Raw genomic sequence first — 60948 nt, 5'->3', positions numbered from 1 at the left:
TTTGATACGGGCTCCGACTCCGACGCTGAGCCGACATCTTTTCTGACACATGATAGCTGGTTTGATCAACTGTCATGTGCCCCTAACAGCTGAAATTGCGATCCACCTGTGGCAGCTAACATGTTAAATGCCACTGTCAATCTCTGACAGCGGCATTTAACACATGCGTGCCGGAAGCGTGTCACAAACCACACCCACGGACGCCCCTGGAGATGATGTTTTCTGCTACACATAGCAAGGCTATACGTAGCACAAGCGATCAGATGATTGCAGCTTCAAGTCTTCTATGGAGACTACTGTATTGAAGCAAGTCAAAAGTGGAAAAAAAATGTTTTAAAAAATATAAAAAAAGTTTAAAGTTCATATTTCCCTAGTCAAAATAAAACAATACAAAAAAGCGATCATATATTTCATATTGCTGCTTTAAGAAACTCCCAATTTATCCAAATACAAAGGCAATCTGATTGGTAAACTACGTAACGAGAAAAAAATCCAAACCGCAAAATTACGTTTTTTTTGTTCATAGCAACGGGTGATTAAAAAATCGTATCTACCCTAAAATGCTATCACTAAAAACGTCAGCTCGGCGCGCAAAATATAAGCCCTGACCCAGCCCCAGATCCCAAAAAATGGAGACGATACGGATCTCAGAAAATGGTGCAATTTTTTTTTTTTATTAAACTTTGGATTTTTTTTCACCACGTAAATAAATAACAATCTATACATGTTTGGTATCTGTCATCTCATAATGACCTGGCGAATCATAATGGCAGGTCAGATTTAGCATTTGGTGAACATGGTAAAAAAATCTGTTGTGGAATTGCACTTCTATACTTCTCCAGCAGTGATGGTGGATCTGCTGGACCTCAGGGCGCTGGATGTGGAGGTTTACCGTCTTTTAGATGTCGTAGGGGAGCGGCAACAACATGTAAACACGCGGGCAGCCCTGGATAATCCACGCCGGCAGGATGATAAGATCCGGAGGAAGGTGAAACCTCTTCTCTTTTTCTCCTTTTTTACATTTTCTGGGCTTTCTTGCTCTGCATTTGGATTTATTGCAGATTTTCTTTTCTCGATGTCTGATGCTTGGGTACACTCTGGATGGGACTTTGAATTCTCATTGTTCATCGTGATGGTAGCGATGGTGCAGAGTTTAGAAAGCCTTTCAGAGGATGACGTAAAATTTTGGAAGTTAAAGTCCTTGTCCTCACTTGTTTCCTCTTCGTTCTCTGAGACCATAAGCATGTCTCTATGAGCGTGATTGATAAAGAGGCTGGTGTCCACATCTGACACAAGATGAGGAATATACATCGGCTTCTGATTTAGAAGATTGTCAAAATCTATTTTTTTCATGAATGGATGATCCTTATTCTCAAATGCTCCACCTGTCCCAAGTCTTTGCTCAGGATTTTTTTTGAGCAGGTCAGTGATGAGGTTCTTAGCCTCACGGGGTGGACAGCGTTTGTAATTCCAAGGTATTTTTCCCATGACAATCAATCTTTTAAGCTCAGGTATGAAATCCGTATCAAATGGTAAAGATCCCACCAGAAATTCATGGAGGATGATCCCCATTGACCACCAGTCAACAGGTCTTCCGTAGTCTTTCATTAGGATGACCTCTGGGGACATGTAATTCAGGGTACCACAATTCTCAAGGTCCTTGAACTCTCTGGAGATGTCCTTCACTGATTGCTTATAGTTGTTGGTTTTTGGTATCATGACACCAATTTTTGAAAGCCCAAAATCGGCGACTTTAATGTGCCCAGCAGTTGTAATCAATAGGTTGTACGGTTTTAGGTCTCGGTGCACCACACCATAGCTGTGCAGGTATTCCACAGCAAGAACTGTTTCTGCAAAGTACAGACGGGCCAAGGGGATAGATAAACGGCCCCTGGTGCTTAGAAGGGACCCACAGTCTCCACCTCCAACATACTCCATGACCATACACAGGTGAGATCTAGTAGGGAAGGAGCAGAGCATGGAGACCACAAAGGGACAATCAGCGAAGGTCATGATGTCCCTCTCCAGAAAGGCCGCTTCCACGTGTTTTTCAGTTTCCAGGTTCTTCTTCGCTATTTTCTTCATAGCGAAGATCTGCTGTGAGTATTTGTGCTGCACTAAGTAGACAGCCCCAAAACATCCGCCGCTGATCAGTTTGGATGTCTCAAAGTCGCTCATATGCGGCTTTCTCGCCGGGATCAATGATTCCATCAAGTTAGTGGCAGGCTCGTGGATCTCTGGCATCTCACAGATCACACTCTCAGGATCCGGCAGCTCAGGGGATTCTGTTGTCAGATCGCTGCTTGGCCCCGGATGACTCGTATTAGGGTCCGGGGATTCCGGGGGAACATTTTCCCCGTCTTTGTCGTCGCCTTCTGGTGTCTCCAGGCGTTCCGGGGAGCGGGCCGGACCTTCCAGCACATACAGGACTTTTTCAGCCAGTTTTTTAACAAAAGCCAAATCTCCATCTTGAGATCTTTCTTCAGCCTGCTGTAGTAATGTCCTAATGTTGCGGGTTAAATCCGTCAGATACTCTGAGGTAAGACGGTCTTGGTGGTATTTGGTCAGGCAGTCCTGCACTAGCTCCACCACCAGCCGGTGAGTGAAGCCGAGGACGCCATCGGGTGGTAGAAGCTTAATGTCAGAGCAATGGGTGTAAATAATCTCCAATAATCCTTCTACCTGAAGCTTGTCTAGAAGAAATTCAGCCATAGCGAAAAATTGCAAATGCACTCAGTCACTAGGGAGCCAAAATGGCAGCCGGAACGCTGTGTACACAGCATAAGTAACTGCGAGCGGTGATGTCATAATGGCCGACCATCTGTGATGTCATAATGGCCGACCATCAGTGATGTCATAATGGCCGACCATCAGTGATGTCATAATGGCCGACCATCTGTTTTCAAACATTTTTTTTTTTAAACCGTCTTTATTGAGTGTAATACAAAGTATACATATAATGTCCAATAGCATAACAGAAGAACATTTATGCAATATTATTAACATTAGATGGCATTTTTTCAACTATAACCCCCCCACCCCTCCCCTTCCACTCCCCCGGGCAAACTCCATAACTTCGTAACTCAATTTCAATCCAGTCTAATAGGGATATTACCGGCAAGCTGCTCTCTCATATACCAGTTGGTGAGCTGGAAACAACTATGTATCGCCTGGCATATGGAAGATGTGTGAGTATTGATAAAAGAGGACCATGTGAAAAAAAAGCGGTCAGTGTCTTTTTCTTTATTAAGTAAGGCCTTTATCCAATCCATTTTGACGAGATATGTTACTTTTGTAGTAATTGAGCTTAAAGAAGGTGTTACATCCTGTGCTCACAAATGGAGAATGCTTTTACGTGTGGCTGCCGCCCATATGAACAAGATGCTGCGCTGCTGGACAGAAAGCCTCACCAACTGGTCCTGTGCGAGAATATTAAATATGTCCCACTCCGGGGAGAGAGAGATAGATATGCCAAAAGTGTTGATGAGATGTTGCAGAAGTGTATCCCACACCTCCCTTATTTTTGGGCAGTCCCAAAGGCAATGGAAAATATCAGCTAGAGAGTGTAAGCATTTAGGGAAGGGATAGTCCCCTGAGGGGGACATTTTAGACTTGACCTCCGGGGAGATGTATACTCTATGAAATATCATAAGAGACATGGTTATGTAACTGTCATATGGTAATATAGAGTTCATACGCAGAGTGGCTTTCAAAAGTTCATTTACCCGACAGTTCGTTAATTGAGCAACCCATTTTCCAGGGCCTGGTGAAGAGTCTGACCAATGTATAGAAGGCTTTAATGATTTATATATAAGACTCATAGAATAAGTTCCCATTTGGGCTTTAATGGATATTAAATTTAGAGGGTGTGTTCTAGCATCATCCAGTATGTCTTGCAATATTGTGCTTACATAATGTCTAATTTGAGAGACAGTAAAATTGTGTTCTGTAAGGATTGGGTATTTGAAAGCCATGTCCTCTAAGGTAAGAAGGCATTGATTATTTGTTAACGTATCTCGGACCAGTCTACACCCAATGTTTCCAAGCACCTTGTAAATGGGAGGTGACTTGCCTTGTAGAAAAGAGGGGTTACCTTGAAAGGGAAGAAACATCGAGATGTGGGGGTCAAGACCGCTAACTCGTCTAGCTTGACGCCATCCCAAGATTACCGACCATAATAGAGGATTATCTCTAACCTCCACTGGAATTTCAGCATTTCGTAGGTGAAGCAATGCTGGGAGGCTGAAGGGTCTACACATGGCCTCATCTATTGGGGTATTAGAGAAGCAATTAAAGGCGAATATCCAATCTATGGAATGGCAAAAAGCAGCCTCTATACTGTAGAGGCGTAAATTTGGGAGATTAAGTCCACCCAAAGATTTGGTTTGCTGTAGCTTAAAAACACTAATTGTAGAGCCCCCTTCTGAGCCCCAAATAAATTGGCAGAAGGCTCGTGTCAGTAGCCTATCATCAGCTTTAGAAAGTAGAACCGGGAGCGTCTGTAAAGGAAAGAGTATTTTAGGGAAAGAGATCATTTTAATTAGATGGGCTTTACCTGCAAAGGATAATTTAAGGGATTTCCAGGATTGAATTTCTTGTATAACTACAGAAATAAGAGGCTGAACATTTAATTTATAGATATCATGAGGATTTGATGGTAGGTCAACGCCAAGATAAGGTAAAGAATTTCTCCTCCACTGAAAGGGAAAAGGGAACGGCCACCGTTTCTGAGCAATTTTAACAATAGCTAAAGCATGAGATTTATTAAAGTTTATACAAAATCCCGAAACTGCTCCAAATTCATTAAAGGCGTCCATTATAGAGGAAATGGATTCCTTAGGATTGGATATCATGAGTAAGAGATCATCAGCAAATGCCAACGTTTTAAGTGTATGGTGACCGACCCCTATGCCCCCAAAGGAAGGGATCATCTCCAGATATCTTAGTAAGGGATCAAGGGCAATATTAAACAAGAAAAGGTGACAGAGGACAGCCCTGTCTCGTCCCCCTGAAGATGGAAAAATGGGTTGATTGGAAACTTTTAAACATTTTTATTGGATTAAAGTGGACCTTTTAACCAAATTTATCATGGTTAGAAGGCTGTCCACTACGTGGACAACCCCTTCTTGATGTTTGCCCCCGATTCAATAAAAAAAACTTTACTCGCCTTCCTCAGTGGTGCCCTTCCCACTGTGTCAGCACTCGCAGTCCTGGAGTTCTTCTGCGGTTGTTGTGACACGTGCCTCCAGCACCCAAAATTTGTCATGGTTAGAGGGCTGTCCACTACTTGGGCCACCCCTTCTTGATGTTTGGCCCCGATTCAATAAAAAAAACTTTTCTCGCCTCCCTCGGTGGCGCTGTTCCCGTGGTGTCAGCACTTGCGGTCCTGGAGTTCTTCTGTGGTTGTTGTGACACGTGCCTCCAGCACCCAATCTGATCCGGCATCGCTGTGCCCGCCTTAGGACAAATCAAACATGAAGAGGAAGTTGGGGCTCTAGCTGCTTTATCACTTGCTCTTCATGTTCAATTCAACAGGAGGCAGAGACAGTGACGTCAGCGCTGATTGGGCACTGGAGTCATGTGTCAAAAGAGCACAGGAACCCTAGAGAACGGTGCCGGCATGGGAGGTGAGTATAAGCTTTTTTATTTTATCGGGGCCAAGTATGGGGTATGAGGAGAAGTTGCCCAAGTAGAAGACAACTTATTTAACTGGACACATTATACAATTTTGCCTCTCAGTTTCGGCGATATTAGCAAAGTATTGGCACATATGAAGTAAAAAAGAAAACGGTAAGTCCAAGTGGGTGTTATCAATTACTTTTCACTGGGGGCGTGTACTTCTTCTTCCTGTATGAGTTGCCCAATCATTACCAGGGAGCAGCACAGCAGAAAAAGACTGCGCCTCACCATAGCCTAGGTTTCTTAGTGTGTGAGATGTAAGGATACAGAGCTGATCTCCTGGTCTAACTTCCTGCATGATTAGACAGTGCTGGGTATAGCTCACAGAAGACACACCTTTCGGATAAGGTCGATGTGTAGCTGTGTCATATTGCAAACCCTTCTATCTGCTTTCCTCCTCTTGTACCACGGTCAGCTCTGCTCGGCTGACCCCTCACTTCTGGTCCAGAGGTAAAAGCTCAATTCTTTAAGCTCAGGATAAATAAATCTGATAATACACTACACAATGAAATTCATAATTTTACCCATGAGTGGAATATAAATTTACCCTGATCCATTGCAATACATGTGTGTCAGTCTATTTTATGTCTGACGTTGTGTACATGAACCAGTAGGCTCAGGATGTACAAACAGATTAAAAAAAAACATCTTTGTGACTTAAGATTTGTGATTTTACTCAAAATCTGTCTATATTTGTAGCCAACTTAACAGAAATGGAGCAATCAACTGAGCTTCTCCTATGCACCATTTTATGGGGCACTTACTATTATTTTATTTGAGAGGAAAAAAATAGATCACAATGGCTGCCCCTATGTTTCTTTTGCTTGACTTTATTATGTAGCTACCATAGGAAAAAAACAATAAAACCTGCAGTTTCTAATTGATGAGTAAATTATTTTATATACTGTACATACTGGAAGAAAAACTTTTTTTTTTTGTCATTAAAGGGGTTGTCCGGGCTTTTCACATATTCTCAGTACATATCTGGACTGCAGAATTATGACAATAAGTAATTTACTTTATGTCACCAGTTTGCACGTTTTTCTAGATATTCTGAACAGAACGACCAAGGGGGGTGTTATGGCATTGAAATGAGAACTAGTCATTTCCTCCTACTCTACTAAAAACATGCCGTCTATAGCAACAACCCCAGGGCCGGACTGGGACTAAAATTCAGCCCTGGCATTTGAAGTTACACAGGCCCACTAGTCACATGGTGACTATATAATATCTTTGTACAGTTGTAGTTTACAAGAAGTGAGAGGAGATTAACACGACTATATAACATGTAGTCACAGCTGTGCCCAGTATTTCAGCTCAGTCCTATTTATTGCTTTTAGGTACAGTACTCCTCCCAAAGCGCTGTCCCCTTTTGTATGCATGATTCCAGAATTCCTGGCAGAACTGCTCTCTATTGGGCAACCAGACCCCCTGGTCATAGCCGCCCCTATCATACCTCCCAACTTTTGAAGAAGGGAAAGACGGTAAATTTTGGCCACGCCCAACCACACCCATTTCACAACTAGTCACACCCATGTCCACACCTAATCGCACCCATTTAGCACTGCTGATCACACTGACTGGTACTGAGGGCACAGTGGCTGGCATTATGGGCACACTGACTGGCACTAAGGAAGAGAGAAAACAGAGAGAGAGAGAAAAAAGAAAACAGAGAGAGCGAGAAAGAAAGGGGAAAGAAAGAAAGAACAGTGAGAGACAAAGAAAGAACAGTGAGAGACAAAGAAAGAACAGAGAGAGAAAGAAAGAGGGGAAAGAAAGAAAGAACAGAGAGAGACAGAGAAAGAACAGAGAGAGAAAGAAAGAAGTAAAGAAAAGAAAGAAAGAACAGAGAGAAAGAGAGGAAAGAAAAAGAAAGAAAGAGGGGAAGAAAGAACAGAGAGAGAAAAAAGAAAGATTAGAGAGAGAAAGAAAGAACAGAGAGAGAATGAAAGAACAGAGAAAGAAAGAAAAAGAGAGAAAGAAATAAAGAAAGATTCTACAAAGATACTATAGCAGCCCGGCTCCCATTGTAGTGCCCACCTGAGCCTCCCGATGCAGGACCTATCATGATCCGCTCACATGGCCGACATCCCCGATTCCAAGGCGATCCTGCTGTCTGCGCTGTCGGAGGAGGACACGGTGATGGATCTGAAGCATTCCTGGTTCCGTCACAATCTCCTCAAGAAATTATCTCATTTCCGGTCAGCTTCCAGCACATCACTTCAGGTGGAACGTCATGTGTGTGTTTTAAAATGCTCCTCGGGGCTCCGCCGTGTACTCCTGTGTCCGTGGGAAAAGCCCGCTTTGTATGCTTTGTACACACTTGGCTCCGCTCCGTACATCCCGTACACATATGGCTCCACTCCATACATACACGGTTCCACTCCGTCCACCTTGTACACGCGTGGCTCCTCTCCGTACACCTCGTACACGCGCGGCTCCTCTCCGTACACCTCGTACACGCGCGGCTCCTCTCCGTACACCTCGTACACGCGCGGCTCCTCTCCGTACACCTCGTACACGCGCGGCTCCTCTCCGTACACCTCGTACACGCGCGGCTCCTCTCCGTACACCTCATACACGCGCGGCTCCTCTCCGTACACCTCATACACGTGCGGCTCCTCTCCGTACACCTCATACACGTGCGGCTCCACCTCGTACACACACGGCTCCTCTCCGTACACCTCATACACACACGGCTCCTCGCCGTACACCTCATACACACACGGCTCCACCTCGTACACACACGGCTCCGCTCCGTACACCTCATACACACGGCTCCTCTCCGTACACCTCGTACACGCGCGGCTCCTCTCCGTACACCTCGTACACGCGCGGCTCCTTTCCGTACACCTCGTACACGCGCGGCTCCTCTCCGTACACCTCGTACACGCGCGGCTCCTCTCCGTACACCTCGTACACGCACGGTTCCTCTCCGTACACCTCGTACACGCGCGGCTCCTCTCCGTACACCTCGTACACGCGCGGCTCCTCTCCGTACACCTCGTACACGCGCGGCTCCGCTCCGTGCACCTCGTACACACGGCTCCGCTCCGTACACACGGCTCCGCTCCGTACACCTCGTACACACACGGCTCCGCTCCGTACACCTCGTACACACACGGCTCCGCTCCGTACACCTCGTACACACACGGCTCCGCTCCGTACACCTCGTACACACACGGCTCCGCTCCGTACACCTCGCACACACACGGCTCCGCTCCGTACACCTCGTACACACACGGCTCCGCTCCGTACACCTCGTACACACACGGCTCCGCTCCGTACACCTCGTACACACACGGCTCCGCTCCATACACCTCGTACACACACGGCTCCTCTCCGTACACCTCGTACACGCGGCTCCTCTCCGTACACCTCGTACACGCGCGGCTCCTCTCCGTACACCTCGTACACGCGCGGCTCCTCTCCGTACACGCACGGCTCCTCTCCGTACACCTCGTACACACACGGCTCCTCTCCGTACACCTCATACACACGGCTCCTCTCCGTACACCTCGTACACACAGCTCCGCTCCGTACACCTCGTACACACACAGCTCTGCTACATCCACACTGTAAATCCTGACCCCACACATACTTACCTCAACCAGCACCATGACAACAGCAAAGCAGAGTCTTGCAGACGGTAGAGGCAAGGCTGAGCGCACAGGACCTGTGATGAGGTCACAGGAGGGGCAGAGTCAGGGGTGATATGATCGGGGGTCTGGACAAAGGCTCCTGATCATGTGACCCCCTGACTCCTCCCCTCCTGTGATCTCATCACAGGTCCTGCGAACAGAGCGAGCAGGCAAGCGAGTGCGACGCTGTGAGTGGCTGCGGGGGGGAGGGGGTCTCATGCTACGGCGAGGATGGGGTGCGTGGGGGGCGTGGCGGCTTATCTCCCTGCAGTGCGGGAGGAACTTGAATCTATCACCGCCGTGCCCGCAGAGGGCCGGCAGCAGGAGCCACAGTGGCCGCAGCAGCTGGCAAGCGGCCAGATGTTCGGGCGCTGTCGCCCGCGGCACACGTGACAGCGGCCCAGCGGGAAAATGCCCGGTTGGTTATATTGCCAATCCGGGCCTGGTGACACTTCTTGGAGGGGGCTGTCCATCAGATTACTGTTATTACAGACCATAAAAATCTGCTTTATTTAGAGTCTGCTAAACGCCTGTCCCCCAGACAGGCTCGCTGGGCGTTATTCTTCACCCGGTTCAATTTTTTTGTGACCTACCAACCAGGTTCTAAGAATACTAAGGCGGACGACCTGTCCAGATGTTTTTCGGGGGGAGAGCCATGTGAGGAGCCGGTGCCTATCCTCCAAAAGGGTGTTGTAGTCTCGGCTATCACGACAGAAGTGGAGGCAGAGATTGCTGAGGCGCAGGAGGAGGTACCGCCGGGTCTGTCTCCTAATAAATCATTTGTGCCACTACACCTATGCTTAAACGTGTTAGGGGAACATCACGATACTGTCCTGGCAGGCCACCCAGGGGTTAAGGGCACTCTGGAACTTGTAAAACGTCGTTTTTGGTGGCCCAAAATCCGTCAGGACGTGGCCTCATATGTGTCTGCCTGTACCTCGTGCGCACGGGCCAAGACAACACGTTCCCGTCCTACTGGCATGTTTCATCCTCTCTGTGTGCCCAGTAAGCCATGGACTGAGATTTCCATGGATTTCATTACGGATTTGCCCACCTCGGCTGGGAACACGGTCATTCTGGTAATAGTTGATCGGTTCTCTAAAATGTCGCATTTTGTTGCTTTGCCATCTTTGCCCAATGTGAAGACCCTTGCTCAGGTATTTATTCGCGAGGTGGTCAGACTTCATGGTGTCCCGTCTGACATTGTATCTGATAGAGGTACACAATTTGTGGCAAAATTTTGGAGAGCGCTTTGTTCACGTCTAGGGATCAAATTGTCTCATTCTTTGGCTTTTCATCCTCAGTCGAATGGGCAGACTGAGCGTATGAACCAAAACTTGGAACAATACTTACGCTGTTTTGTGTCTGACAATCAGGAAGAGTGGTCAACGTTTCTTCCTCTGGCTGAATTCGCGATAAACAATCATTGTCAGGAATCGTCTGGGGAATCTTTTTTTTGTATTTATGGTCAACATCCCCAATTCTGTACCTTGCACCAGGGGTGCTCGGTTGGCGTCCCTGAGGAGGACCAGTTGGGAGCACAATTGTCATCCGTTTGGAGGAGAGTAAAGCAGCGCTTGCTGAGTGTAGGGTCTAAGTATAGACGTGTGGCTGACCGTAAACGTGTGCCAGGTCCGGACCTGTGTGTGGGTGATTGGGTATGGTTGTCTACAAGGAACATCAAACTCAAATTACCATCGCTTAAGTTGGGTCCCAGGTTCATTGGTCCGTTTAGGATCTCCGCAATTGTCAACCCTGTGGCATTTCGTTTTGAGTTACCTGCCATATACAAGATGCATAATGTGTTTCACAAGGCGTTACTTAAAAAGGTCGTGGGTTCTGTGGATGTTTCTCCCTTGCCACCGCCTCCCGTCTTGGTGGAGGGCACGTTGGAGTTCGAGGTGTCCAAGGTGGTTGACTCTCGGGTAGTGCGTCACACTCTACAGTACCTGGTTCACTGGCGTGGCTATGGTCCAGAGGAGAGAACTTGGGTGCCGGCTTCGGACATACATGCAGACCGACTGGTTACGATGTTTCATCGCCGTCATCCGGACAAGCCAGGCCCTCGTCATTGTGAGGTTCCTGGGGTCCCTCATAGAAGGAGGGGTACTGTCATGTCGGACACGGTTCGCACCAGGTTGTCCGGCAGACAGTGGTAATACCCCATCCTACCACTTTGTTCTCAGCGGCGCCGGTTGGTCTTCGGATCCGGCTTGGATTGGGTTAGCCAGGTTGTTAGTCTGGGTGAGGGCTTAGCCACGCCCCCTGCCTTTATATTGTCCTGTGTGACTATGGGCGTCGCCGACTATAGCTCTTGTCTTGTGCTAGCGTTACCGGTCTGAAGGGGGCGTCTTAGGAGTATACAATATCTGGTGTAGTATATTCCGTTGTTGCCATTATTTCCTCCCTGCGTGGTATTATTTGGTTGCCCTTGCACCTTATTGTTTTCTCTTGTGTGTACGCGGTGTGGTGCGTTTCCCTTACCCTTGTCCATACTTATTTGTGGGGTCTGGTGTTTGGTCTCTTCACTGGGTGGAGGGTGGTAGGTTCAGCTTAGGGCTGGACAGGAGACAAGGACAGGGTGGAGGCCCAGGCAGGCACACCTTCAGTGTAAACCCTGGGTTGAGGGAAAGTCAGGGTTTCCTCTAGTCTATGAGGGACACCACAGGGGCCCCGGGGTTCAGCCTAGAGTTACCTAAGCTTCCCGTGACACCAACGCTACGATTCTATGATTCTATGATCTACGCTGCAACAATCATGTCATATGCCCTCTCTTTATAAAGCTTTTTTGCACTGCTTGCACTGTGTTTTATATTGTCCCACAAGGGTTGCCATGACGTGGCGGGATGGCTTGTACATTATTTTGATCAAAATTATGTCTACTAAATACCCTTATTATTATTATTATTATTACCTTTATGCATTATTTGCAGTATATTTTTTACTTTTTAGTTCAGGATATTTGTGTTTTTTGTTTTCTCTGGTTAATGGTCATGTGTTAATATGCACTTACATTGTGCATACACATTAACTTACTTTTCTCAGTTCAGATTTGTTTTTTATTCATTGCATTGTGCATTCAGTGCATATATGGGTGTGACCGCCCTTTTTCTGAGCTGGGAAAGCCATCCAGTCTGGCCTAAGCTGTTACTAGTGGTTCAGCCGCTCGACCCTTATTCACATTCACACCACTTGGCAAGTGAAAAGGTTTTAAATACTAGAGTAGGGACTGTCCCACAAGGGTTGCCGTGACGTGGCGGGATGGCTTGTACATTATTTTGATCAAAATTATGTTTACTAAATACCCTTATTATTATTATTACCTTTGTGCATAATTTGCAGTATATTTTTTACTTTTTAGTTCAGGATATTTGTGTTTTTTGTTTTCTCGTGTTTTATATTGCTGCCTACAATATGTGCTATAGTGATAACTGGCAGGGAGTAATGTTCACAGAAGCTTTATTCCTCATAAGCAACTTTGCTTTATAACTTTGAGTTTTCATTTCATCCTAAGATTCTACATATATATGGGAGATACATATCTTTAGCCTGTAGATTTAATAGCACGCTAGCATACACCATTTTGCATGCTCACGTGGGTTATCCATGTGCAGTACTCTTTCTACTATTGGCATAGTCTCAGGATATATATATCTATAGACCTTTTTGTGGGCCCAATGATATCTATACTTAACTTGGATGTTTTGGACATATTGACCAGTTTTTCAGGCATTGGAATGTATCTTCTTTTATTATAGTTTTTATTCATGAAGTGTCACAATAAAGTTTGTTAATTTTATGGCGTTTAGCTTCTTGCATCTTTTTTGAAGTATTATCTAATTTTGAAGTGCCATATGACATATATAATTAGGACAGTGCTTGTGTAGCTTACTGTACATGTATTTTTTTACATACTAAATTATTTTCTGAAAAAAAAATGGCGTGGGATCCCTCGACAATTTATTAACCAGCAGAGGGAAAGTGGACAGCTGGGGACACATGTTTATAGCCTTGGAAGGGGGTAAAACCCATGAAGATTCCCAGGCTAATAATATCAGTTCACTGCTGTATACTTAGCCTTTTCTGGTTATTAAAACGGGGCACCCCCCAAAAAAACGACGTTGGGTCCCCCCGAGGTCAGTCGTTTCCTGTAGTTCTTGACCAAGTTTGCACACACTGCCGCAGGGATTTTGGCCCACTCCTCCATACAGAATTCTTGCTGGTTGGTAGGTGATCAAATACTTAATTCATGCAATAAAATGTAGCTTAATTATGTAAGAATCATACAATGTGATTTTCTGTTTTTTACTTTTAGATTCTGTCTCTCACAGTTTATTTACAATAAAAATAAAAAAAACCTCTCCATTCTTTGTAGGTGGGAAAATTTGCAAAATATCTGCAGTCTATCATATACTTATTTTCCCCACTGTACATCTAATTCATTTAATGAAATACATGACACATTTCTTTTAATGTAAATTTTTACATGAGACCATATTCATTCAACTGATATTGTCTGCAGACCTTTTAAAACCCCGTCAAAAATGTGTCCCGATCCTCGTCTTTGACTGGAAAATGCTCGGGAAGGGGTTTACAGGTGTTGACACTACTGTTCAGAGGGTAGATTGCTTCTTTTAGATTTAGATTAACTCCAGTTGGTGGTCTCTGTCAGTCTGTCATTCTCACGCCTCACACACAGCCTGTCGCTTAGAAAACGCTCTCTGCTTTGCCTTCTTGAAGAACAGACTGCATCCATATTCAAGGGTAACTTCCTCCCAGTTGCTGCCGAATAAGTGACAAGCAAGAATCCATTCCACTGTGGGAGCTATAGCTGCTGCTCGCCCTTTCTGAGTCGGACAGTTCGGGAAACGAATCCATAACCGGGCATGTTGGTGCTCCATTGGTCCCAAGGTCAACATTACACAAGAACAAAGGGATGAAATTAATATTGCAAAAGACGATACTCCTCGTGAACCACTGGCCAAAAATAGAGATGTCCAGGAAAGCACCAACATCCCTACGCCTGGACCCGTCTATATAATCATCAATATGGACCCAGATGAGGATGTGATAATCTCTTCTGATTTTTTCTTCATGTGGATGAGAAAAATACTTACTACCATAAATATAATCTGTTCTTCTAATTTACATAAAATGCATAAATTAAAATCTACTATTAAAAACAATCTATTATTAAATTGCAGTGAAAGCAACTTTCTAGTATTTTCTGGTTCTCTGAGTAGAATCAATGTCCATTAATGAACAACTAATCTTATAAACCCTGTCTTTTACCGAACAAGAGAACAGATTCCACATCCTCCTCTGAATCCTCTTAAATTTACTACTCTGGCTCCTCAAAGTTTTGATAAAGATCTTGGCCTAGACAAGGACATTGAGAAAGCTAAACCCTTCATGAAATTTGTCTTTCAGGAATTTCTGGCCTATGCCAGCCAAAGCCAAATGTAAGTTATTAGGGCTTATCGGTAAGTTTTATGTTATGTTTTACTATTAAAAGGCAATAGGCTAAATAATTTTAAATTGGACACTAATGACCTAAATGTTGAAAGCATTATTATTCTTTATGCAAGCTAAATCATCAGTCTGTGACCCAAAACTGGTGGGACTACATGAGAATGGGTTTAGTCATTCTCCAATCATGAATATGGTACCATAGAAATAATCTTTAATAAATCACAATATGTAACAAAAATGGCTGATGACATGAGTAAAAAATTTGAAACACATAGAAGAGTGGGTGATCATGGCAAAAACAATAAGATAAATTTTTGATCATGATCACATTATGCATATACAGCTATAAAGGTGTAAAATGCAAATGTAATAAATCAGAAAAGCTGATGGCACGATAAAAAGTGCTCAATATCAACAAACAAATTTACTCGCAGGTGCCATAAGCAAGTGCTTGTACCAATACTAAGCCTTATTAAAATGCAAAGCTAATAACAAAAAGTCATCAGTACGTTTAGACATGCTCTAGTACCAGAAATGCTTGGCCACCGCTTCAACAATAACAGTCATTTCACTATCACAGCTTTTTCAAGGAGTTATACGAAACGGGGTGGAGTGCTGTATATGGCTGTATATGAACCATGAAGAAGGGATTGCTAGCAAGCTGTAATCTAAACATACAAAATAACAAAATAATAGGCAGGGTACTAATCCTATCACAGCTCTGTTAGGGTGTAAAACATACCCGAACATAGCCATTAAATAATGTCATATATTACATAGTGCTGTATTATAATCTAGAGATAATGGGGGACATGTAAACTTCTTCTGTGCCCCACTCATTATAATCTGTCTCCATGTACATATATTAATCTTTACCGGATTTGATGATTTTGTAACATATATGTTGACATTGAGGCAAAGTGGGGCCTCGCTGTGTTCCCACAATCAATATGGGATCCAGCTGGACATGAGAATTTTACATCAAGAAAAGGAGGTGGAGCGCCCACCAGGGCAGTGGGGATTACTCGGTACTGGGCAGCTTCTTAAAGGGGAAGTGTCACAGCGGCGGTGACTCGGTCCGTAGCCCTAGGCATCCAATAGAAGGGGTATATTTACAGGGGAAAGTAAAGAGTTTGTAATATGTGTTCCTGACGTGGTTTCTGGTCAGAGTTGACCAGCGCTGCAGTGCAGATCCTCTGGGACTGATGGTGTGATGAAGCAGAGCTGGAATTGCTCTCCACAGGAGGAACTGTTGTCCCAAGACAGTGGTTGGAATAAGGATGTAGGAGGTGATGGTGATGTTAGATGTAGCAGTGCTGAGTGAGTGTTGCAGGAAGAATTCAGAGGACACAGCTGGGTGTAGTTCCAAAGCTTTACTCACAGTTCTGGTGCACACAGATGCCCACTTGGTGCTGCATCCTTCAGGTGAGGGGTCCAGTCAAATCCCAGGCAGATGAAGAACACCTTTCCAGCACTCCCTTCAGTATATGCCTTTACTGGCCATCTTACTGTGTTGGTTTCTCGCCTCTCCTGCCCAACACCTCACAGTCAGTGTCCCAGACCAGCAACCTCTGACCTTGTCGGATAACGTACTCTCTGCGTTTCCTTGCTCCCTTATGGCTGCCTTTCTGGTAAAGATAACTGTGGCTTGTGGCTGAGGTACCTAAAGGTGCCACTGCCTTCGGCTTGCTAACTGAGTCCGTTGTTCACTTCACTAGGCTACGAGCCGATACCCTTCTACGACCTGATCCCTCCTCCTGATGGCCATCAGCGTGGAGCGAGCCCCACAGGCGGTATAACCGCTACCTCATGCCTCTAGGATCTTTTCCCTCTTTAGGGAGCTTCCTTCTGCCCCTTCCAGCAGACCAGGAGCTACTCCACACATGTCTGTTCCCTTTTTCCCCTACGGGAAGAGTGTTTTCACACGTCCTTCCATTTTTTCCCCCTATGGGAAGACTGTCCTAACTTCCCTTCTATTCTCCCACTCTGATCCCTCTAGCTCCACCCACCTCCCAACATCCCTTCCTACCAAGCAGGGATACAGGAGCATCTGCTGGTATAGCGTGTGTTGGGTGCTGCTGTAAGAGTACTGTCAGGTGGCCTCACGTTACCTGGGCAGTGGGATACCACACCTCTGGTTGAGGTGCAGTACCTCTGTGGGGACTGAACCCCCAGGGGCGCCACAGAGGCAGATTCTGGGCTCGGTCTCTAATCTCAACCAGTGAATACAACATTTTCTGGACTTTCTACAGCTAGATGCGATCTCAGAACAAGTGAGTTTCTTTCTGTATGACAAGGCAGATTCTGGACTCGGTATCTGTTCACTTCACTGGATACGACATTTATTAGAGGACTTTCCGCAGTGAGATGCCAACTGCACACAAAGCAGATTCCGGGCTTGGTCTCTGTTCCATCAGTGGATAAAACATTTGATGGACTTTCTGCAGCTAGATATAGTCACAAATCGAATGTATTACCTGCTGCACCATGAAACAGATTCCAAGCTCGGTCTCTGTTCTCATCAATGAACATCTACAGCCTAAAGAAAGGGCAGTTCTTCAGCCAAGGTTCCCTAGAGGTTTCCTTCCTTCATGGTTGACAATTCGTGAGTCAATGGCCCTTTGTTATTATTATTATCGGGACAGTTTTTAACCCCTTAGCGACAGAGCCAGTTTGCAGCTTAATGACCAGGCCAATTTTTACAATTCTTACCAATTTATGAGGTTATAACTCTGGAACGCATTAACGGATCCTGCTAATTCTGAGACTGTTTTTTCGTGACATATTGTACTTCATGTTAGTGGTAAAATTTATTCTTTAAGTCTTGTGTTTATTCATGAAAAAAACAGAAATATGGTGAAAATTTTGAAAATTTTGCAATTTTAAAACTTTAAATTTTTATGCCCGTAAATCAGAGAGATGTGTCACACAAATTTCTTAATAAATAACATTTCCCACATGTCTCCTTTACATCAGCACAATTTTGGAAGCAAAATTTTTTTTGTTAGGAAGCTATAAGGGTTAAAAGTTGATCAGCGATTTCACATTTTTACAACAAAATTTACAAAACCATTTTTTATAGGGACCACATCATATTTAAGTCATTTTGAGGGGTGTACATGACAGAAAATACCCAAAAAATACACCGTTCTAAAAACTAGACCCCTCAAGGTGCTCAAAACCACATTCAAGAAGTTTATTAACCCTTTACTTGCTTCACAGGAACTAAAGCAATGTGGAAGGAAAAAAATAACATTTAACTTTTTTTTGCAAAAAATTTACTTCAGAACCTTTTTTTTTATTTTCACAAGTGTTAAAAGAGAAAATGAAACACAAAATTTGTTGTGCAATTTCTCCTGAATACGCTGATACCCCATATGTGGGGGTATACCACTTTTTCAGCGCACGGCAGAGCTCGCAAGGGAAGGATTCCGTCTGACTTTTTCAACACAGAATTGGCTGGAATTGAGATCGGATACCATGTTGCGTTTGGAGAGCCCCTGATGTTCCTAAACAGAGGAATCCTCCAACAAGTGACCCCATTTTGGAAACTAGACCCGTTAAAGAACTTATCTAGATGTGTGGTGAGCACTTTGAACCTTCAAGTGTTTTACAGAAGTTTATAATGTAGAGCCGTGAAAATTAAAAATAATTTTTTTTTCCTCAAAAATGATTTTGATTGGACCACAAAAGTTTTTGTGCAATTTGTCCTGAGTACGCTGATACCCCATATGTGGGGTGGAACCACTGTTTGGGTGCATGGGAGAGCTTGGAATGGAAGGGGTGCCATTTTGGAATGCAGACTTTGATGGAATGGTCTGCGTGCGTCACGTTACGTTTGCAGGGCCCCTGATGTGATTAACAGTATGAACCCCCCAAAAGTGATCCCATCTTGGAAACTAGACCCTCGATGGAGCTTATCTAGATATGTGGTGAGCATTATGAACCCCCAAGTGCTTCACAGAAGTTTATAAGCATAGAGCCGTGAAAATGAAAAATCATTTTTTTTCCTCAAAAATGATTTATTTAGCCCTCCATTTTTTATTTTCCTAAGGGTAACAGGAGAAATTGACCACACTGATACCCCATATGTGGGGGGGGACCACTGTTTGGGCGCATGGGAGAGCTCTGAAGGGAAGGAGTGCCATTTTGGAATGCAGACTTTGATAGAATGGTCTGTGGGCATCATGTTGCGTTTGCAAAGTCCCTGATGTACCAAAACAGCGGAAACCCCCCACAAGTGACCCCATTTTCGAAACTAGACCCCCCAAGGAGCTTATCTAGATGTGTGGTGAGCACTTTGAATCCCCAAGTGCTTCACAGAAGTTTATAACGCAGAACCGTGAAAATAAAAAGTCTTTTTTATTTCCACAAAAGTGATTTTTTTAGCCCCCAATTTTTAGACCCCCAAAGTTGGTAAATAGTGGAAACCCCTCAATTATTGCTCCAACCCTAACCCCAACACTCCCCTAACCCTAATCCCCACCCTAATCCTAATTCTAACCCTAATCCTAATTCGCCCTAACCCTAATTCTAACCCTAGCCCTAGCCATAACCCTAACGGAAAAATGAAAAAAAAAATTTCTTTATTTTATTATGTTTGCCTAGCTAAGGGGGTGATAAACGGGGGGGGTTATTTACTATTTTTTTATTTTGATCACTATGATAGTTTATCATACTAATCAAAATGAATGAATGGAATCTGCCTGCCGGAGCCTGCAGATTCCCGGCGGGCGCACTGCGCATGCGCCCGACATTTTTTCCGGATCCAAGATGGCGGCGCCCACCGGAGGACGCCGGCGGGACGCAGGACCACCGGGAGGGGACCCTGGAGCACGGAGAGGTACCGGGGGGGGATCGGGAACCCTATTTCCCTCTCCTCTGATGTGTGATCACATCAGAGGAAAGAGAATTTAAATGCAAAATTGCGGCTTTTTTTGCGATCGCCGTTATAGGGTTAATAACGCCAATCGCAAAAGCGGGGTCGGTAAAAACCGACCCAATTCATGTTCTCTGGGGTCTCGGCTACCCCCTGCAGCCGAGACCCCGGAGAAAATCAGACACTGGGGGGCGCTATTTACTTACTCCACAGCTCCGTGAATTCACTGTGCTGTGGTTTAAGTACCCTTAATTACCGCCGTTAAAAGGCGTATCGGCGATCGATAAGGGGTTAAGACTATTGTCCTGATTTCAAAATGGAACTTTTACATTACCCACCTTGAATGAAATTAATAAAGAAGCCAATTAATAATATGTGACAGTGTATCTGAGCTTCTATGGAGCTTTACAATACAACAGAATATACACTTCACTGTGAGGAGGGAATTTTTTATGTAGTCATTAAACACATGACGACTTATATTCGTGTTTTCTCACATTCACATTATTTTGACCCAAATGTAATGTTCCTCATTAATCATACACATTTTCTTTGGCCTGTTTCACAATGGGGCTGGGACTAATTTACTGAGATAATGACTTTTGGGTTTTCATTGGCTGTAAGCCATAATCAGCAACATTAACAGAAATAAACACTTGAAATAGATCACTCTGTGTGTAATGACTCTATATAATATACGAGTTTCACTTTTTGTATTGAACAACTGAAATAAATTAACTTTTCGATGATATTCTACTTTAGTGAGAAGCACTTTCTCATATTGACACAAGCTTCACTATATGAGGTCACACATAGCAACTTACCAGCGATCCCGACAACGATATCAACGTGTCAGGATCGCTGGTGAGCTGTCAGACAGCTTCACCAGCGATTAGCACAGCGATGCCGAGTGCGCGGCATCGCTGTGTTCGTTAGCGCTGATGCCATATTCATGTCAAAAATAGAATTAAAATAAAAAATATTGTTATTCTCACCTTCCGGCGTCCCGCGCAGCATTCCCGCCTCTCTGCACGCTCCGGTCCCAGTAATCCTTCGCGAGAATTACCGCGATGACGTCCGTTCTTGTGGGATCGCAAAGTCTCGCGGTCATTCTTGCAAAGGATTACTGGGACCGGGAGCGTGGAGAGAGGCGGGAATGCTGCGCGGGACGCCGGAAGGTGAGAATTACAATATTTTTAATTTTTTTTTATTATTTTACAGCTGATCGCTGGTCTCCCGCCCGTCACAAGCAGCAATGCGTGCTGGCCAGCGGGAGATCAGCGACGAAAAAAATGTCCAGAGGTTTCTTGCAGCGATCAGCGATACCGGCAGGGGGGCCGCTCGCTGATCGCTGTCACACACAGCGATCTCACTGGTGAGATCGCTGTTGTGTCACAAAACTTGTGACTCAGCAGCGATCACGCTAGCGAGATTGCTGTGTGTGACGGGGCCTTAAGGCTGTGTCCACACGTACTGTAAATACTGTGGGGGAGTTTCTGCTTGTTTTCTATAGGTGTCAGCACCAAACTACACACTAAAAATCTCTGATTATAGCATTTTTGTTACATTTTTCCATGCACCGTGTCCTTATTTAATGCGTTTTTGGTACCGATTTGAAGCAGCGTAAAAGCGACTGCAATTTTTACATGCAGCTGTTTCAGGCTTCTCATAGAAGCAAAAAAATACAAATTCTGCAGAATTCAAAAGTTTTCATGAAATCACATCTCCTTCGCTTGGACAATTCAGCTTCCAGAACACAGGGCAGGAATTCATTTTGGTGCCCCCCTCCCATCAAAAGCACATATGTGATTTGCACATTTAGGGCTCATACTCACTTGCACGAGACTCGCACGATTCTTGTGCGAGTCGCTCGCATGAAAACCTGGCACTGCCACTGGCGCTCGGACCGGATCGTGCTGCTACATGCATTTCTATGCAGCCGCACGCTCCGGTCCGAGTGAGTATGAGCCCTTAGTCACGTGTTGAAGAGCTGCTCTCCCTAATTCTCTAAATGTTCAGTGATAAACTGAGAGACGCAGGAAGAGAAGCTCGCTGTCATGTGACAGTAAGTATGAAAATCGCGTATGAGTGAAGTGGCCATGTGATAACTGATGGAACAAGCAAGCAGAGCTGAATCCTGATAGTGAGTATATTACACGCTGTTAGGATTGGCTACAGGGCTTCATTTTATAATTAAAGGGCTCATCCAGGTTTGTGATGAAAGTCTGCAATCACTCTATATGATGTGTATCCAGATTTCCACAGCGCATGCACTGTACACTTAGGATTCTCCCTTACCAGTGGCAAGAGTAGGCGGTCATGTGAGCTATTTGTAGACTTCTGACTCGACATGTCCGGCCTCGCTCAATTCATTTTTATTGAATGAGGCCATGAATGTCACATGACCGCATGTATGCAAATCGCCGTCAACAGAATCTTGACAGCATGTAGTGCGCACTGCGAGTGTTCAGAAGTCTGCAGTCACATAGAATGACTGCAGACTCATCACAAACCTGGACAACCCCTTTAATGCTCCTAATGTAAATAAAAACATGAGAATTAGGCTGCTTTCACACATCCGGCTTTTTGAATCCGGCACGATGCTGCGAAATTTGGAACAACCGGATCCGGTACTGGATCCAGTTTTGTCCCATAGAGTTGTATTGTCGCCGCACCGTGCCGCAACGTTTTTTGACAGCGCCGGACCGGTTTTTCTCAGAGTGCATGCGCGGAGACTCTGAGTCTCGCGCTGCTCTTTTAAATGTGGGCTCCACCGTATCCAGCCACACAGGCATCCGGTGTCTCCGGCACATCCCGGATCCGCCCCTACGGCTTTTCGCCGCACAGCGCCGGAGACACAAAGCCAGATGTGTGAAAGCAGCCTTAGTCAGTATTACAAAAAAGTATTTGCATCCAGGTACCTGATGAATGACTTTGTCTCTGATTGGAGTCGTTCTCTTGTCCAGACACTTTTCACAGCCCAACTCACCTCTGCAGACTTCCATCTTCTCTGGGTTTGTGAAACACATCCCCACACTGCCTTCTCATACATTCCCCCAACTGAAGACCACAGGCACAGGTGATCACATAGATAACGTGATCAATCTCACAAGTCAGGTGTTGATTTATATTTGTGGTGCTGGCTAAATATAAATCAACACCTGACTTGTGAGAGTGACCACGTTATCTATGTGATCACCTGTGCCTGTGGTCTTCAGTACGTGGGCCGCACCACACAGACATTGCGGTCGCGTATGAATGGCCACAGGCAAAACACCAATAAAGTTTTTTTAAAACATAGTCTGTCCAGACACCTCTTGGTCAATGAAAAAAAATTTGATATAAAGGTAACCCCTGTGGAACAAATATCACAGAATGACACAAACAGAAATTAAATAGAAAAGAGTCGTACTGGATTTTCCTGTTGAAAACCTTATATCCCGACGGCCTCAATGATATAGTGGAGAACGTGTAGAGAAGTTTAATAGAAAAAAGAGAGAAGAAAGAAAGTAAGGGAAAGGGAGGGGGAGGGAGACAAAAGAAACATGAAAACAGTGGGGGGTGTTGTTTTTTTTTTTTTTTTTTTAGTTTCTTCGTTTTTTGTTTTTTTTTCTCTCTGTTTTTTGTTAAGTCAATATGCCAAATTATTGACTTATGATCTTCTATGAAAGTGTTAAATACCTGGGTAATCTAAGGGTTAAATGTTTTTTTTTCTTCCAAGGTAACGCAAACCTGTCTAAATGTAACACAAAAACTTCACTGAAACAATAGATCATTTTATGTCTGTCCTGAATGGAGCAGAAGTCCGCTTTCTCGACCTCGGCTCCATTTGTTTGACTATAGGACTGTTGGAGAAAGCGGAGTGCTGTACTCGGTTATTTCTGGTAGGCCCGCGGACAATGAATGGAGGGGTGGCCGAGCATACCCAGCGCATCTCTGCTCAAGACAGAACCACAGAGCCCCAATCGCAGGGTTCCAAATCCCCAATCTCTGAAAAACTCTGGAAAACAAATCCCCAATCTCTGGATCCTCTGGGATCCCAGTGATCTGTCACCCAGTTATCAGCAAGGTATCCTAGGGGATAAACTGTTGTTGTTTTTTTTTTTTTTTTTGGGGGGGTGGATTAACCCTTTAATTATATTTAATTATATTGTTGTTTCCGTTTCCTTTCAAAAGGTGGTAGGGGTCATCTGATTTTATGGGGTCCTATGCTTTCAGAATTGACTGAGCACAGATATTTATTTGATGGGGTAAAGAGCTAAAAATTTGATGCGCCTTATTCTTTATATATTTCTCCTACATCGCACACCCTTTTTCATCAATGACATTAAAATGGTGTTTGGGCCAAAGCAATAAATAAAAATTCTTCTTCATCACATTATCCTCAGCAGCAACTCCATCAGGTAAGGAAGATTTTGAAGGAAAATGGAATTGTTGTGTCCCACAAATGGGAACAACCTGTAATATATATATTCTCTATGTTGAGTTTTTCCTCCAATCAGCAAATTCCCTGTTGTTGCTAGGTAGAATTAGACTGTGTGAAGATTGTCCCTATGTCCCTCCCGCAGTTGAGCTCTGTATTAGGTTGCTCCTCCCTTCTTCTTCAGTTTAGGCTACAGCAGGCATTACTGAAGACGCATGTGTACTCCCCTGTACAGATTACTCCTTTTTACCTACTGTTCATTGTAAACTAATACAGGATTTTGGAAGAAAACGGCATCGTTTGTCCTGGTCTATTTACAGTTGCAGTGGCGGTCGAGTTAAAACTATCTGCGGACGCCTGCTGGTGTGAGTACAAGTTATACAATTATCTAAGAAGCTGATAATTAAAACACTTGGGATTTGCAGCCATCAGGAAGAGGCAGAATAGGAATCACAGTCATACACAAAGGACACATGAATTTAATTTAGTATCAAGGTCTGCACCAATAAATGGTTTTATTTGAGGGTTTTCCTCTCATAGAACAAAGAGCTCGATGTGATTAAACTGGTGTGGTCAGTAGAGAACCTAACGTCACTGCAAAGATGGAGCGCTGCTGTGCAAAATCTCCAACAGGGCCTCCAACTCTCATCTTTAATGGCATTGGTCTTCTCATATGGACCAAAGTGACCTTCTGGGCCCTCTTAGGCTCCAAAGCCTCGGTGCAACTGGAACTTTGGCACTCACTATAGTTACACCCCTGGTTGGCAGCATAAAGTAAGGAAGAATTGGGCAGTTAGATTGGATGAGAGCCTTAGATATTTGGTGAGGTATCTTCATATGGCACTGTATTCTCTCCAACAAGCAAAGCTTCTAGTGGGCAATACTTGTCAAAAATGTGCCATGATTAATTATCTTACCCATTCCAGGTATCTTCATATATTACTTCCATACGGTGAACATTATGGACTCCATATTATGCCATTTTAAAAACCTTTGCAGAGATTTTTACTGAGTTCTTCACCAGATTTTGCATTTCGAGCAATGCTGATAACACTTTGATGCAGAGAAAAAAACCATATTAAACGTGATACCAGAAGAGCATTTCTAAATGAACTTATTACAAAACACAGGTTTTATCTGACAGCAAATGGCTTTTTAGGCTTCTTCCGTTTCTTCAGGTGCACACCAAGCATGACAAATGCTGTCAGTACAATGGCTGCCCCAGTCACAGTATATGCAATTCCTAGAAACATGTTTTTTCCTCCGCACCATGACAGAGTTGATAGGATCACATGCTTTTTCCCCCCAAACCTGGATACAGGAAAATCTGAGTGTTTAAGTTAAGATTATAATGAACTGAGGTTGTAGATGGAACAAGAAAAGATTGTCCATTCATAACATAAGCTTTGCTCTGTGTTTAGCATTGTACGCTTAGGCACGCGGTCAGTCTTTTCAAGGCAGCTCTGCCTTGTCCAGGAGCAGAGGGACAATCTCCGCTCATTCCATCCGAATCCTCTGGCCCAGATTGGACATAACAGAGAAATAAGTAGTTCCTCCATGTCAACAAAGGTTCACGTGACTCACATTTTTTTGTGTGTACCTGTATATGGTGTGTATCCAGTGTCATGCTGTTCCTCTTCTCAGTGACGTCACAGCAGACTAGCCGACTCACTCTGTGCTCTATGTGTGAGCCGAAAGTCTCTTTAAAGGTTTGCTCACACTGCTGTGTAACACGGCCGAGTGCTATGCAACGTCTCATCAGAAAGAGCTCAGCCCAATGTTATACTACGGGGCAGTGCTGATCTGCGATTATTTTTTTATGCTGATTCGGCATGAGAAAACAGTCACAGCATGCTATGAGTGATTCTGATTTGGATCACACGCACCCATACAAGTCTATGGATGCAAGTGAAATATCGGACTGCACTCGGATGTCATCCAAGTGCAGTCCAATCTACTCTCACAGAAAGAATGGAGAAGAGACAGGTGGAGAAATTAAGTTCTCCGTCTTCTCTGCACCTGTGTTGTGATTATCTCATACAAGAGAATCCAATCACAATCAGATGACACGGATCAAACTCTGACAAAGTTAGCATAATCGCCCCGATATTCTCACAAAAGGTAATATACGCCAGTGTGAGCGAGCAAATACAGTGAAAGTCTTGTCCAAAGCCATTATAGACTCTCATTGTAAAAGCCACTTTGGGAGGGCAGTACATTAATGTACTCATTCTACACGCCATATACATATATTTAATGGAAAAAATATTCATGGGAGGGCTTCTGTAAATTTGATGCAGAAGAATGCCAGGACGGAGACAGGGTCAGGATGTGAAACATTATTATAGGATGGGTCTACATCAAATTTGATGACAACAGAATCACACCTGATCTTTGTAAATTTGGTGTGCTGAATTCAAATATCGCATCCATTTGTTTACTGTGGGTACAGAAAGTATTCAGACCCCTTTAAATTTTTCACTCTTTGTTTCATTGCAGCCATTTGGTAAATTCAAAAAAGTTCATTTTTTTCTCATTAATGTACACTCTGCACCCCATATTGACTGAAAAAAAACATAAATGTTGACATTTTTGAAAATTTATTAAAAAAGAAAAAAAAATATCACATTGTCATAAGTCCAGCTGTGTTTAATTGAACTGATAGGACTTGATTTGTAAAAGCACACACCTGTCTATATAAGACCTCACAGCTCACAGTGCATGTCAGAGCAAATGAGAATCATGAGGTCAAAGGAACTGGCCAAGGAGCTCAGAGACAGAATTGTGGCAAGGCACAGATCTGGCCAAGGTTACAAAAGAATTTTTGCAGTACTCGAGGTTACTAAGAGCACAGTGGCCTCCATAATCCTTAAATGGAAGAAGTTTAGGACCACATAAGTCTTCCTAGTTCTGGCCGTCCAACCAAACTGAGCAATCGCGGGAGAAGAGCCTTGGTGAGAGAGGTAAAGAAGAACCCCAAGATCACTGTGGCTGAGCTCCACAGATGCAGTAGGGAGATGGGAGAAAGTTCCACAAAGTCAACTATTACTGCAGCCCTCCACCAGTCGGGCCTTTATGGCAGAGTGGCCGGACTGAAGCCTCTCTTCAGTGCCAGACATATGAAAGCCCGCACAGAGTTTGCTGAAAAATACATGAAGGACTCCCAGACTATGAGAAATAAGATTCTCTGGTCTGATGAGATGAAGATAGAACTTTTGGTGATAATTCTAAGCGGCATGTGTGGAGAAAACCAGGCACTGCTCATCACCTGCCCAATACAATCCCAACAGTGAAACATGGTGGTGGCAGCATCATGCTATGGGTGTGTTTTTCAGCTGCAGGGACAGCACGACTGTTTGCCCTTGAAGGAAACATGAATGCGGCCAAGTACAGAGATATCCGAGATGAAAACTTCTTCCAGAGTGTCCTGGACCTCAGACTTGGCTGAAGGTTCACCTTCCAACAAGACACTGACCCTAAGCACACAGCTAATATAACAAAGGAGTGGCTTCTGAACAACTCTGTGATCATTCTTGACTGACCCAGTCAGAGCCCTGACCTAAACCCAATTGGGCATCTCTGGAGAGACCTGAAAATGGCTGTCCATGAACGCTCACCATTCAACCTGACGGAACTGGAGAGAATCTGCAAGGGAGAATGGCAGAGGATCCCCAAATCCAGGTGTGGAAAACTTGTTGCAAGACTCATGGCTGTACTAGCTCAAAAGGGTGCTTCTACTCAATACTGAGCAAAGGGTCTGAATACTTACGACCATGTGATATTTCAGTTTTTATTTTTTAATAAATTTGCAAAAATTTCTACATTTTACAGTCAACATGGGGTGCAGAGTGTACATTAATGAAAAAAATGAACTTTTTTGAATTTACCAAATGGCTGCAATGAAACAAAGAGTGAAAAATTTAAAGGGGTATGAATACTTTCCGTACCCACTGCATATGTGAGGAGGATGCCCGTCGCGATATTGTTGCTGGCCCTTATGGTCCTATGGCATGGGGATGCCTGGAGTAAGGGGCTAGCAGAGAATAAGCACACTCTTCTCAGTGTTGCGACGTAGGAGTGGGTGTTAAATGGTGGTATTGCATGGAGATAGCTGCACCTCCTATGTTTAACTCACGGATTGCTGTGAGTATGGACATGCCGCCCGGATGTGACCATTGCGTGTCACCGCCAGGCGATACGTTTCACCTACTGAAAATGTCGTCTGTGTTCCAAGAAGTGACTTCACCGCAAACATAAAGTGCGTTGATTTTGATGTAAGGCAGTGCGATGCGTGACACCCGCCGCATATTGGTCTTGAGGGAACAACCAGCAGTGGTAAGGTGCTTGGATGGTAAGACAGCTTCCCACTGACTGAATAAGGCCGGGGTCACACTAACCGACGCAAAATGCGGTCCGTAGTTTACAGGTGTAATACGGATGATTGACCCCTAAATATTGATCCGTATGTCATCTGTAAGCAAGGTGTGGTCACGTATTTTGCGCATGTAAGCATCCGTATGTAATCCGTATGCTGAGATTTTCTCGCCGGCTTGCAAAATGGACATATAATGGAGCCAAATGACAGGTTTTATAACACAAACCAAAGAATAGATATAGACACATAGAATGCATATATATATATATATATATATATATATATATATATATATATATATATATACACACTCACTGGCCACTTTATTAGGTACACCTGTCCAACTGTGTGTTAAGACTTAATTTCTAATCAGCCAATCACATGGCGGCAACTCAGTGCATTTAGGCATGTAGACATGGTCAAGACAATCTCCTGCAGTTCAAACCGAGCATCAGTATGGGGAAGAAAGGTGATTTGAGTGCCTTTGCACGTGGCATGATTGTTGGTGCCAGAAGGGCTGGTCTGAGTATTTCAGAAACTGCTGATCTACTGGGATTTTCACGCACAACCATCTCTAGGGTTTACAGAGAATGGTCCGAAAAAGAAAAAAAATCCAGTGAGCGGCAGTTCTGTGGCTGGAAATGCCTTGTTGATGCCAGAGGTCAGAGGAGAATGGGCAGACTGGTTCGAGCTGATAGAAAGGCAACAGTGACTCAAATTGCCACCCGTTACAACCAAGGTAGGCAGAAGAGCATCTCTGAACGCACAGTGCGTCGAACTTTGAGGCAGATGGGCTACAGCAGCAGAAGACCACACTGGGTACCACTCCTCTCAGCTAAGAACAGGAAACTGAGGCTACAATTTGCACAAGCTCATCGAAATTGGACAGTAGAAGATTGGAAAAACGTTGCCTGGTCTGATGAGTCTCGATTTCTGCTGCGACATTCGGATGGTAGGGTCAGAATTTGGCGTAAACAACATGAAAGCATGGATCCATCCTGCCTTGTATCAACGGTTCAGGCTGGTGGTGGTGGTGTCATGGTGTGGGGAATTTTTTCTGGGCACTCTTTGGGCCCCTTGGTACCAATTGAGCATCGTTGCAACGCCACAGCCTACCTGAGTATTGTTGCTGACCATGTCCATCCCTTTATGACCACAATGTACCCAACATCTGATGGCTACTTTCAGCAGGATAATGCGCCATGTCATAAAGCTCGAATCATCTCAGATTGGTTTCTTGAACATGACAATGAGTTCACTGTACTCAAATGGCCTCCTCAGTCACCAGATCTCAATCCAATAGAGCATCTTTGGGATGTGGTGGAACGGGAGATTCGCATCAGGGATGTGCAGCCGACAAATCTGCGCCAACTGTGTGATGCCATCATGTCAATATGGTCCAAAATCTCTGAGGAATGCTTCCAGCACCTTGTTGAATCTCTGCCACGAAGAATTGAGGCAGTTCTGAAGGCAAAAGGGGGTCCAACCCGTTACTAGCAAGGTGTACCTAATAAAGTGGCCAGTGAGTGTATATATATACATACATACATGTCATTGAGACACACATATATATATATATATTTATATTTCACAGAGTTCTTCATAGCAGAATAGCCGCTAATTCAATTGCCGGCTTTTGTCAAATCATTCCCCAACCCGACAGGAAATGACACATGGTTTACATACAGTAAACCATTTAATTTCATGTTTTGTTTTGTATGTCTTTCATTAGTAATTAGATGAGGATTGATGTGTAAAATTTGGGAGGTGTAGGTGTTAATTTAAGGGGTTAATTCGTTGTAACAAAATGTGTGGGCTCCCGCGGTAATTTGTCAATGCGGGAGCCCACACATTTTTTTACAATGAATTAACCCCTTAAATTAACACCTACACCTCCCAAATTTTACACATCAACCCTCATCTAATTACTAATGAAAGACATACAAAACAAAACATGAAATGAAATGGGTTACTGAATGTAAACCATGTGTCATTTCCTGTCGGGTTGGGGAATGATTTGACAAAAGCCGGCAATTGAATTAGCGGCTATTCTGCTATGAAGAACTCTGTGAAATATAAATATATATATGTATTCTATGTGTCTATATCTATTCTTTCGTTTGTGTTATAAAACCTGTCAGTGTGATTTTACTGTATAGCGCACTGAATTGCCGGCTTTTCTAAAAGACACCTGGTGCGTATTTCTCGCAAGTCACACGTGTGGTCCATGTGTAATGCGTATTTTTAGCGCAGCCATAGACTTGCATTGGCGTACTACGGGCATAGTACGCTGACAATCGCAGCATGCTGCGATTGGCACGGACCGTAGAATACAGATGAGAAATATATGGCTGATGGGAGCTGCCCCATAGAGAATCATTGGTCCGTGTGTAATGCGTGCTTTTAACGCCTCTCACTCGTCCGTATTCCTCTCTAGGGTGACCCCGGCCTAAGACTCTCTCCTGAAGAATCTTTTTCCAGAGGAAACGCACTGGGAGAAGCACACTTCACACCTGACTATATCCTCAGCAGGGCATGATGGCAACTGAACTTCTTGAAGGGCCATGTCAGACCCAGCTATCTGACTCCTAAGCTTCATTTTGGGTCGGGTCATTTACGTATTTTTATTTGTAGGTGATGTGAGAGTTACAATGGCTTTGCACTTTTTGACCAGCTGGACTAATTTTAGGTATTGGTTTTCTAGGTTTTATCTTAACATTAATTGAAAGTTAAGTTTTAAGTTACCACATATCCCTACAATATATTTGACATTTTGATTGCATTTGTTAAGGGAAACGTGCGTGACCAAAATTCTGCCTTCTTGAATTTTTTTTCTTTTCTCTGCCCTGGTTATGGATCTCTGCTTTACTGCTGCTACTTAAGTTATCTAACAAAATAAATGAATCATCTTTAAGGATACTGTAATCAATGACGAAGCTGTAATTTCCAGCCGGAAGCCCATCAGTGAACTCATCTATTCTTGAGAGACGTCTATAAAGCTTCCTGAAGAATGGGAATGCTGCCACCCTCATCCAATTGATAAAGTCATCATTTTTGTAACCGTTGTTATTAGGGTCCGGGTCAAGAGCATAAGCCGGTTTCTGCCAATATGGCGGCCTGGCACTTCCTGCAAAAATAAAAATGAAATGGTTTCTTGCCATTAGGGAATCCCACTGACAGAAGGGCTGCAAAAATATTCAGTTAAATGATATCATTCTACATTACTTCCAAATGCCAGGAACCAAGGTTTCTGGACAGAACATTGTGCACAGAATCACACTACCTCTGTCAGCTTTACCTATAGCCCTTTCTGGTGCCAAGTCTTTTCTGGGTTATTGGTGCACACAAACCCAGCTCCCCACATGAAAAAATGAATTATCAGACTAAGAAACCTTCTTTGCTCGATGGCCTAGTTCTGATTCTCACGCGCCTATTCACTGATAGACAGAGGTCAGCATGGGCAATCCGAGGACTCACCAGCTAGGCTGCCCCACACGCAGCAGTCTGTGATGCATTTTGTGTCCCAATACCTTTTTATTATAGCCAGCATCATATTTGTAGCTTTTGGGCATAACAGTAACTCCCGACAAAAAACATATGTTTTGAAGATGTTCTGAGGTAGTTTTCTAGCTATCCGAACATGACACTTGTCAGAGTGGCTCAGATCCTTGCGCTTGCTCATTTTTCCTGTTACCTACACATCAATACATGAACTTTCAGACCTGACTGTTCACTTCCCACCCTTTGACGAGTGCCATTGTGATAAGATGATGTTACAAATAGAATCATTTTATTCACTTGTCAGTGATTTTAATGTTATGTGATCATCTCCATGTATATTGTTCATAAGGATGTTAAGTTTCCTCAAAGCAAGATAAAAAATGTGTGTCCCCTTTCTCGTTTACATGGCACTAAGTCCTTTTCTCTTTTCCTGTCTTTTCCGTACAGCCAAGTTTCTAACTTGTATCCCGTACAGAAGACTATGATACCATCAACAAGAAAAAACTTCTAAATCTTAGAACACTTATTAGTAAAGTTTGTCTTAGCCCTCATTTCATTAACCCTAATTCCTAAAAAGTTGGGTTCTGTGTAAAATTGAAAGAAAACAAGAATGCCATGATTTGAAAATCTCTTATAGTCATATTTTATTCACAACAGCACCTAGAACACAGATCAGAAGTTGAAAGTTGGATTTACTTCTTTTTCTAAAGGAAATGTATTTCCTTAAATATGAACACCCTTAAATTAATTCTTTGTTAAAGAAGCCTTTGAATTTTTACAGCAGTTAATCTCTATGGGAAGGACTCAAAATGACATATTAAGAACTAGAAATCTTTGACCACCCTTGCTTGCAGTGGTTCTTCAAATCTGTCAGATTACGAGGGCATCTTCTGGGTACGGCTCTTCAATTGAATTTAGGTCTGGCATCTGAGTTGAATTCTGATTCTGGACTGTTACCTGACTACTCCTTTTGACTTACCCCTTGGTATATCTCAAGCCATCTTAGTACCTGACCCAATACCTATTGACTTTCCAAGCCTCACGGCTTGTCCGAGAGTGGTGGTGGCTAGCCTCAGTTTCCTGGTGGTTTGTACAACATACAGCTCATGATGCAAAAGGTTTCCTGGCAGCTCAGAAAGAACTGTGAGACTCCGGTTCTCATCTTCCTATATTAAAATTTATTTCCATCTTTGAGATGCAAACATATTTGAAAAAATATGCACCAGGGCTGTGGGAGAGGAACCCTTGTCAGCTCCTTCTCTGACGTAGAGCAGCTTGATGCTGTCAACGTAATGCAGGACACAAGGGGCAGGACGTGGTGGGGAATGATTAGCGCTCAATGTAGGAGCCGAAGATTTATATGTCCTGACATGTACTGTAGATGGAAGGGGGGGGAGAGGTTTTGGGGCAAAATGTTACTACAAGGGCAATTGAGGGAAAATTGAGAAAGGGAGCACAGGATAGCGAGTGTATGTGTGATGAAATTATGGAGAGGGGTAGTGTGTGGGGGGGATATTATGGAGAGGAGAAGTGTGGAAGGATATTATAGAGAGGAGAAGTGTGGATAGATATTATGGAGAGGGGCATTGTTGGTGATATTATGTATAGCGGCCGTGTACGGGAATGTCATGGAGAAAGGCAGTATGGAGGTTATTTTCTGTAGGTAGCACAGTGAGAGGCAATTATTTATTCAGGGGTACAGCATAGGAGATATTTTTATTCATTGGGCATAAATGATACTTTAATTTTTAAGGGCACCTTGTCGGAAACTGCTGCAGAATCCCAGAGAAGAGGGAAGTCTAGAGAGATGACCTCTAGGCTTGAAATCTCATCATGGTGGTCTGTACTACATGAAGACAAAAGGGACGGGAATGTCTTCAATTAGAGAAGTCAACTATAAGGTTCCTGGATGTAAATGTTTATTTGTGGTAATGCCTGCATCTCATCAGTGCTATTGTTTTTGTATGATCTGCACTCTGATAATGTCTGGAAACAACAACTTCCAGCATCTCCAAACCATTGTTAAAGACATACTGGGAGTTGCAGATTCACATGATACAAGTGTATATGGGGCTGACCCTTTGAACACTGTACTAAGCTTGGTGCTGTATTCATGTATTGATGGTGGTTCTAGCGCTGCCTTTGTGTATTGATGGTGGTCCTGGCACTACATTCATGTACTGATGGCGATTCTGGCTCTGCATTCATATACTGACAGTGGTCCTGGTTTTGCTTTTCTGTACTGACAGTGGTCCTGGTGCTGATTTCATTTTCCGGCTGTGGTCCTGGCACTGCATTCATGTACCGACTGTGGTTCTAGCGCTGCAGTCATTTACCGAGGGTGGTCTGTGGCGCTGCATTCATGTAACAGTGGTTCTGGAACTGCATTCATGTACTAACAGTGGTTCTGGAACTGCATTCATGTATTAGTGGTGATTCTGGCTGTGTATTCATGTACTGAAGGTGGTTCTTACACTTCATTCATGTGCAGCCAGTTATTCTGTCATTGTACACATGTAGCAATCCATAATGTGCTTTATGTCTACGTTAAAACTGGAACACTCTCAAAACTAGTTTTTAGATTATGAGGAGGAGTTGGTGAGTTTCTGCTCAATTTCTGCTTCACAAACTCAGTGTAAATTAGGGTGCGTTTACTAAGTTTTTGAAGCAGAAACTTAGCAAAAACTCTCCAGATCCTCCTCAAATGCTCAAAACTTGGTTTTAGTGATTTATAAATGTACTGACGATGTTTCTGGTAAGGTATTCATGCATGTAGAATTTTTTTTTACAGCCCTTGGGATTAGTTCAGTATGAAAATGTGGCCCTTGGACCAAAACATTTGTGTATCCCAATTATAAAACTGCTGTATAATGCTCAGCATTGATAGGGCCTTTCAAAATGTGTAAGCTGTCCTTGCCATAGGATCTAATGCTCTTGAGTCCACAGGACACGGAAATCGTGATTTCTGTAAATTTCAAATTTTGGTCTATCTGTGCACAGAACAGTTTCCATTTTACTCAGTCAAATGAACTTTGGCAGAGAGAAGATGGCAGTGTTTTGGCATTGAATTGATATATGGTTTCTTGTTTGTATGACAGATCTTTCACTTGAATTTGTGGATTGCATGGTCAACTGTGTTCACAGAAAATGATGTCTGTAAGTATTCCTAAGCATGCAGTTTGTTTTTAATTTATTGCCACCTGAAGGCCCAGGTATCCATCGGCATTGTCCCTATTGCAAATGGGTTTCTCCAAAAATCTTTTGCTGTTATGTACTGTAGATGATGGGATATTCAAAGTCTTTGAAATTTTATGTTGGGTAATATTTCTCTGAAATTGTGAACCTTTGACCATCTTGGCATCTGGGAGATTCTGCCTCTTTATTATACACAGTCCTGTGACTCAGTCCAGCCCTGTCCCAACATTTTTGAAATGTGTTGCTGTAATCACTTTCTAAATGATTTAATATTTTTCAAATAAAGTAGAAAAATGTGAGAAAGCGATGTGGGAACTGATCTCTTATTTCCAATTCATCCAGCACATCTGTTGTGCCAGACCTTTCAAAAACTCATGTTACATATGCTACACATTGCATTTTTGATAGCCAGCTCACCAGTTTTGCAGTACAAACGTGCAAAATAGCCAAAAGTGAACTTGTGCTTTTTTTACATAGGCTGTGATCAGTTGAGGCACAAGAGAATTGATCTTGATGTCACCGATAAATTGAAAACCTAGCTCTACAAAACTAGATAGATGGTCATAGACCGGGAAAAGCTGAGAAATTATTTAGCCATCTATGTTACAAAGTGTAGAACACTTCAATAAAACATGGAGCAGTGTAGCTAGTACTGCCTATGTCTGGAGAAACACAAGGAGAAGCCTTTAACAGCAGCCCCTAGAGGAGGGCTGGCTCCAGAGCTGTCAATCAAAGAAGAGAAGGGCAGAGATAAATGCAAATCCAGTAGGTGAGAAGGGGCACTGAACTGTTTAGCCACGCCAAGGGTGCACCAAGCGCCTGTACTTGGTATAATCAGTCATGCCGTGCTGACAATCTCCTTTTTTAATTTTTAAACTTTGAATGTTGATTCCGTTATTACAGGTAGTCACTCCACACAAAATGTTTCATAAATAGCATTTACCTTCGCCCCCCGAAGATGCAACAAAGCGAAACGCGCGTTGGGGTCTCTCTGCCCACACTTTAGCCAAGTTGGTTTCCAATATATATGCACTGTTTGACATAATTACTATTATTGCCAGTATATATGTTGTTTTGAGCTGCTGAGTCACTGTATTTCATCTGTAAACTTTGCTGCCAGTTTGTATATATCTCTATATATTTTTCGGCAGGTCCGGTTTTTTGGTCCTCCTTTATTGCACTATTGCACTTTATATTCGTCATCTATTCTTTTTTGAGAGATATTTGCCTACTTACATGTGTGTGTGTGTATATATATATATATATATATATATATACACACATACATACATACATATGTGTATACTTTATGTAGGTCCTTTTTGACCACTTTCACTATTCATATACATATATTTAAATATATGGATATGTGTATATATATATATATATGTGTATATATATATATATATATATATATATATATATATATATATATACTCTGTATTGCACTTATATCTGGCTGGTATTTTTACTCTTATATTGGTGTTTCATGTATGGTTTACTAATATTTGCATTATTGTCATTGGCATATATGATATACTGTATATGGATTTCACTAACTAACTAATTTATACCGACCCGGTTTCAGTGTGGCATTCAGGTGTCACTGATTCCCTTTTTTTTAACTGTTGGACTACATACTAATTTTACTCCTCATTTGAAAAAATAATAAAATTTACATTTTTTTATATTGCTCCTTGGTCCTATTTCTTTCGGGTTTCTGTTGTAATATTATGGCTGAGACATTGTTTATTTAGTCTTCTTTTGGGATTTTAACATTTGAACAGGTAATTGTATCCTGCAGACTCGAAGGCCATTAATTGGAATGGCAAGCATCAGGACCTCACAATCATGATCTCATGGTGCCGATGAGGTTAAAGAGGGAGTCACAACACTCTATTAACCATGTAGATGCTGCTGTTATTATTGACAGAAGCATCTAGGAGGTGAAATGGCCATGGTTGGGCCCAACACCGATCATGGCTGATGCAGCAAGGTGTCAGCATAGTGTACAGATGACAGCTGCTGCATTTTCGAGGGATGCTATTTTCTTAAGTCTCAGGTCAGTAAAAACAGTAAAAAGTCATATTGCACTTTAGCCAAGATAACTAGAACATGGGGAACATACTTTACCTGCAAAGGCCTGTACGAGATCGTCCTTAGGTTTGGGGTTACTGAACTTCACATTCTTATCTGACCACCAGGTGTTTCCAGTTTTCAACATTGGAACAGGTTTTATGTTAGTCAAGTCCTTATGATAAATTAATGCTATTGTATCTAAGGCAAAAAAAATGATATTATTTAGGTTAAAGGTTTCCTCTACATCTGAGTGCGCATTTCATATCTTTGCAGACATTTTTCTGAAAAGTAAAAAAGAAAGGTTCTAATTCAGTAACATTAAGGTTTAAACAACACCATGACACCAGGTCAGGCGGCCAGAGATCTTTGTATGGTGGTACATCACAGCATAATGCTAGCGAATGGGGTCACATTGTGACTTGCAAGGTGCACGACAAGTAAGTCTCGAAAAATTGGAACCAGTAGGACCAGATGGGGCCAAAGCCATTTTGCAGCCTTAGCCTAAGCTCCAGCTCAAGTACCAAATACACATAATAAATTAGTAAATTGTCCTAAACACCAAGAGCTTTACTACCAACCACTCTGCTGTTTAGGAATTGTATATTGCTAATATTTAGACTATATATGATAGTTTCATGTCAACACTGAACTTAAATAAAACGCTGAACTGAGAGTATTATGTGGGAAATATAAGTTGATGTTATGTGGGCACTAGGGTTGAGCGAAACGGGGTCGGTCAAATTGATAAGTCGCCGACTTTTGCTAAAGTCGGGTTTCGCTAATCGAAACCCGACCATAGCGTGAGGTCGGCCATGAGGTCGCCGACCCGCGCGCCAAAGTCACGTTTCCCATGATGCTTCCAGCGCCTTTTCTCATCCAATCATCAAGGACGCACACTGTGGGCAACGCGATGACATCGGCAGCGGCCACCACCATCTTAGAGAAGGGCATTCCTGTGATTGGCTGGCTTTGTGTGGCATCACAGTGACTATAAAAGCCCTGACCGCCGACCGCCATTTTACTTCTGCCGATCTTAGCATAGGGAGAGGTTGCTGCTGCTGATTCTCAATAGGGAGAGCGTTAGGCAACAAAGAAAAAAAACTGTGCTTCTTCTGATAGCGATTTCAACTGTAGAGTTAGTGTGCAGTGACAGGGGAGGATTTTTGTGTGTGCAGCAGCACTGGTAGTTATTAGGCTGCCTTATAAGGCTACCTCATAGCTGCATTGCTATGTGCACACTGCTGTGCAGACTGCTTTTTTAATATCAAAAAAACTTTTATTCTGATTTTCTGCACAGTTACAGAGGGTTCATTTTTTCACACACCATATAGAGGTGTACGCTCCTCACAAACTACCGTGTACCGGCTGGTATCACGGACATATACATGCTATCTGTGTGTGACTCCGTAAAAAAATAGATGGAGATTTAAAATTTTCCATACACACACAGTATAAATCTTTCCTCTTGTCAAACAGTATCGTATATCTGCTGTTTGGATTATGGTCCAATCTATACAGAGACAGCGCGTGTGTGTGTGAGTGCGTAAATACATAGACGGACATTTCCATTTTTCCATTCACCGTATAGGGCTGTCCGCTTCTCTAACAGAATTGTATATCTGCTGTTGACGCCGTAAAAAAATAGACGGATATTTAAAAATGTCCATACATACACCGTATAGAGCTGTACGCTCCTCACACACTACCGTGTACTGGCTGGTATCACGGACAAATACATGCTATCTGGGTGTGACTCCGTTAAAAAATAGACGGAGATTTTCATTTTTCCATACATACACCGTATAGAGCTGTCAGCTTCTGATACAGTACCGTATATCTGCTGGTTGGATTACAGTCAAATACATACTGGGAGAGCGTCTGTGACTAAGGAAATATATACGGAGATTTAAATTTTTACCTACACCTTATACAGCTGTACGCTCCTCATACAGTACTGCTGGTATTTTTGTTACATTTTCACAAACATGAGGAAGTATGGTGGAAGAGGCCACGAACGTGGGCGGGGGAGCAGCTGGTACTGATGCTGGTGGTGGTGCATCTGCTGGTTATGCCAAAAGCACAATAGCAGCTAAGGCAGGAGGTGTTGAGCCTGCGTCATCGCCTGGCACAAGAAGGCCTGTAAGGTTCCCTTTTCTGGGAGTAGGAAAACAGCTTTTAAAGCCAGAGCATCAGGAACAGATTTTGGCTTACATTGCCGAAACAGCCACCAGCTCTATTGTCTCCTCTTCTGAACTTTCAAAATCTGCAAGCACTGAGTCGGCAGTGCAGGCTCCTGGTCAAGAACAACACCTTCCCTTGTGTCTTTCAACCCCACCAAAAGTGAAGGATGCGGCAGCCCACACTTCAGATTACTCCATGGAGCTCTTTTCACATACCATGCCTGGGTTATCCAGTTAAATCCTGAATTTCCCAGTCCAAGATGAATCTGACATGGAGTGCACTGATGCACAGCCACTGCTAGATGATTCTGCTGGTACATTGACCCACAGCACTACATTGCCCTCGCAGTCTACTGAGACAGAATCTGACCCTGATGAAACTCAGGTGCCCCTTCCCGCATACTATACCACCTTACACGGCGACAAAGAGGAAGGTGCAGATGAAATTGAAGAGGAGGTGATGGATGACCCAGTTGTTGACCCGGATTGGCATCCATTGGGGGAAGAGGGTGCCGCTGGCAATAGCTCAGATAAGAAGGATCCGCGGCAGGCATCGACATCTCAGCAGCGGTTATCTGGCAGCCCGTAGCTGTCCAAAAACGTGGAACAAAAACCAAAAGAGGTGCAGGACAGCTTGGCCACGTGGTCAAATTAGCACAGCGTGCAAGCCCTGAAAATTTATACCATAGTAGGAAGAGTGCAGTTTGGCACTTCTTTGTCAAAAATCCTACTGATGAGGCAAAGGTTATCTGTAAGAAGTGCGGAAGGACCTTTAGCCAAGGGAAAAATCTCAGAAATTTGAATACCAGTTGCATGCTTAGACATTTAACCACCATGCACTTGCAAGCGTGGACGGACTAGAAATCCTCAGGTACCACATGTGCACCTGCTCCGACTGAAGGTAGCTAGCAACGCTCCATCGCTTCCCCCACTGTAAGACCACTGCCACCGGTAAGCACACCACCAGCAATAAATGTTGAGGTGTCGTCGCAAGGCAAAAGCAGTCAGGGAATCACAATGATTTTGCAACGAAACAATAAATCTATGCCATCACAGCCAACACCATCATCATCACTAACCCCCTCTCAGTCCGTCCGGTCCACTGCTAGTTCCCCCATATGCAGCTCTCAAGTCCAGCTCACCCTAGCAGACACTCTGAGTAGGACAAGAAAGTACTCATCCTCTCATCCGCGTACACTGGCTTTGAACGCCTATATTGCCAAACTGATCTCGTTAGACACGATGCCCTTCCGTTTGATTGAAAGCAAAGCTTTCCGAGAGCTCATGGCCTACGCTGTCTCATGCTATGACCTACCCAGTCGGCACTTCTTTTCTCGAAAAGCCATCCCTGCCCTCCACCTGCATGTGAGAGACCGCATTGTCCATGCACTCAATCAGTGAGTGGAAAGGTGCACCTCACAACAGATGCATGGTCCAGTAGGCATGGCCAGGGCCGTTACGTGTCCATCACTGCGCACTGGGTTAATGTGGTGGATGCAGGCACCACAGGGGACAGCAGCGGTGGAACAGTGCTGCCTAGCCCACGGTATAGGAAACAGTTGGCTCTAGGCGTTCGACCCTCCTCCTCCTCCTCCAGAAGCAAAAGCTCGTCGACAGAGCGCAGTCGCACGAGCACTCCATCCGCAGCTGCCAGTGTTGCACACGAGGTGTCCCATTATCGAACAGCTAGTGGTAAGCGGCAGCAGGCTGTTTTAAAGATGATGTCTTTGGGCGACAACAGACACCGTGGAGGTACTGGCCAACAAACTGAGTCATGGCTGGGCAGTCTACATCTTGAGCCAGGCAAGGTAGTCAGTGATAACGGCCGGAATTTTGTGGCAGCCATGCAAAACTCACACACATACCTTGCCTGGCTCACACTTTGAACCTGGTGGTGCAGTGCTTCCTAAATAATTATCCAGAGTTAACAGCCCTGCTCCAAAAGGTGCAAAGACTGTGCTCGCACATCCGTCGCTCGCCCGTACACTCCAGTCGTATGCAGAAGCTGCAGCAATTGCTCCACCCCAACAAGCACCGCCTAATCATAGATGTTGCAACAAGGTGGAACTCCACCCTGAACATGGTTGAGAGGCTCTGTGAACAGAGGCAGGCTGTAATGCATTTGTGGGAGGATGCACGGGCAGGCAGTTTGAGGGCAGACATGGAGTTGTCGGGTGTGCAGTGGTCAAAGCTGAAAGACCTCTGTAAAGTCCTTCAGTGTTTTGAGGAATGCACATGGCTGGTAAGCGCAGACGACGCCATCATAAGCATGAGCATCCCACTTATGCATCTGCTCATGCAAATTTTGATGCACATTAAGGATCAGACGTCTGCAGCGGAGGAGGAACAGGAGGAGGAGGAGGGAAGCCTTGATGACAGTCAGCCATTGTCTGGTCAGGAACTGTCCTGGACGAGGTGGAGGAAGAAGAGGAAGAGGAGGAGGGGGATGATTATTTTGGGGAGGAGGATGCTTCTCTGGGGGCAAGAGAAAATGTTGGCATGGCAAGGTCAGGTACAGGGTTTGTGCGTGACAGGAGGGATGTGGATTTGCCAGAAAGTGCTCCTCCACCCACCACTGCCAGTGCGTCATTGACACCTGGAACATTGGCCCACATGTGTGATTATGCCTTGCGGATCCTAAAAAGGGACCCCCGCATTGCCAAAATGATGAAGGATGACGACTACTGGTTGGCCAGCATCCTCGATCCACGCTATAAAGGCAAATTACACAACATCATGCCACAGGAGAACCTAGCGATAATATTGGCTAACAAACAAGCAACTCTGATGAACCGTTTGTTTGAGGCATTCCCAACACACAGCAGCGGTGCTGGTTCTCCAACGAGCCGAAGTGGGCAAAATGGAAGAGGTGTTCGTGGTACACACAGCCGAAGTGGCGTTGGAGACAGGGGTTTCATGACCATGTTGTGGACTGATTTCTCAAGTACCGCTCACACGACTGGTAATACTGCATAGATTGCAAGTGACAGGAGACAGCAGTTGTCAACTATGATTACAAACTACTTCTCCTCCCATATCGATGTTCTCCCTCACAGGTCATTCCCCTTTGACTATTGGGCCTGTAAACTGGACACCTGGCCTGAATTGGCACAATATGCCTTACAGGAGCTCGCTTGCCCTGCTGCTAGTGTGCTATCTGAAAGAGTCTTCAGTGCTGCTGGATCAATCCTGACAGAAAAAAGGACCCGTCTGTCGACCCAAAATGTTGATAATCTAACCTTCATTAAAATGAACCATGCATGGGTTTCAAAGGATTTTGTCCCCTCTTCCTCGGACTTGTCAAATTCCTCCATTTGCAGCTGCTGAATGTACATCCTACACATCAACATATGCCATTTTTTAAACCTCCCAAACTGGGCTGCCCCCCCAAGGGCTGGGGTCACCACCTTGCGCAAGTGCCGTTGCTCTGTACAGGTGGGTGGGCCCACTCTTGGCCGACGGCACTGGCACAGGGCCAATCATAGTACAATTCAGTGTCTCTGACAGTGAGGGGTCCCACTCGCTGTCAGACACCCCAGCGTACTATGAGGGGCCCTGTGCCAGTACCATTGCCCACGAGTGGGCCGCCCCTGCTTGCTCATGGCCACAGCACTTGCAAGTTGCAATACTTACCTCTCCCTGCTCCACCGCTGTGTAGTCTGGGCAGTTAAATCCTTCACAGGGACGGCCACTACAAATTTGGTGAACTGATCGATGATGGTTAAGATGTAGCTATGGCCTGTCCTGCTGGCCTCTACCTTCAGATGATCAATGGCTACCATTTGTAATGGACGTCAACTCACAATCAGATGCAGTGGTGCTTTATGATCAGCTTTCACAGTTTTTCCAGTCACAGACGTGTGACATTCCTGCCACCATTTTTCAATGTCTCCTCTCATGCCAATCCAATAGAATCGCCTACGGCCTGTGGCTTCTGTCTTTTGCACTCCAAAGTGACCAGACACATCATGATAGGCAGTGAGGACCATGTCTACATCTCTCCCTGTGATCACAATTTGATGGAGACGAGTAACGGTGATGGGATCCAAGCTATTGCGATACAGCAATCCTTTTTTCACAAATAACCATTTTCGCTGTCTCCACAGACAAAGTAATTGAGGGTCAGCATCGCCTCTGCGAAATCTACCGGGAGGTTTTCCCGTGATCAGTAATTCCCAAATTTTTGCAAACACTCGACTTTCCGTCTGTACTTGTATCCATCTAGTTTCCAGTAGTGGAGAGTCTGGACTGGCTTACTGAGACTTAAATAAATACGAAGATTTAAAAGTACCCCAACAATGTATACTGGTGTGCGCTTCGAATACATTTCCCTTTTTCTACTTTTTATATTCTGGTGTAATCCATACTGAGCCTGTGAGTGTCTGTGTCTGACTCCGGAAATATAGATGGAAATTTACAATTATCCCTAGACTGGATACACCAGGTATCTGCTAATACAGTACCTTTGTTCTAAATTTTTTATTACGGTATAATCCATACTGAGTGAGTGTGTGTGGTTTCCTCCGTCTATATATACAGAGATAAAAATTTTACCCTATACTATATACAGCTTCTATCTTATTATACAGTACCTTTGTTCGACATTTAGTATTACGGTCAAATACATACTGGGTGGGCGTCTGAGGGTGACTACGGGAATATCTATACGGAGATTTAAATTGTACCCTATAATATATATACTTGCTTTCTTGCTATTCAGTACCTTTTTTTCAACATTTTGTGTTATGGTCAAATCCAGACTGAGTGAGCGTCTGAGGGTGACTCCGGAAATATATACGGAGATTTCAAATTTGCCCAACACTGTATACAGCGCTGACACAGTACCCTTTTTTTGCTATTTTGAATCTGGTGTAATCCATAATGAGCCTGTTAACGTCTGTCTGTTACTCCAGAAATATAGTTTAAGATTTAAGATTACACCCACACTGTATACAGTTGTACGTTTGTGATACATTACCCATTTACTGCTTTTTATATTCTTGTCTAATCCCTATTGGGCCTGAGAGCGTTTGTGTCTGCCTCCTGAAATATATACGGAGATTCAGAATGTTTAAACCATACTATATATACCTTCCTATATTACTTCCTGGCGCCGCTGGAGTGGCAGCCTGTTACAGTAGCTCCTTCTTTGATCTCCTTTTTTTCTATTTTCTATTTTTCCTTTCTCTTTTTTTTTTTATTGTTACTCCAAAGGGACATTGCACTATGGAAAACCATAAGAGGACCTGGACCTTTGATGGACTTTTTACCTTGTTTTTACTTGGATCTATTGTGTTGGGAAATCCAGGAACTGAACAAGACCCTATTGTCTACTCCAGAGAAGCTATACTGCTGCTTAGGGACACAGCAAGGCAGCATGCTGCTAATAGACCAGAGGACATTCCACCAGAAATAAGGAAGACTAAGAGAAGAGGTTGCAGAGCTGGAGCCCTCAGGAAAGCTAGAAGAAGGCGCTATAGACCTGCTCTTCCCTCCGTCATTATGGGCAATGTGAGATCACTCGGGAATGAGATGGACGAACTGTCGGCGCTGACCAGACATCATCGGAAATTAAGGGAGTGCAGCATGTTGCTGTTTACAGAGACCTGGCTCACCGAAGGTACTCCGGACACTGTTGTCTCGTTGGACGGCTTTAAACTCATTCGCGCGGACAGGACAAGGGAGAGCGGTAAGAGGAAAGGCGGAGGGCTGGCGATATTTGTGAATGATAGAGGGTGTGACTCTAGGCACATCGTGGTCAAAGAGCAAACATGCTGTAAGGACATTGAGCTATTAGCTGTGGGCATGAGACCTTTTTATTTACCGAGGGAACTATCGCATGTAATCATGATAGCTGCATATGTCCCCCCTTCTGCGAAAGCTGATGCCGCCACTGAGGTCCTACAATCCACAGTGAGCATGATGCAGTCCCTTCACCCCCAAGCACTCCTTCTGGTTTCGGGAGACTTCAATCATGTGTCTCCAACATCCATACTACCCAGTTGCACACAGTATGTTACCTGCCTCACTAGAGATAACAAAACATTGGACTTGTTCTTTGCCAATGTGAGAGGGGCATATGCCTCGTCAGCCCTACCGCCCCTTGGAAGATCGGATCACAACCTAGTGCACCTCCAACCCGTGTACAAGCCACTTGTACAGAGAGAACCTGCTGTCACTCGCACAGTGAGGATATGGACTGAGGAGAGTGATGATGCTCTGAGAGACTGCTTTGAAACAACCACTTGGGAAGTGCTGCAAGATTCCTATGGTGATGACATGGATGGTCTCACACACTGTATAACGGACTACATTAATTTCTGTGTAGACAACACAGTACCCACAAAAGTAATGAGGTGCTTCTCTAACAACAAACCATGGATCAGCCCCGGAATAAAGGCTCTCCTCAAAGAGAAGAAGTTGGCCTTCAGATCAGGTGACAAGGGCAGGCTGCGAGAGGTGCAGAAAGATCTGAAGAATCTAATCAGGCAGGGAAAGGCTAATTATAAGAGAAAAATTGAACTGAAACTGTCACAGAAAAGGATCCATGAAGTCTGGGAGGGTCTAAAGTCTATATCTGGGCATAGACGGACTGTCTCCAGGATGGTTGTAGATAAAGAGGGGCTTAATGAACTTAATCTATTCTTTAACAGATTTAATCACACACTGGCTGCTCCTGCCCCTGCATACCATTCACACCTCTCTGCTACAATAACCTCACCCCCTGCTGCAACTTGTCAACTGAGCCAGGGTCTGTTCTTCACAAGTACCCAGGTTGCAAAAGAACTGAATAAGATCAAAGTTTTGAAGGCTGCAGGTCCTGACGGCATCAGTGCAAGACTAATCAAAACCTGCGGGCACCAGCTGAGTGAGATCATTACATATCTGTTCAATATGAGCCTGAGAATGGGTATAGTACCACAACTGTGGAAATTATCGTGTGTGGTACCGGTTCCGAAGAAACCTTATCCGAAAGACCTTAATGACTATAGACCTGTAGCATTGACATCACACCTGATGAAGGTATTAGAGAGATTGGTTCTCACACGTCTCCGTCCTCTAGTGAGCTCGGATATGGACCCTCTCCAGTTTGCCTACAGGCCGGGCATTGGTGTGGATGATGCCATTATCCACCTTCTAGATAGGACTCTCTCTCACCTGGAGAAACCTGGGAACACTGTGAGAATAATGTTCTTCGATTTCTCTAGTGCTTTTAACACCATACAGCCAGGTCTACTGAGAGACAAGCTGGGCCTTGTTGGTGTGGACCTCCAACTCTCCACCTGGATCCTTAACTACCTCACGAACCGACCTCAGTTTGTAAAGGTTCGGGACAGTGTGTCACACGGTGATCTGCAATACAGGGGCACCTCAAGGTACAGTTCTTGCCCCTTTTCTCTTCACACTGTACACTGCGGATTTTAGGTGCAACTCATCTAGCTGCTACTTGCAGAAGTATTCTGATGACTCTGCAATAGTAGGTCTCATCACAGGAGGTGATGAAAGAGAGTACAGAGACACTAACCAAGCTTTTGTGCAATGGTGTCAGAGGAACCACCTTAGGATTAATTCCGGGAAGACCAAGGAATTGGTGGTGGACTTTCGCAAAGGCAAAAATCCACCAGTAGTGGTGAACATTCAGGGAAATGACATTGAGATAGTCGACACCTATAAGTACCTTGGTGTGATCCTCAATAATAAGCTTGACTGGGCCCATCACTTGGATGCAGTGTACAGGAAGAGCCAAAGCAGGCTTTATCTGCTCAGAAGGCTGAGAGCCTTCGGAGTTAGAGGGGCACTCCTTGCATCCTTCTTCAACTCTGTTGTGGCATCAGTCATCTTCTTTGGTGTGGCGTGCTGGGGTAGTGGCATATCAACCAGGGATAGGAATAGGCTGGACAAACTGATTAGAAGGGCCAGCTCTGTCCTGGGATGCCCCCTTGACCCAGTTCAAGAAGTAGGCGACAGGAGGATACTGGCCAAGGTGAGCTACATGGTGCAGAATGATTCCCATCCCATGCATAAGACCGTGACAAAGATGTGCAGTACTGTCAGTGACCGGCTACTTCATCCTAAATGTGAGAGGGAGCGCTATCGAAAGTCCTTCCTTCCTGCTGCAGTTAGGCTGTATAACCAGCACTGTCCAAAACGGAGAACGACCCAAACAGTGAACTGATAGATCCAAAGTTGTGACAGTCCGGTTACATTTTATTTTATTTTTTATTTATTTTTCCCTGTATATGTACCTACCTACTGTCAATGTAATGCCTTTATGCATCTGTATCTGTACTTGTTCCTGCCTTGCTGCTGTAATGCTCTGAATTTCCCCATGGTGGGACGATTAAAGGATTATCTTATCTTATCTTGTATCTGGTGATACTGCACCCTTTTTCAACTTTTTATATTATTGTGTAATCCATACTGATCCTGTGAGCGTCTGTGTATGACTCATGAAATATATATGGAGATTTACAATTATCCCTAGACTGTATAGAGCTGTACGCTTCTGATACAGTACCATATATCTGCTGGTATTTCGGGTACATTTTCAAAAAAATTAGTAAGTATGGTGGAAGAGGCCGTGGGCGAGGGGGGCCAGCTGGTACTGATGGTGCATTTGCTGGTAGTGCCAAAAGCACAATAGCAGCTAAGGCAGGAGGTGTTGAGCCTGCGTCATGGTCTGGCTCCGAAAGGCCTGTATGGCTCTCTTTTCTGGGAGTAGGTAAACTGCTTTTAAAGCCGGAGCATCAGGAACTGGTTTTGCCTTACATTGCTGAAACAGCCTCCAGCTCTATCACCTCCTCTTCTGAAGTTTAAAAAAATGCAAGCACTGAGTCGTCAGTGCAGGCTTCTGGTCAGGAGCAACCTCTTTCCTTGGGTCCTTCACCCACACCAAAAGTGAAGGATGCGGCAGCCCACACTTCAGATTACTCCATGGAGCTCTTTTCACATACCATGCCTGGGTTCATTCTAAATGGGGCAGATTATATATGGAGCATTGTTTGGGTCCATCATACACTGGAGCATTCATCGATGAGGCCCATCATATACTGGAGCATTCCAAATGGGGAACATCAGACACTGGAGCAGCATTTACGCGGCCCATTACACACTGGAGCATTAGAAATGGGGCTCATTATATATGGAGCATTATTTGGGCCCATAACACACTGGAGCATCATCGATGGAGACCATCATATACTGGAGCATTCCAAATGGGGGACATCAGACACTGGAGCAGCATTTACTGGGCCCATTATACACTGGAGCATTAGAAATGGGGCTCATTATATATGGAGCATTATTTGGGCCCATAACACACTGGAGCATCATCCATGGGGCCCATCATATACTGGAGCATTCCAAATAGGGGACATCAGACACTGGAGCAGCATCTATGGGGCCCATTATACACTGGAGCATTAGAGATGGGACCCATTATATATGGAGCATTATTTGGGCCCATAACACACTGGAGCATCATCCATGGAGACCATCATATACTATAGCATTATGTGGAGCTCATCATATACTGTATGGAACATTATATGGGACCAATTATTCTGTATGGAGAAATACACTCACTGGCCACTTTATTAGGTACACCATGCTAGTAACGGGTTGGACCCCCTTTTGCCTTCAGAACTGCCTCAATTCTTCGTGGCAGAGATTCAACAAGGTGCTGGAAGCATTCCTCAGAGATTTTGGACCATATTGACATGATGGCATCACACAATTGGCGCAGATTTGTCGGCTGCACATCCCTGATGCGAATCTCCCGTTCCACCACATCCCAAAGATGCTCTATTGGATTGAGATCTGGTGACTGAGGAGGCCATTTGAGTACAGTGAACTCATTGTCATGTTCAAGAAACCAATCTGAGATGATTCGAGCTTTATGACATGGCGCATTATCCTGCTGAAAGTAGCCATCAGATGTTGGGTACATTGTGGTCATAAAGGGATGGACATGGTCAGCAACAATACTCAGGTAGGCTGTGGCGTTGCAACGATGCTCAATTGGTACCAAGGGGCCCAAAGAGTGCCAAGAAAAAATTCCCCACACCATGACACCACCACCACCAGCCTGAACCGTTGATACAAGGCAGGATGGATCCATGCTTTCATGTTGTTTACGCCAAATTCTGACCCTACCATCCGAATGTCGCAGCAGAAATCGAGACTCATCAGACCAGGCAACGTTTTTCCAATCTTCTACTGTCCAATTACAATGAGCTTGTGCAAATTGTAGCCTCAGTTTCCTGTTCTTAGCTGAGAGGAGTGGTACCCAGTGTGGTCTTCTGCTGCTGTAGCCCATCTGCCTCAAAGTTCGACGCACTGTGCGTTCAGAGATGCTCTTCTGCCTACCTTGGTTGTAACGGGTGGCAATTTGAGTCACTGTTGCCTTTCTATCAGCTCGAACCAGTCTGCCCATTCTCCTCTGACCTCTGGCATCAACAAGGCATTTCCGGCCACAGAACTGCCGCTCACTGGATTTTTTTTCTTTTTCGGACCATTCTCTGTAAACCCTAGAGATGGTTGTGCGTGAAAATCCCAGTAGATCAGCAGTTTCTGAAATACTCAGACCAGCCCTTCTGGCACCAACAATCATGCCACGTTCAAAGGCACTCAAATCACCTTTCTTCCCCATACTGATGCTCGGTTTGAACTGCAGGCGATTGTCTTGACCATGTCTACATGCCTAAATGCACTGAGTTGCCGCCATGTGATTGGCTGATTAGAAATTAAGTCTTAACACACAGTTGGACAGGTGTACCTAATAAAGTGGCCAGTGAGTGTATATGGGGCTCTTTATTCTGTATGGCGCACCATGTGGTGGCCATAATACTGTATGGAGTAATATACTGTCCATTTTTTGAGCTATTGTAGAATTTAAAATAGATATATCAGTCATGTCATGTAAGAAGTGAAGTATTTTTCATTGTGCTATACCTATATTTCTGTGCCATATCGGAGCATCATGAATTGTGGTATGTGTTAAAGGGGCGTACTGACACTCTTTGGCCCGGGGCACACGAAAACCTGGAGCCAGCCCTACCCCCCCACAACTTTAGCCAAATATCCCCCAGTTTTCAATGCGTAACTATTATTATAAAGTAAATTAAGGTTGGCAAGCTTAAGTAATAAGAATTGATGTTTTTGGCATTGAAATTGGCACTGTAGGTGTGTTTACTGTCCTCCACTATCTGCCGACTTTGCTTACCTATTGACTTGTATTGGGTTTCGTGTTTTAGTCGGACCCCCGACTTTTTCCTATAGTCGGCCGATTTCGTTCGACTCGACTTAAAGTCGCTCATCTCTAGTGGGCACTATATCGCAGTATTAGGCTGGTTTCACATTAGCGCTTTTTAAGCGCACGCACGGCCGGGGGTAGCTCCGCCCCCGAGCCGGCTCTCTGCCCGGCGTGCCCGCCCCTTGCTTGTAGCGCCGCCTCCTAGCGCACAGCGGCACCTGCGATCGGCGCACCCTATCTTTAGCATAGGGTGCGCAGATCGTGCGCAGGCCGTGCGCTAGTTGCGCTTTGACCTGCGCTGCGCACTTTTGACGGTGCGCCATGCGCGCCAAAATCAAACTTTTCGGATTTCGGCATGCTCGGCGCACCGTCAAAAGTGCGCAGCGCAGGTCAAAGCGCAACTAGCGCACGGCCTGCGCACGATCTGCGCACCCTATGCTAAAGATAGGGTGCGCCGATCGCAGGCGCCGCTGTGCGCTAGGAGGCGGCGCTACAAGCAAGGGGCGGGCACGCCGGGCAGAGAGCCGGCTCGGGGGCGGAGCTACCCCCGGCCGTGCGTGCGCTTGAAAAGCGCTAATGTGAAACCAGCCTTATTTGGATACTCTACGGAGGCAGCATACATATCCACTGAATTATTATTCAGTTTGTGTACTTAACGGCAGCATTACGGGGCAGTAATATGGTACAAACATCTTAGGCCGGTTTCACATTAGCGCATTTTCAGCGCGCGCACGGCCGGGGGTAGCTCCGCCCCCGATCCGGATCTCTGCCCGGCGTGCCCGCCCCTTCCTTGTAGCGCCGCCTCCTAGCGGACAGCGGCGCCTGCGATCGGCGCACCCTATCTTTAGCATAGGGTGCGCCGATCGTGCGCAGGCCGTGCGCTAGTTGCGCTTTGACCTGCGCTGCGCACTTTTGACGGTGCGCCGTGCGCGCCAAAATCAAACTTTTCGGATTTTGGCGCGCACGGCGCACCGTCAAAAGTGCGCAGCGCAGGTCAAAGCGCAACTAGCGCACGGCCTGCGCACGATCGACGCACCCTATGCTAAAGATAGGGTGCGCCGATCGCAGGCGCCGCTGTCCGCTAGGAGGCGGCGCTACAAGGAAGGGGCGGGCACGCCGGGCAGAGAGCCGGATCGGGGGCGGAGCTACCCCCGGCCGTGCGCGCGCTGAAAATGCGCTAATGTGAAACCGGCCTTAGTAAATGGTCCAAATGTAGAATATATGCCCACACTGTTAAGTCTATTCAATTTTTTAGTATATTGGAGTATTTTGTACAGATCACCCCCTTCTTTGTTGTCCTGTGTATTCTGTTACTTACCATTAAACATGCTGTTGGCAATTGCACCACAGGGCGCCATCGGGGTGCCATTGTTATATACAGAAAATGGAGCACAGTAGCCACCGCCTTGTATATTCTGCAGACAGATAATAATTAAATGCATTAAATCATATTATTTTAATTGATGCAATTCTAATATTTGTTCACTAAGGCAAAAATGATGTTAATTACAATTAGGTCCAGAAATATTTGAACTGTGACAAAAGTTTTGTCATTTTAGCTGTTTACCAAAACATATTCAAGATACAGTTATATAATCTATATGGGCTTAACCCCTTACCTACAAAGGACGTAATATTCCGTCCATGTGACCCTGGACCTAACTACCATGGACGGAATATTACGTCCCAGCGATCAGCGGCGCCCACGTGGTGAGCGCCGCTGATCGCGGCCGGGAGTCAGCTAATTATCATAGCTGACACCCGGCACAATGTGTCAGGGGCGGTCACGGACCGCCCCCGACACGTTAACCCCTTGCACACCGCGATCAAACGCGATCGCTGTGTACCGGGGGTTAAAGGGAAGCATCGGCAGGGAGGGGGCTCCCTCCGTGCTCCCCGAGCCCCCCACGGCAGCCAATGTGCAGCGCTGCTGCGGAGGGCTCTTTCCCTACAGGACCCCGGATCCAAGATGGCGACGGGGGGGGGGCCTGCAGGGAGCTGACTTCCTCACTGCCTGCAAAGCGCAGGCATGAGGAAGTCTGCAGCAGTGCCTGTGACAGATCGCTGATCTGTCACAGTGATCTGTGATGTGACAGATCAGCGATCTGTCACAGGACAGTGATGTCCAAGCCCGGAATGGCAATATAACCAACCGGGCATTTTCCCGCTGGGCCGCTGTCACGTGGGCCGCTTGCCAGCTGCTGCGGCCACTGTGGCTCCTGCCGCCGGCCCTCTGCGGGCACGGCGGTGATAGATTCAAGTTCCACCCGCACTGCAGGGAGATAAGCCGCCACGCCCCCCCACGCACCCCATCCTCGCCGTAGCATGAGACCCCCTCCCCCCCGCAGCCACTCACAGCGTCGCACTCGCTTGCCTGCTCCCTCTGTTCGCAGGACCTGTGATGAGATCACAGGAGGGGAGGAGTCAGGGGGTCACATGATCAGGAGCCTTTGTCCAGACCCCCGATCATATCGCCCCTGACTCCGCCCCTCCTGTGACCTCATCACAGGTCCTGTGCGCACAGCCTTGCCTCTACCGTCTGCAAGACTCTGCTTTGCTGTTGTCATGGTGCTGGTTGAGGTAAGTATGTGTGGGGTCAGGATTTACAGTGTGGATGTAGCAGAGCTGTGTGTGTACGAGGTGTACGGAGCGGAGCTGTGTGTACGAGGTGTACGGAGAGGAGCCGTGTGTACGAGGTGTACGGAGAGGAGCCGTGTGTGTACGAGGTGTACGGAGAGGAGCCGTGTGTGTACGAGGTGTACGGAGAGGAGCCGTGTGTGTACGAGGTGTACGGAGAGGAGCCGCGCGTGTACGAGGTGTACGGAGAGGAGCCGCGTGTACGAGGTGTACGGAGAGGAGCCGTGTGTGTACGAGGTGTACAGAGAGGAGCCGTGTGTGTACGAGGTGTACGGAGCGGAGCCGTGTGTGTACGAGGTGTACGGAGCGGAGCCGTGTGTGTACGAGGTGTACGGAGCGGAGCCGTGTGTGTACGAGGTGTACGGAGCGGAGCCGTGTGTGTACGAGGTGTACGGAGCGGAGCCGCGCGTGTACGAGGTGTACGGAGCGGAGCCGCGCGTGTACGAGGTGTACGGAGAGGAGCCGCGCGTGTACGAGGTGTACGGAGAGGAGCCGCGCGTGTACGAGGTGTACGGAGAGGAGCCGCGCGTGTACGAGGTGTACGGAGAGGAGCCGCGTGTGTACGAGGTGTACGGAGCGGAGCCGTGTGTGTACGAGGTGTACGGAGCGGAGCCGTGTGTGTACGAGGTGTACGGAGCGGAGCCGTGTGTGTACGAGGTGTACGGAGCGGAGCCGTGTGTGTACGAGGTGTACGGAGCGGAACCGTGTGTACGAGGTGTACGGAGCGGAGCCGCGCGTGTACGAGGTGTACGGAGCGGAGCCGTGTGTGTACGAGGTGTACGGAGCGGAACCGTGTGTACGAGGTGTACGGAGCGGAGTCGCGCGTGTACGAGGTGTACGGAGAGGAGCCGCGCGTGTACGAGGTGTACGGAGCGGAGCCGCGCGTGTACGAGGTGTACGGAGCGGAGCCGCGTGTGTACGAGGTGTACGGAGCGGAGCCGTGTGTGTACGAGGTGTACGGAGCGGAGCCGTGTGTACGAGGTGTACGGAGCGGAGCCGTGTGTACGAGGTGTACGGAGCGGAGCCGCGCGTGTACGAGGTGTACGGAGAGGAGCCGCGCGTGTACGAGGTGTACGGAGAGGAGCCGCGCGTGTACGATGTGTACGGAGAGGAGCCGCGCGTGTACGATGTGTACGGAGAGGAGCCGCGCGTGTACGAGGTGTACGGAGAGGAGCCGCGCGTGTACGAGGTGTACGGAGAGGAGCCGCGCGTGTACGAGGTGTACGGAGAGGAGCCGCGTGTGTACGAGGTGTACAGAGCGGAGCCGCGTGTGTACGAGGTGTACGGAGCGGAGCCGTGTGTACGAGGTGTACGGAGCGGAGCCGTGTGTGTACGAGGTGTACGGAGCGGAGCCGTGTGTACGAGGTGTACGGAGCGGAGCCGTGTGTACGAGGTGTACGGAGCGGAGCCGCGCGTGTACGAGGTGTACGGAGAGGAGCCGCGCGTGTACGAGGTGTACGGAGAGGAGCCGCGCGTGTACGAGGTGTACGGAGAGGAGCCGCGTGTGTACGAGGTGTACAGAGCGGAGCTGTGTGTACGAGGTGTACGGAGCGGAGCCGTGTGTGTACGAGGTGTACGGAGAGGAGCCGCGCGTGTACGAGGTGTACGGAGAGGAGCCGTGTGTGTACGAGGTGTACAGAGCGGAGCTGTGTGTACGAGGTGTACGGAGCGGAGCCGCGCGTGTACGAGGTGTACGGAGAGGAGCCGCGCGTGTACGAGGTGTACGGAGAGGAGCCGCGCGTGTACGAGGTGTACGGAGAGGAGCCGCGTGTGTACGAGGTGTACGGAGAGGAGCCGCGCGTGTACGAGGTGTACGGAGAGGAGCCGTGTGTGTACGAGGTGTACAGAGCGGAGCTGTGTGTACGAGGTGTACGGAGCGGAGCCGTGTGTGTACGAGGTGTACGGAGAGGAGCCACGCGTGTACAAGGTGGACGGAGTGGAACCGTGTATGTATGGAGTGGAGTCATATGTGTACGGGATGTACGGAGCGGAGCCAAGTGTGTACAAAGCATACAAAGCGGGCTTTTCCCACTGACACAGGAGTACACGGCGGAGCCCCGAGGAGCATTTTAAAACACACACATGACGTTCCACCTGAAGTGATGTGCTGGAAGCTGACCGGAAATGAGATAATTTCTTGAGGAGATTGTGACGGAACCAGGAATGCTTCAGATCCATCACCGTGTCCTCCTCCGACAGCGCAGACAGCAGGATCGCCTTGGAATCGGGGATGTCGGCCATGTGAGCGGATCATGATAGGTCCTGCATCGGGAGGCTCAGGTGGGCACTACAATGGAGCCGGGCTGCTATAGTATCTTTGTAGAATCTTTCTTTATTTCTTTCTCTCTTTTTCTTTCTTTCTCTGTTCTTTCATTCTCTCTCTGATCTTTCTTTTTTCTCTCTCTGTTCTTTCTTCCCCTCTTTCTTTCTTTTTCTTTCCTCTCTTTCTCTCTGTTCTTTCTTTCTTTTCTTTACTTCTTTCTTTCTCTCTCTGTTCTTTCTCTGTCTCTCTCTGTTCTTTCTTTCTTTCCCCTCTTTCTTTCTCTCTCTGTTCTTTCTCTGTCTCTCACTGTTCTTTCTTTGTCTCTCACTGTTCTTTCTTTCTTTCCCCTTTCTTTCTCGCTCTCTCTGTTTTCTTTTTTCTCTCTCTCTCTGTTTTCTCTCTTCCTTAGTGCCAGTCAGTGTGCCCATAATGCCAGCCACTGTGCCCTCAGTACCAGTCAGTGTGATCAGCAGTGCTAAATGGGTGCGATTAGGTGTGGACATGGGTGTGACTAGTTGTGAAATGGGTGTGGTTGGGCGTGGCCGCAGTCTTTGTCCGTCTTTCCCTTCTTCAAAAGTTGGGAGGTATGATAGGGGCGGCTATGACCAGGGGGTCTGGTTGCCCAATAGAGAGCAGTTCTGCCAGGAATTCTGTAATCATGCATACAAAAGGGGACAGCGCTTTGGGAGGAGTACTGTACCTAAAAGCAATAAATAGGACTGAGCTGAAATACTGGGCACAGCTGTGACTACATGTTATATAGTCGTGTTAATCTCTCACTTCTTGTAAACTACCACTGTACAAAGATATTATATAGTCACCATGTGACTAGTGGGCCTGTGTAACTTCAAATGCCAGGGCTGAATTTTAGTCCCAGTCCGGCCCTGGTGGTGACAGAGAAGAGGCTCCTGCGCAGGCATCTGGTGGGCGCAGGCTCCGCCCCTCTGTCAGTCATGTAGGGCTTACTGCATCTCCATCTGGCCTGGTCCTGGGGGCGGCCCTAATTACATCATCAGTCCAGGAACCTGTGAGGGAGGACCTGATCCCTCAAATACCTTGGGACTGGTCTTGCAAGCCGCCGGATATATTCTTGGTTCCCCTGCGTGCTACTTTGTAATTTGCTATAGTGAAAACTCTGACCTCAGCTTGGATTTCTGACCATTCTATTGCCTGACATTTTTGTACCTCCGCCTCTCTTCTGATTTTTTGACGCTGACCTTCGCTTGGATTCCTGACTCTCCTTCTGCCTGCTGATTTTGTACCTTTGCTGCCCTCCTGTTTTTTTACTGACCTTGGCCTGGACTTTTGACTCTCCTTCTGTCTGCTGATTTCGTGCCTCTGCTGCCCTCCGGCCTCCGACTCCTGCCTCCTGACCTTGATTACGGGTTTTAGTTTTGACCCCTTGGCGGCCGCCCTGCTCTGGTCCACTGCTCCTCTAGACAGCTACCCCCTGGGCCTTGCTACAATTCCAGATCCCTGTATAGGGGTTAAGGGTCACAGGGTTACTCGGGGTGCTGTCCCTACTACAGCCCAGATTCGCAGACGGCCGTCACAATAACTCAATCACACTTGCAGCCAGTTGACATGGATTAAAGTTGGCTCAACCTCTGTCCTGTGTCCTTGTGTGTACCACATTGAGCATGGAGAAAAGAAAGAAGACCAAAGAACTGTCTGAGGACTTGAGAAACCAAATTGTGAGGAAGCATGAGCAATCTCAAGGCTACAAGTCCATCTCCAAATCCCTGAATGTTCCTGTGTCTACCGTGTGCAGTGTCATCAAGAAGTTTAAAGCCCATGGCACTGTGGCTAACCTCCCTAGATGTGGACAGAAAAGAAAAGTTGACAAGAGATTTCAACGCAAGATTGTGCAGATGTTGGATAAAGAACCTCAACTAACATCCAAACAAGTTCAAGCTGTCCTGCAGTCCGAGGGTACAACAGTGTCAACCCATACTATCCGTCGGCATCTGAATGAAAAGGGACTGTATGGTAGGAGACCCAGGAAGACCCCACTTCTTACCCCGAGACATAAAAAAGCCAGGCTGGAGTTTGCCAAAACTTAACTGAAAAATCCTAAAGCGTTTTGGAAGAATGTTCTCTGGTCAGAAGAGACAAAAGTAGAGCTTTTTGGGCAAAGGCATCAACATAGAGTTTACAGGAGAAAAAAAGAGGCATTCAAAGAAAAGAACACGGTCCCTACAGTCAAACATGGCGGAGGTTCCCTGATGTTTTGGGGTTGCTTTGCTGCCTCTGGCACTGGACTGCTTGATCGTGTGCATGGCATTATGAAGTCAGAAGACTACCAACAAATTTTGCAGCATAATGTAGGGCCCAGTGTGAGAAAGCTGGGTCTCCCTCAGAGGTCATGGGTCTTCCAGCAGGACAATGACCCAAAACACACTTCCAAAAGCACTAGAAAATGGTTTGAGAAAGCACTGGAGACTTCTAAGGTGACCAGCAATGAGTCCAGACCTGAATCCCATAGAACACCTGTGGAGAGATCTAAAAATGGCAGTTTGGAGAAGGCACCCTTCAAATATCAGGGACCTGGAGCAGTTTGCCAAGGAAGAATGGTCTAAAATTCCAGCAGAGCATTGTAATAAACTCATTGATGGTTACCGGAAGCGGTTGGTCGCAGTTATTTTGGCTAAAGGTTGTGCAACCAAGTATTAGGCTGAGGGTGCCAATACTTTTGTCTGGCCCTTTTTTTGGAGTTTTGTGTGAAATGATCAATGTTTTGCTTTTTGCTTCATTCTCTTTTGTGTTTTTTTCATTTAAGACAAATTAAATGAAGATAATAATACCAAAGAATTTGTGTTTGCAATCATTTTCAGGAAGAAACTGAGTATTATCTGACAGAATTGCAGGGGTGTCAATACTTTTGGCCACAACTGTATAGCCATATTCCACAGCGCTTTACATACATTATCATCACTGTCCCCGATGGGGCTCACAATCTAAATTGCCTTTTGGTATGTCTTTGGATATCTGTGTTCCAATGTCTTATTCTAGAGAAATCCACAATTTTTTTAAATATGTAAATTAGCTGTTAATTTCCATGGGCCCCATACAGACCTCCTTGAAAATCCTCTTCCAGAGCTTATTTAAATGAAAGAGGATGTTCCAACTCTGAGACGTGTAGATCAGGAGAGCAGACTGTCAGTCATTACATGTCTCCACTGGAAATGCCCCCTTTTATTTACAAGCAGATTCTCAGGGAGATCTATATCCGGCCCATAGATCTTAACAGCTCATTTACATATTAAGAAAAACATCATTTTACTCAGCTTCCTATAACCTACACTCACTGGCCACTTTATTAGGTACACCTGTCCAACTGTGTGTTAAGACTTAATTTCTAATCAGCCAATCACATGGCGGCAACTCAGTGCATTTAGGCATGTAGACATGGTCAAGACAATCTCCTGCAGTTCAAACCGAGCATCAGTATGGGGAAGAAAGGTGATTTGAGTGCCTTTGAACGTGGCATGATTGTTGGTGCCAAAAGGGCTGGTCTGAGAATTTCAGAAACTGCTGATCTACTGGGATTTTCACGCACAACCATCTCTAGGGTTTACAGAGAATGGTCCGAAAAAGAAAAAAAATCCAGTGAGCGGCAGTTCTGTGGCCGGAAATGCCATGTTGATGCCAGAGGTCAGAGGAGAATGGGCAGACTGGTTCGAGCTGATAGAAAGGCAACAGTGACTCAAATTGCCACCCGTTACAACCAAGGTAGGCAGAAGAGCATCTCTGAAAGCACAGTGCGTCGAACTTTGAGGCAGATGGGCTACAGCAGCAGAAGACCACACTGGGTACCACTCCTCTCAGCTAAGAACAGGAAACTGAGGCAACAATTTGCACAAGCTCATCGAAATTGGACAGTAGAAGATTGGAAAAACGTTGCCTGGTCTGATGAGTCTCGATTTCTGCTGCGACATTCGGATGGTAGGGTCAGAATTTGGCGTAAACAACATGAAAGCATGGATCCATCCTGCCTTGTATCAACGGTTCAGGCTGGTGGTGGTGGTGTCATGGTGTGGGGAATTTTTTCTGGGCACTCTTTGGGCCCCTTGGTACCAATTGAGCATCGTTGCAATGCCACAGCCTACCTGAGTATTGTTGCTGACCATGTCCATCCCTTTATGACCACAATGTACCCAACATCTGATGGCTACTTTCAGCAGGATAATGCGCCATGTCATAAAGCTCGAATCATCTCAGATTGGTTTCTTGAACATGACAATGAGTTTACTGTACTCAAATGGCCTCCTCAGTCACCAGATCTCAATCCAATAGAGCATCTTTGGGATGTGGTGGAATGGGAGATTCGCATCAGGGATGTGCAGCCGACAAATCTGCGCCAACTGTGTGATGCCATCATGTCAATATGGTCCAAAATCTCTGAGGAATGCTTCCAGCACCTTGTTGAATCTCTGCCACGAAGAATTGAGGCAGTTCTGAAGGCAAAAGGGGGTCCAACCCCTTACTAGCATGGTGTACCTAATAAAGTGGCCAGTGAGTGTATATAGACGGCTTAGGATGGTTGATCCTACTGACAGATTCCCTTTAACTATGGCAGATTTCACTTTGGTCATTAAAGCAGATGTAACAGGATGAGACGCTCTATTTTATGTAGCTCTCGTGTCGGCTTTCGGTTTTACTGTATAAATTGGAATAATTGAGTCTGTCTTGACTGGGACATTGAAATATAATGGCAGAGAGAAAATTAAGAAAAAAACTTTCATTCTGGAGGGCTCAGCACCTTCATGTATTACATAGCCCAGTGATTTTAGTGGCACTTTTTAATTACTAATTTTTCTGTAATGAACCTGCCAAGAATTACTGGTGTATTGTGGGCTGCAATTTCCAGGGGCAAGTATTTTGCACCTCTTTACCCAATAATTTTTAGCACTCCCTTCCACCAATCTATTGGCCTCTGTTGTCCTTATGTTTTGCATTTTGACCTCCTATATTCTTTTTTTTTCTGAACTTAGACATAAGTTTTGAAAAATAAAATATTGTTCTACTTATCCCTTCACGACCTATCACATATAAGTACATCTTAGGTCGCCTCCCTCCCTTTGATATGGGCTCCGTGTCCGACGCTGAGCCCGCATCTTTTCTGACACATGATAGCTGGTTTGATCAACTGTTATGTGCCCCTAACAGCCGAAATTGCGATCCACCTGCGGCTGCTAACATGTTAAATGCCACTGTCAATCTCTGACAGCGGCATTTAACACATGCGTGCCGGAAGCGTGTCACAAACCACAACCACGGACGCCCCTGGAGATGATGATTTCTGCTACACATAGCAGGGCTATACGTAGCACAAGCGATCAGATGATTGCAGCTTCAAGTCTTCTATGG

At 45.5% G+C, this 60948-nt stretch overlaps 2 protein-coding genes across 2 annotated transcripts; both read right to left on the bottom strand.

Moving 5' to 3' along the window:
- Positions 1-353: 353 nt before the first annotated feature.
- Positions 354-25043, bottom strand: LOC141078578 (microtubule-associated serine/threonine-protein kinase 3-like). Its single transcript, XM_073565205.1, has 3 exons — positions 25012-25043; positions 1149-2503; positions 354-370 (listed from the first exon to the last, which is right to left on the bottom strand). Exons 1-3 carry the CDS (start codon positions 25041-25043, stop codon positions 354-356), a joined length of 1404 nt encoding a protein of 467 aa, XP_073421306.1.
- LOC141080330 (cell cycle control protein 50C-like) lies at positions 24573-52962 on the bottom strand. The gene is made up of 5 exons (XM_073565465.1): positions 52832-52962; positions 51997-52093; positions 37299-37442; positions 31390-31596; positions 24573-25421 (listed from the first exon to the last, which is right to left on the bottom strand). Exons 2-5 carry the CDS (start codon positions 52034-52036, stop codon positions 25228-25230), a joined length of 585 nt encoding a protein of 194 aa, XP_073421566.1. The 5' UTR covers positions 52037-52093; positions 52832-52962; the 3' UTR covers positions 24573-25227.
- Positions 52963-60948: the final 7986 nt, after the last annotated feature.

The sequence above is a fragment of the Dendrobates tinctorius genome, unplaced genomic scaffold (assembly GCF_039654945.1).
Source record: "Dendrobates tinctorius isolate UK_male_01 unplaced genomic scaffold, ASM3965494v1 ptg000016l, whole genome shotgun sequence".
NCBI lineage: Eukaryota > Metazoa > Chordata > Amphibia > Anura > Dendrobatidae > Dendrobates > Dendrobates tinctorius.
This window is presented reverse-complemented; position numbering and strand designations above follow the sequence as displayed.

Bases quoted from the DNA above. Each gene is read 5' to 3' on its own strand.
- LOC141078578 (XM_073565205.1), bottom strand. From the start codon at position 25,043: ATGGAAGTAATATATGAAGATACCTGGAATGG. The intron at 2,504-25,011 runs GTAAGATAATTA...CCGCAACATTAG, and splicing joins TATGAAGATACCTGGAATGG to GACATTACTACAGCAGGCTG.
- LOC141080330 (XM_073565465.1), bottom strand. From the start codon at position 52,036: ATGGCGCCCTGTGGTGCAATTGCCAACAGCATGTTTAATG. The intron at 31,597-37,298 runs GTAAAGTATGTT...TTATTTTTGCAG, and splicing joins TCTCGTACAGGCCTTTGCAG to GAAGTGCCAGGCCGCCATAT. The intron at 25,422-31,389 runs GTATCCTTAAAG...TTAAACACTCAG, and splicing joins CAGCTTCGTCATTGATTACA to ATTTTCCTGTATCCAGGTTT.